The following is a 70,227-nucleotide window of genomic DNA, read 5'->3' on the forward strand; positions in this document are numbered from 1 at the left end:
CAGAAGGGAATTCTGGGAGAGAAACTGGAAAGGCAGGTACAGGGGTGAGTCCTGGGCTGCAGAAGATTCCTCTGTCAGCAGAATGAGGTGCGATTGCTCAGGGAGCCTCTGATAACTACAGGCCCTGGGGTGTAACCAGGCTCTGAGTCACAGGGGACTCCTCCCTCCTCTCTTCCAGAGTCCGCTTCCCTGCAATCTTTGAGAACAGGAGCCCATCTATGCGGGTTTCCAGCCCCATCTTTCTCTCCTACCTGGGATGCTAGATGTTCACTTGTGGCAAGCCCTTGTGAGATCTTGGTGTCCTGTCTACCTGCGAGTCCTAACCTTCCTACGGACCTTTTCCCTCTCTCCTCATTTGTCACCTGTGAAATGCTGAGAAGTGCTTTCAAATTTTTTTTAACCCTGATGAAGTAGGCATTTATCATTTCTCTTCTCTTTTTCTCTTTCATTCTCTCCCTCCCATTTAATGAATGGGGCAAATTGAGACCTGAGAAATAAAGAGAAACACACCACTGGAGACAGAGTCAAGATGCATAATCAGATGCATTTCCCTTTTCTGTGTCCCTCTCTTAGGATCTCTTCTCCCCAACCTTAGCTCTGAAGAGGTTCCCACCTATACTGTTCAGGTTATAAAAGTGCACAGGTGCAGAAAAAGAAACAGAAGGAAAAAGGCACCCATAACTATGTCCACAAACAGTTTGGTTCATGCTCTTTATTCTATGAATATTTCATTTCACATGGCGAGGATAACATACATATACATATACATTTGTATATTACTTTTTTCACTTAACAGATAGCATAAACATTTTTCCATGATACTAATAATTCTTTATAATAATTGTCTTGAGCAGTTCCATTAATATCCTTGTCACAAATCCACTTATGGTTTACACAAACAGTCCACTGGTTCAAACCTTGCTCCACGTTTTGGATTTATAAAGATTACTAGGTCTAAGGTCTTGAATAAGGGTCTTGATTCACCTTGCCTGTCTTCCAAAAATATAACACCTATTTATAGTTCCAGTGTGGTTCAGGCTGTTGGTCTCATTGCATCTTTACTGGCACTGAGATTTTTTATTTTTTGTTTATTTTGACTTTAGTTTTTATTTTGCTTAATTTCATTGGTTTACACACGTGATATTGTTGAGGTTTTAATATGACTTTGAGCAAAGGTAAAGTAAAATATAACTACAAGTCATCGATGTTCTTATTTCTGTAAATTTCCTGTTTGAGGCATAGCAATGGAGAGATGAGAGTTCAGAGAGGTTAGCGATGCCTTCTCATGGTTTGCTTTATCCAGTCCATGTACTTGCAGACTTGGGTATAAACACCTGGGTCATTGGGTTGGCCACAAGGGAAAGTTCCCCACGACACAAGTCCTTGCAGTGTGCCTTTGCATACCAGTGGTCCCCCTGAGTCACCCTGGAGGGGAGAGAGCAGATTAGTTTTGATTTCAAAGTAACCAGCACGGAGGTCTCCTATTCCCGGACTTTATCAAGCCTTAGTCTCATGAACACACAGCTTTCCCCCGGCCAATGGAAAGAAACTATTTTTTCTGTGCACCAATGGGAGAGCAAGAATTAATACCATCATTCCAAGACAATGCACGTTTTCTGAAGACATTGGCTTGGGCTCTGGTCAATCACAGGCAGGGGGTGGAGCTTTCAAGAAGTCAGAGCCCCACTTAATTTTCCATCAAAACGATTCTTTGCCAAGCCATGAAACAAAGGCACCTCAACTCCAGGGAATCCATACGTGCCCTTGCCCAGGGATGCTGTACAGCGTAGTCCTGGGAACTAGGGGCAGGACCAATGACCTAAGTCACAGGGTCAAGTGTAAAATGAAACTATGGACCACCTGGTGCAAATATATAAATTTCAAGACAGCAACGTGAGTGCATTAAACGTCGTGCGGGACTGTCCTGAGTGTGGGGATCTCTCCCTGCACAGCTTGCACGTTCATGAATCAGGTCCTCACTGGGAATAAGGGGGACCCCCCTATTCTTTTTTTTTTTACAGAGACAGAGAGAGTCAGAGAGAGGGATAGATAGGGACAGACAGACAGGAACAGAGAGAGATGAGAAGCATCAATCATTAGTATTTCGTTGCGACACCTTAGTTGTTCATTGATTGCTTTCTCATATGTGCCTTGACCATGGGTCTTCAACAGACTGAGTAACCCTTGCTCGAGCCAGCGACCTTGGTTCCAAGCTGGTGAGCTTTTGCTCAAACCAGATGAGCCCGCGATCAAGCTGGCGACGTCGGGGTCTCGAACCTGGGTCTTTCGCATCCCAGTCCGACACTCTATCCACTGCGCCACCGCCTGTTCAGGCGACCCTCCTATTCTTTAGGACACAGAGACCTCTCCCATCACCCCTTAACAAACACCATCCCCAAGCTGCTGAGAGCTGAGAGTTCAGATGTGAGCAAAGAGAAGTGGGGGTAAAAAGAGGCAAAGAATGGAAGAGAAAGAGTTAAAGAGAAGAAAGGGAAGAGGAGGGGAAAAGAGAAGCGAAAATATGGGACTGGAGAAAGAAGCAGAGATGGAGAAATAAAGAGGAAATAGAGAAGTAGAACAGAGAGAGAGAGAGAGAGAGAGAGAGAGAGAGAGAGAAAGAGAGAGAGAGAGAGAGAGAGAGAGATATCCTAGCACAGAACGGACACAGAGGAAAACAAGGAAATGAAATGAGGTGTAGAGAGAGGTGAGGGAAGATGATCCTCAGAGACAGAGCAGGGTAGGGGGTTACAGATGAGGACTCAGAGGGGTGGGGAGGAGGAGGGGCCCCTTCTTTTCTCAGAACCAGGACCCAGCTGAAGTGAATGAGCCATAAGCTACTGGCATGAAATGTCAGTGACTGCAATAAATAATATATTAATGCAATACCTTGAAGATCTAATTTAATATGAAAAAAAAATCCATGACCAAGAGGTTATCCCAATTTTAGATCAACCGGTTCAGTGCCATGCTGGGCTGAACCATAGGGGAACCCAAGGCAAATGGAAAACTCAGTAAAACTGGTTGTTTTTCATTGAAAATTCTGATATTTTGTTCATCAAGGACTTTTGCATGGGTTTTTAAAAAAAGATTGAATTAGAATTATCTTGGGTGTCCCCTTAAAGTTTGTGCTTGAAACCAGTGCCTCACTCTCTTTCTCTGCATTCTGGTCCCATTTTCTTACTACCAGGAACTCCCATTCAACATTGTGCCCACACTCAGGGTCATGCCAGCCCCCTGGGCTCCCACTCTGAGCTAGGCAGGGGGCTGACAGAGAGAGTCAGGAAAGCTGGACTGTCAGCACCAGGGTCAGGCATGCAAACTGTGGGGAGAGGGGAAGACAGGGCTCCGTGCTGGGAGGAAGTGTGTGGGGGGGGGACAGGGCCAGAGGAATGGGGTCTCACATTGCAGGCGTTGGTCTTCGAGTTGGGGATGCCGGCACACAGCATGGATTTTGCCAGCAGGTCCTTGTAAACTTGTTTGCAGTCATCGAAGGAGATGAGCTTGATATCCGTACACATGAGCTTGGATGGATAGGTCACTGTTGGGGAGGGGGTTGCAGGTCAGTTCAAAGCCTGGGCCGAAGACCCCCGAGTGCTGGTGGGGAGAAGATGTGGGCTGTGGACCTTGAGTTAAGAAGTGGCCGTGGGTTCAATCCTATGGCCATGAAAAGGGGCATGCTTCCGGGTCTCCTGAGTGTGAGGGAGGAGGGGACCAATGGTCAGGGCTCCTAGGTCACTGGGCAGCCTCACCATCAGGGCTGGTGATGGTGCCCCAGCCAGAAACGGTACATGAGGTGCCAGGCGGATCGCAGTGGGTGGGCAGGTTGATGGTGTTCACCGCAGATGACAACCTGGCAGGGTGGCCTAACTTCACCAGCATGATGTCGTTAACGTGGGTCTCTGTGGAGTAGCTGGGATGGACGAACGACTTTGTGGCCCTGATCCTCTGGGCTCTGCCAGTGCTCAGCTGGTCACTGCCCAAGTGCACATTGTACTCACTGGGAGAAAAGAGGCATTCAGAGAGAGATACTGTCACTGAGAGAGGGGAACAGGAATGCAGAGATAAGGGACAGGGACCCAGAGGGAGGGGGACAGAGCCCCAGAGGGAGAGCTGGAGCCCCTGAGGCTCTCCCGATGTGTACCTCATCTTGCAGTGGGCGGCAGTGAGCACCCACTGCTGGTTGATTAGCACGCCCCCACAGTGGAGCTGACTGCCTTTGAGTAGGGCCACCTGCCAAGGATGGGAGCCTCTTGGACATGGAACTCCATCAATAATTCTATTCTCAGTATCCGATCCTGAGTGGAGAAATGGAGAAAAACATGGGTGGCAAGCATCCAGGCAAAGCTGAGGAGTCAGTCAGCTGAGAAATTTGCAGAGGCAGACAGACAGGGAGGCACGGAGAAGGACAGAGGCAGAAACTGAGCCCAGCGCACAGAGAGCTGCAGACAGACGGAGAGAGATGGAGGGAGTCTGCCCAGAAGCCCAGGGGTAGTCTGGTCTGCAGGCAGCCCCAGCCAGATGCTGGTGGGAGAGACACTGAGGGCAGGGGGCAGCCTGGGGGACACACGGACCCCACGGGTCAGAAGGAAGCAGGAGGAAAGGGGACACAGCAGAAGAGTCTTGTCTCCAAGGGAGAAAGCTGCTGCAGGGGGAGGGTCCTGACTCAGGGACTCCTTGGAGCTCAGGGCCCTGGGAAGGGGAGGCGGGGACGCTGTGAGGCCCAGGGGCAAGGTCAGGCCCCCCATCTGGTCCTCACCTCCTTGTCTAGCAGATCCCAGAGCTAAGGAGAGCAGTACAACCAGCAGGGGTGAGAGACTGGGACCTGCCATGTGTCCGTCCTCTCTGATTGTCTGTTGTTCTGTCCCGTGGAGGAAGGGTCTTTTCTGCTGGGGCCAGAAAGACCAAGAGTTCAGGAAGCAGGAGTCCTGGTCCCTAGCCCACTGTCCTTCCTTAGACTCAGGAACCGTGCATGGTTTGCAGACAACTCTTTTCTCAAACCCAGAAGCCCTGTCCCTCAACCTCCTTCCTGCTTAGACCTAAAAACCTTGCTTCCCTGACATATGCTCCCTGCAGCTCAGGTTCTAGGCCCACAGACTCCCTCCGTCTCCGAGACACCCAAAATTCCACCTCCTGCTTCTCATCTCTCAGAACGAAGCCTCCAGCCCCCCCCCCATATTTATCCCCTCAGAAGGAGGCGCTAGCTGTCAGCTGTCCACTAGCTTTGCCTCCTGCCCCCCAAAGGCGCCTCTCACCTGCTGTGGATCTGAGCTGGGCTCCAGACCAGGTAGGGAGCCAAGCCTGCCTAGCCCTGTGCAGGGCGTCCCTCTTATAGCTCACCCGCCCCCGCTCCGGCGCCCGGTGTTTTAGGGTGCGGGCGGAGCCAGCTCTGGGACACCCCCTTCCTGAATTTGCGGTTGTCTGGAACCCCTGAGGCAGCTAAAGCAATAGGCCTGCATTCTGTCTCCGCCCTCACTCCCGATGCCGGGCGGGGGCGGTCGGTCCTCAGCCGGCTCGCCCCCGCACATTCTGGTCCTGGTGGCAGCTACCAAGGGAGGGACAGGTGCTGGCGCTGAGGGGCAGGACAGGAGTCAAGGACCCACACAGCTCAGGAATCGTCTGAGTTCTGTGTCGTCCACTGTGGCCAATTTCCTTGCCTTCAGCCCCTCTGGGGGTGGGGTGGGGTGTCGGGGACCCTACATCCTAACTCTGAGCACCCTGTAGGGACTTGTCCAGGCTGAATCTTAAATGTGCCATTGGACCTGAATCCAACCCCTAATCTAATATACAGGTACAAATAAGAAAGGGGACACTTTCCAAACTTCACCCACTAAATGCTTACTGTGACCACTTAGTCTGTCTCCTACATGTATTTCTATACAGACTATGTACTGTTTTTGTAACAAAAAATATCTGTAGGAAGTATTATCTAGTGTAAACTTTTATTCAGCCTATAAAATGTCTTGAACATTTTTTCCCCCTCTTAGTACATTTAGATGATTTCTCCCTTTTTACACTGTGGCATAATATTTCATACTCTAATATTATTCTGATCATGTGACCCATTTCACACTGAAGTACACCTGGAGGGCTTTTATCAGAGTAATGGTGAGAGGGATTTCTTTGTACAATCATCTTTGCTTACAGAGCTTTTTCGCTTTGCCAGAAACTGTTCTGGCCTTTGAGGACACAGCTTCGACAGAACAGCAAAAATTCTACATATGAGTGAAACCATCTGGGAATTGTCTTTCTCTGACTGGCTTCTTTCATTTAGCACAATGCTCTCCAGGTCCATTCATGCTGCTGCAAAGGGTAAGATTTCCTTCTTTTTATGGCTGTGTAATATTCCATTGTGTAAATGTACCACAGAGGGAAAGGGAATGGTTGAAGAAAAGAACATGAGGTAAACATTTCCTTCAGTAGCTATCCAGAAGAGGGGTTGATGGGTCATATAGTAATTGTATTCTTAATATTTTGAGGAATCTCTATACTGTTTTCCATAGTGACATTCCCACCAGCAGGAGTGAGGGATCCTTTTTCTCCACAACTTCTCCAACTCTTATTATTACCTGTCTTGATCAGTATCTACCTGGCACAGTAAAAAGGGAGGCAGGAAAGGAAGGTATGACCTAGAATGTTCTAGCAGGGAAGGCTTTTTTTTTTTTTTTGAGTAATTATTTTTATTATTTATCAATTACAATTTACATTATATACTATTTTGTATTAGTTTCAGGCATACAGCATAGTAATTAGAAAATCACACACTTTATAAAGTTTTTCCTCTGATATTTTCAGTCTGCACCTTGCACCATACATAGTTGTCAGGATATTCTTGATTACATTCTGTATGCTGTACTTTACATAACAGAAAAGACTTTTTTTTTTTTTTTTTTTTTTTTTTTAAGCTGGAAACAGGGAGAGACAGCCAGACAGACTCCCGCATGCGCCCGACCGGGATCCACCCGGCACGCCCACCAGGGGCAATGCTCTGCCCACCAGGGGGCGATGCTCTGCCCCTCTGGGGCGTCGCTCTTTTGCGACCAGAGCCACTCTAGCGCCTGGGGCAGAGGCCAAGGAGCCGTCCCCAGCGCCCGGGCCATCATCGCTCCAATGGAGTCTTGGCTGCAGGAGGGGAAGAGAGAGACAGAGAGGAAGGAGGGGGTGGGGGTGGAGAAGCAAATGGGTGCTTCTTTTGTGTGCCCTGGCCGGGAATCGAACCCGGGTCCCCCACATGCCAGGCCGACGCTCTACCGCTGAGCCAACCGGCCAGGGCCCAGAAAAGACTTTTTAACTTGAGGTAGGTGAGCTAAAGGGAGAAGGGCGGGCACTGGTGTCAGACACATCACAGGACTCATGTGGCACAGGGACTGAGGAGCAAGGTAGGACTTTGACTTTATTGTGAGCAGAAACCATTGCCTCATTATTTTAGATAGCACAATTCTACTAGTGGAATTGACCCCAACTTCTAAGTCAGAATAAGTGTGATTCATTCCTCAGCTCTGAGCCCAAATCTTTTCTTAATCCCGACCTCTAACCCAATTCTACCTCTGTCCCATAATTTGATGCATAATATACATTATTGTTGCCTATCCAAGCATTCACTCCTTCTAACATTCTGTCAGAACCTTGATTTGGTTGGATAACCTTGAATCCTCATGTGACTACAGCTAAGGTTTCCTGCATCAAGCATGCAACCATATTCTGCTGTGCAGGGATTGGTTTAGGAATGAACATGTGATGCAGTTCTGACCAATGAGGAATGAGGGGAAGATCACTGGGCTACTTTTTGAACCACTGTCTTCTTTCCAAAGTGAGACAAGAGAAGAGCTCTCCTTTACTCTGTCAAACGGTGTCCCTTCTGGATGTAAATTCTGGAAGCGAGGCAGCCTTCCTGGAGCCATGGAGGGGAGGGGCAAGTAGACAAAGCCATAGCAACACCGATGGCCACACAGAGAGGTGGATATAATGAGGGTCTTGCGAGGTCACTGAGCTGCAAGATTAATGCTCCATGGAACCCCCTCGTCTTATATCATCATCAGGTTCTTATCTTGGTTTCAAGGTTGTTTTTGGCTCCCACAGTTAAACTCGTCATTACTAATACCTCAGTGTTGAGTCCAAATCTTGTGTCGGATTCCAAATTCAATCTTAAACCATAACTGTAAATGTTATTCAAACTAGAGTAGAATCTTCATGTGGTATCCAAAGTCACCAGCAAACCCAACCTTATCAACTGTGGTAGCTCTTTCTCCAGGATATTTCCAACACCTACTCTCAGACCTAGTCCTTTACACACTATAAAATACGTACCGAGCACTAGCTGCACCAATGCTGAGGATACAGTGCAGCTCAAGCCTGGACATGCAGAGTCCCTTCCTTCAAGGAACTGACCGTCCACTGTTAAAGAGAAATTAATCAAGTCATTGATACACAAATGTAAAATTACACTTATAGTGAATGTGCAGAGGATTGTGAAAGCACTACCAGCGGGTTTTAACCCCAAAAGTAACAGCTGAGAGTGGAAAGAAAAGTAAGCATGAACTAGAAAACAAGGTAAGGGGCCTGGAGGGTATCATGCAGAGGAAACAGCGGGTGCAGAGGTCCTGAGATGGAAGGGGCGTACAGATAGAGCTCAGAGAACAGAGGTTGCCTGGAGTCAGATGAAAAACCTTGCAGGTCATGGTGATTTGAATTTTACCTTGTTGACAATGGTGAATCACTTGGATTTTATTCAGAGGACAGACATAAATCATTTGTATTTTCAAAATATCAATCTGGCTACTTTATGTAGGAGGAATTTAAAGGGGATGTAGAGACACTAGGAGGCTATTGCTGTTGTCCAAGAGAGAGATGCTGGTGACTTGGACAAGGCCATTTAGGAGGTGGAGCTGGTAACAGGGGTCACCTCCTCTGAATTCTATTACAAAGAGGAAAGGAGCCACACTTCTCTGAAGCCCTGCTATTTACTCACAAAGAAGCAGAACTTCTCTTCTGCTAAGTTTTGCCTATCTATCAGTGTTTCTAGTTATTTAATCCGATTTTGTTGCTAAACATTTGTCTTCACAAGCAGAGGGAATGTCTCTGATATTTGTTGGTGTTTTCTGTAACACTCAGCCCAAACCAGGGAATATAGGAGATACTTAAATAATGCTAGTTTGCAAACCACTAGCATCCGCAGTTCTGACAACTTTAGAGTCAGCCTTTTCTTGATCCCTCAGCTGCACAGCTGTGGGACGTGACAGAATTTGGTTCCCCAAGTCAGACCAGTCCAGGCTTGAATTTTAGATAACTTAATTTTTCTGAGCTTCACATTGTCTCCTGTTCTCTAAAGTGAGGGAGAGCAAATCTGCTTCTTGAGGCAAATGGGAAGATTAAATAAAATGGTGAAAGAAAAATGACTGGGCATTCACAAGCCCTGAATTAATATTACCTGCTTTATCACATCACCCAGGGAATACAGCAGCTTCAATTTCTTGTTGTACCTTCTGTGTGATGTGCCACATGTCAGATCTTGTCACTATTCCTCACATAATTTCAAGTGAGAATAGTCTTCTTCATTTATATAGATAAGAAAACAGAGGTTTTAAAGAGGTGAGGTCACTTCAGTAGCCATTCAGTTCACAAATTCTAAGGGGCTGAATTCGCATGCTGGAGACTGCTCACGGTCTGACCATTGCTCAAGCCCCCACTCGGAAAAGGACATTTCCTGGGGACACCATTATCTACTCTGAGTTTCATATGGCTGAAAAAAATATTCAGGACCCCCTCAGCCTATTAACGATGCCACCTTTCATGCTGACAAGAGTCCTAAATCCCAGCCCTGCCATGCCCTTGGGTTTAGTCCCAGACCAGTTTCTAAATCCCACCCACACACCCCAATGCACATCACCCTCGCCCTCTCACCTAGCTCCCGAAGCTGTGCCTGTTGACTCATCCTCTAGCTCACAATCACAGCTGAGAACTGGCATCTGCCCATCCTGCCAGCTGTGCCTTGCCCCGGGGGACCCTGGACACTGATCCTGGGACCTTCGGGTTTAGCTCCTTTGTCTTCTGAAGGCCAATTGTTTCTGATTTTCTGGATTTACTTCCCCCTTCTTCAAGAACATCACTTCTTGGAAAGGTGTCCTCTCATATACTTTTAGTAAAACTACCAATTATACTTCTTTTTCTAACCCCAACCCTAACATTTTGACCTTTATCCCACCCTTATTCTCATGTTCAATCCAATTACTACCTAAAAATCTTGCTCTTATTTTTGTCTCCAACTTTACTTTCCACCTTGTCATCAACTCTACATATTACTTTGACCCTTTGCCTAAGAAACCTCTAAAATAAAGTCTACCAGCTTCCAGTCAAGATGCAAAGTAGAGCCTGACCAGGTGGTGATGCAGTGGATAATGCATCGGAATGGAACGCAGTGGAGCCAGTTTTAAAACCCGAGGTTTTCAGCTTGAGCACGGGCTCATCCAGCTTGAGAGTGGGCTCACCAGCTTGAGCACAGGGTCACTGGCTTGAGCATAGAATCATAGACATGAACCCATGGTTGCTGTTTTGAGCCCAAAAGTTATTGGCTTGAAGCCCAAGGTCGCTGGCTTAAGCTCAAGGTTGCTGGCTTGAACAAGGGGTCACTTGCTCTGCTGTAGCCCCCCGGTCAAGGTACATATGAGAAAGCAATCAATGAACGACTAAGGAGCTGCAATGAAGAATTGATGCTTCTCCTCTCTCTCCCTTCCTGCTGGTCTGTCCCTATCTGTACTTCTCTCTTTCTCTCTCTCTCTCTCTCTCATACATACACACACAGAGATGGCAAAGTAGGTAACTTTGTGCTTGCCTCCTCTCACTATTATATTAAAATTATAACTAAATTATAGAATAACTATCATTGAGAAACACTTGAAAACTATCTGTACTGATTTTCTATTACTAAGGATATAGAGAAGAAGCCACATCAAGAATGGTAAAAAAGACAGAGAAGTAACAATGAGGAGGTCCCACAAGCATGTTGTTGTGATGAAGAATTGGGGGATATCTCCACTGCAGAGATCCTCCTTGAAGAATGAAGGGTCCCAGCCCATAAAGCTCTCCCTCGCCTAGGGCACTAGTGCTGGGGGAAGAGTCCCAATAATATGTAGTTGTGAAATCTATGGGGGATTTTATTCTAGAAACACACAGGGCTGCGAGAGACAGAAAAATGCTGCTCTTAAAGTGTATGCCACAAACTCCTACATTCACAAATTCAGTTGCTTGATGCTTCAGTGCAGGGGAAGCAGCTCAAAAACTACCACAGATACATAGGAAAGAACTAAATTGATTAATCAGGGTGTAGCCGAGGGGCTGCAGTAGAGGCAAAAGACAGGGAAGCACTTTCTAGAGCAAAAAGTACTTGCAAACACTGCTATTTATTTGTTGAACTCTCCTTCCAGTCAGCTACCTTGGTGCAGGCATGCATCAAATCTGACTTTGGCCTTCACCAGAGACTCTTTCAAGAGGCTCAAGTCCCAATGTGCCTAGTGGCTGGTTTCAAACACCATCTGAGCACCACTCAGTGAGTTCCACAAATGATAATCCTGAAGGGTGGACTTGGCTGGCAGCAGAGCCTTGTCACAGTTACTTCTGCTCCATGGGATCAGCTTCATGTACTATAGTCATGGCCAACCCTTACATCCAGCCAACCTGAAGGTCAAACTTACCAACTGATATTCCAGCAGCAATAGAGTCCCAACTACCACTGGAGGACACACACAACCCATGGGGGCACTGCTGGAGCACTCAGCTAAAGTGACCAGAATATTGTGCCACTGGGCCCTCCTAGGACACTTTCTATATGAGTCTACTCTGTCAAGACTGGGAGACACAGCCTGACCAGGCAGTGGTGCAGTAGATAGAGTGTCAGACTGGGGCATGGAGGACCCAGGTTTGAAACCCTGGAATCACTGGCTTGAGCGTGGGCTCATCTGACTTGAGCAAAGCTCACCAGCTTGAGCACAAGTTAGGTGGATTGAGCAAAGGGTCACTCGGTCTGCTGTAGCCCCTGGTCAAGGCACGTATGAGAAAGCTATCAATGAACAACTAAGATGCCACAATGAAGAATTGATGCTTCTCATCTCTCTCCCTTACTGTCTGTCTGTCCCTGTCTGTACCTCTTTCTATCTTTTCCTGTCTGTCTCGCGCGCGCGCACACACACACACACACACACACACACAAACAAACCCCCACATAAAAACAAAGACTGTGAGACATAGAAGATTCATCTAATACTTGGAAGCAAACACCACAGGGGTGCAGCCAAAATGGGGAGACAGAGAAACATGTGCCAAATGAAGGAACTGGACAAAACTACAGAAAAAGAAGTAGATAAGATGGAGACATGCATTCTACCAGATACAGAATTAAAACACTGGTTATTAGGATGATCAGTGAACTTAGAGAAAAATATATGAACTCAATGAGAACTAAACAAAGAGAGAGAAAACATAAAATTGAGCCAGCCAGAAGTGAACAATACAATAACTGAAGCGAAGGATACACTAGAAGGAATTCATGGCAGATCAGATAAAGCAGGGGATGAAATCAGGAATCTGGAAATAAATGAACATAAAATACCTAATTAAAACAACAAAAAGGAAAAAATAATTTAAGAGAAATGAGTGTAGTTTAAGGAATCTCTGAGACAACATCAAGCAGACTTATATTCACATAATACAGGTACTAGAAAGAGAAGAGGAGAGAGAGAGTGAGAGATAGAGAGAGAGAGAAAGACAAAGGGATTGAAAACTTATTTTAAGAAATAATAACTGAAAACTTTCTTAATCTGTTGAAGAAAATAGACACACAAGTCCAGGAAATGCAGAGAATCTCAAACAAGATGAACTCAAAGAAGCCCACACCAAGACACATCACAATTAAATTGCTAAACGTTAAAGATAAAAAGAGAGTACTAGGCCCTGGCCAGTTGGCTCAGCGGTAGAGCGTCAGCCTGGCATGCGGGGGACCCGGGATCGATTCCCGGCCAGGGCACATAGGAGAGGTGCCTATTTGCTTCTCCACCCCCCCCCCTTTCTCTCTGTCTCGTCCCCTCCTGCAGCCAAGGCTCCATTGGAGCAAAGATGGCCCGGGCGCTGGGGATGGCTCCTTGGCCTCTGCCCCAGGCACTAGAGTGGCTCTGGTTGTGGCAGAGTGACGCCCCGGAGGGGCAGAGCATCGCCCCCTGGTGGGAAGAGTTTCGCCCCTGGTGGGCGTGCCGGGTGGATCCCGGTCGGGCGCATGCGGGAGTCTGTCTGAGTGTCTCTCCCCGTTTCCAGCTTCAGGAAAAAAAAAATACAAAAAAAAAAAAAAAAAAAAAAAAGAGAGAGTACTAAGTGTAGCAAGAAAAAGCTCTGGCTGGATAGCTTGGTTGGTTAGAGTGTCAACCCAATAGTCAAAGGTTGCAGGTTCGATCCTAGGTCAGGGCACATACAGGAACAGATAGATGTTTCTGTCTGTCTGTTTCTCTCCCCCTTCTCTCTGTAATCAATAAATAAAAAGTTAAAAGTAGCAAGAGAATAACAGGTATGTACAGGGAGCTTTTATAATAATGTTAGCTGATTTATCAACAGAAACTTTGCAGGTCAGAAAGAAATGGTATGAAATATTCAAGGAAATGAAGGGCAAAGAACCACAAGCAAGAATATTCTGCCCAGAAAAGCTATCATTTAGAATCAAAGGGGACACTGGCTGGCTGGCTCAATGGTAGAGCATCGATCTGGCATGTGGATGTCCCCAGGTTTAATTCCTGATCAAGGATCACAGAAAAAGCACCCACCTGCTTCTCCACCCCTCTCCCCCTCACTTCTCTTTCTTTCTCTCTCTCTTTTTCTCTCTTTCTTCCACTCCTGAGCCATGACTCAATTGGAGCGAGGTGGCCCTGGTTTCTGAGGATGGCTCCATGACTTCTATCTCAGGTGCTAAGAAAAGGTCAGTTGCTGAGCAATGGATCAACACCTCAGATGGACAGAACATCGCCCCCTAGTGGGGATGCCCAGTGGATCCCAGTAGGGGCTCATGTGGGAGTCTCTCTGCCTCCCTTCCTCTTACTGAAAGAAAAAAAATAAGCAAAGGGGAGATAAAGAAGTTCTCACACAAGAAAAAGATAAAAACATTCAGTACCACTAAACCATTATTACAAAAAAGTTATAGAGATTTTAGGTAGAAAAGAAAAGAAAAGAAAAGAAAAGATCAAAACTCTGAATAAGAATATACAGGAAAAAAATGCTCGTTGTCAAAGGCAAACACTTAATAAAAGCAGTGGATCAACCAACTATAAAGTAAGTAGAAAGGTTAAAAGACAAAAAGGAAGATCATATGTAATTATAACAATAAATTAAAGAATACACACAGAAGAAGTAAAAATAATTTAAAATCATAAACCTGCATGGGGTGAGTGATAATTGTAGTAATCTTAGAATGTATTTGAACTTAAGCAGCCATCATCCTAAAATAGACTTCTATAAACACAACTTGGTATATATGAAGCACAAGGTAACCCCAAATAAAAAATCTATGAGATTTATAAAAAAAATAAAGAGAATGCAAACCAAACATAAAATACAGAAAGCCATCAACACATAAGAGAAGAGAGCAAGAGACTAATACAGTAACAGGAAGAACTATAAAGACGATCAGAAAACAGTTAATAAAATGGCAATAACTACATACCTATCAATAATTACTTTAAATTTAAATAGGCTAAATGCTCTAATCAAAATACACAGGGTGGCTGAATGGAAATAAACCAAACACCCATACATATGCTGCCTACAACAGACCCACTTAAGCTGGAAAGACACACACACAGACCAAAAATAAAGGGATAGAAAAGGTATTTCATATAAATGGAAACAGAAAAACAAAACAAAAAATTGGGATAGCAATACAGTACATATCAGTCAAAATACCCTTTAAAAGAAAAGCTGTAACAAGACACAAAGAAGAGTGCCTGACCAGGCAGTGGTGCAGTGGATGGAGCATTGTACTGGGACCCAGAGGACCTAGGTTTGAAACCCCAAGGTCCAACCCAAGGGTTGCTGGCTTGAGTGTGGGATCATAGACATAACCCCATGGTTGCTGGTTAAGCCCAAAGGTAGCTGGCTTGAAGCCCAAGGTCACTGGCTTGAACAAGGGGTCACTTGCTCTGCTGTAGCCCCCCATTCAAGACACATATGAGCAAGCAATCAATGAACAACTAGATGCTTCTCACTTATTTCCCTTCTTGTCTGTCTGTTCGTTTCTCTTTCTGTCTCTGTCACACACACACACAAAAAGACACACAGGAAGGCATTTGATAATGATAAAGGGATCAATCCAATAAGAGGATAAAACTTTGTAAACATCTGTGAACCTAATCTACGAGCACCCCAATATATAAAGCAAGTATTGGCAGATATAAAGGGAGAGATTGGCATTAATATGATAATAGTAGAGGACTTTAACACCCCATCGAGATCAATAGATAGGTCCTCCAGACAGAAAATGGACAAGGAAACAGTGGCTTTAAGGACACATTAGACCAGATGGAATTAATCGATATTTTTTAGAATATTTCACCTAAAAGCAGATACACATTTTTTTAAGTGCTTATGAAATATTTTATAAGATAGACAACATGTTAGGCCACAAAACAATTCTCAATAAATTTATGAGATTTTATGTCATAAATGAGAAATTATGTCAAGCATCTCCAACCACAATGATATAAAACTAGATATCAATTATAAGAAGAAAACTAAAAAAATCACACAAGCCACTGGAGCTTAAATAACAGTGCTACTAAATAATGAATGAGTTAACAATGAAATTAAGGAAGAAATCAAAAGACACCTTGAGACAAATGAAAATGGAAATGCAATAACCCCAAATCTATGGGACACAGTGAAAACAGTTCCAGGAGGAAAATTCATAGCAATACAAGCCTATCTCAAGAAACAAGAAGAGTTCAAATAAACACTATAACCTTACACCTAAAGGTACTAGAAAAATAAGAATAAACAAAATCTTAAGTGAGTAGAAGAAAAGAAATAATAATGATCAGAGTGGAAAAAAAATGAAATAGAGTCTAAAAAATGGGAAAGATAAATAAAACCAAGAGCTGCTTTGTTTTGAAAAGGTAAAGAACATTGATAAACCTTTAGTCAAATTCATAAAAAAGGGTTAAAATTCAAATTTTTGAATAAAATCAAAAGTCAAAGCAAAGTGACAGCCAATGCTACAGAAATAAAAGGACTATAATAAAGCAGTTAAGTTTTTAATTTTTTGAGGAACTCTTATTATTATTTTTTTTTTTCCAGAGATAGTCAGAGAGAGGGACAGATAGACAGGAAGGGAGAGCGATGAGAAGCATCGATTCTTAGTTGCGGCACCTCAGCGTTTCAAACCTGGGTCCTCTATGTCCCAGCCTGATGCTCTATCCACTGCGCCACCGCCTGGTCAGGCTTTTGAGAAACTCTTTATATGGTTTTCTATAGTGGCTGCACCAATCTGCATTCCCAGCAACAGTACAGGAGAGTTTCCATTACTTGCAATCACCAAGATATGGAAGCAACTTATGTGCCCATCAGTACACGTGCAGATAAAAAAGCCGTAGTACATATATACAAGGCAGTACTACTCGACCATGGAGAAAGAATAAAATCTTACCTGTTGCAAAGGCTTGGATGGACATAGAGGGTATTATGCTCAGTGAAATAAGTCAGTCAGCTAAAGACAAAGGCCATATGATTTCACTTAATTGTGAAATCTAAAGAACAAGATAAATGAAAAAAATGAAATTGAAACACTCTCACAGACAAAGAGAGTGGGCTCATGGTTGAAAGAGGGGAGTGGTTCTGGGGAACTAGATGAAAAAGGTAAAGGCATTAGGAAGTATTAATTGATAGTCACAAAGTAGTCATGGGGATGTGAAGTACAGCACAGGGAATATGATCGATAATATTGAGCTAACTATGGGTGATGCCAGCTGGGTACTGGAGATACTGGGGAGAACACTTGAAACCAACACAAGATAATATTGAAAGTAAACTGTAATTAAAAATAAACATAAGAAGATCAGGCCTGACCAGGTGGTGGCATGGTGGATAGAGCATTAGACTGGGAGGTGGAGGACCCAGGTTCGAAACCCTGAGGTTGCTGGCTTGAGTGCAGGCTCATCCGGCTTGAGCACAGACTCACCAGCTTGAGCACGGGGTCGTTGGCTTGAATCCAAGGTCACTGGCTTGAGCAAAGGGTCACTGGCTCAGCTGTGACCTCCAGATCAAGGCATATTTGAGAAAGCAATCAATGAACAACTAAGGTGCCGCAACAAAGAATTGATGCTTCTCATCTCTCTCCATGTCTGTCTGTCCCTCTCTCTGACTTTTCTCTCTTTCTGTCAAAAAAAAAAAAAAAAAAAATCAAGAAGACAAGAATGTCTACTTCCACAAGTTTTATTCATTATAGTATCGGAATTCCTAGCCACAGCATTGGAAAGGAAAAAGTTAAACTATAATTATTTTAAAATGACATGATATGCTATATAGAGAACTGCCGCGGACCAGCGCGGCTCCAAATAACGTGCGGAATTGAGGAAACACACTTGTCAAAACAAAACCAATGGGACCGGGAGGACTCTTCAAACTGCCTGGCAGTATCTGAGTGCCTCACAGCCCCAGTTCGCTTTATTATATAGACCTATGCAAATCAAGGACCCTGATACAAAGTTGCACATAAAAGGCTAAGACAGGAACTCTCCCAAGGCAAAAACAGGATACATTAGTGAAATTTACAAACATCTGAAACAAACAAAGAGTCAGAGGAAGGGCATGTTTATTGCTTCCTGCAACCCAAGGAAGGAAGTGGAGTGGGTGCAAACACTCAGCATCAAAGCCAAATATGGAGATGGAGGGGGTAGAACTTAGCCCCCTGCCAAGCCTCGAATCTATAATGGCTTTTTGCCATTAATGGTCCACAACAGAGAACCCTAATGATTCCACCAAAAATCCCCAAAACAAAACAACCCATCAGAACTAATAAATGAATTCAGTAAAATACAAAATTAATATTCATAAATTAGTTGTATTGTTTGAGTCTCAAGTTTATTCTTTTTCTCACTATAGCTCCATGGGATGTTCCTATCATAAAACTATTCCTCACTGAGGGGGCTATTGTGGGAGTTACGTCCTGTGTCCTAAATGATAGGTAAACCTTCACCTTGAGCAGGCCCTGCCCACTTTTTTTTGTGCAACCGGTGTAATAACATGCTTCATATGTCAGAATGAATTCTTTTTTCAGATCTCCAGGGATAAACAGAAGCAGATAACCCCAACATTCCTCATGCTTACTTTTTACCCGCACACCTTGGTAAACGTTTCGTGTGAGATGTTAACCGTCCTGCATCCCCCTGTAAAGGAAACCTGTGTCTCCGTGTTACTTGGTATCCAGACCTAGAAGTGTCACCACTGTACCTTTCAAAAATCCAGCAAGAGCTCTGTATCAAGTCACTGCAAATAAATCCGCCTCCAGACTCGTACAATGGAGCAGAGGCGTGACAGGGCCAGGCGCCTCCGGCCTGACTTGGTGCCACGGCCATGTTTTGTTACTTGTTAAAACTGTGGGTAATATATTGATTTAGCAGAGCATGCTGGAGAGAGAGGCTGATGGAGCTTCATGATGGTGGGTGCCCCCAAGTCTAAGACATTCCTTCAACGTGTCACTTACCCAGAGGCAGGATGAGGCTGGAGATCTGTACTCCTGTGTGTGAGGAATGAGGGGGCTGGTGGCTTGAACTCTGAACTCTGAGTCAGAAGGAATCTGGGGCCCCCAAATCTTGAGTTTCAGTGAAGAAAGGGCTGCAGGCCTTAACTCCTGGCTCCGAGGGAATAGATGGTTAGGAGTCCAGGTTGAGCGGATTGAGGGAGGAGTGTCTTAGGATCTAGACTGATGGGTCTTAGATGTGAAGGGGTTGAGGGCTTCAACTACTGGATCTAAGAAAGAAGGGGCTTGGGGGCCTGGAATTCTAGCTCTGAAAGAGGAGGTGATGGGCAGGTAGACCCCTGGGTCAGAGGTAAGAGTATCTGGGGGCACAGACTCTTAAAACAGAGGGAGGAGGTGCTGGCGGCTAGACTCCAGTATTTTGAGGGGTCCTGTTTTCCTGAGCAGGGTTTTGGTGGTTGTAGAATTTCTGCAATATGGGAAAAAGTGGGGAGTGAAGTCCAAAAGAGACACAATAGGAGGGTGAAATGAGGAGAGGAAGGATCTGGGAAATGTTGGGGGAAAGGGAATTCTGGAGGAAAAACTGGAAACAGAGTTGGAAGGAGTGAGTCTTAGGCTGGAGAGGTTTCCGGAGTCAGCAGAGTCTGCGGTGTGATTGCCCAGGGAGCCCAGGAACCAGGAGTGTGGGGACCTTGCCGGGTTCTGAGTCACAGGGGAGCCCTCCCTCTTCCCTCTTTCCTTTCACAGTCCCCTTTCCCAAATTCTTGGAGAACAGGAGCCCACCTACCCACGTTTCCACCCCATCTTTCTCTTTTATTCTAGACTCCGGGTGCTCAGTTGTGTCAGGCCTTCCGTGAATCCCAGTGTCCTAAGTGCCAACACTATTTTTCTTGAAAATCACTTTCCTTTCTCCAAGTTTGTCACTGTGAAATGCTCAAAAACAGCTTTCAAATACATTACTACCATAATGAAGTTGGCATGCCTCTTCTCCCTCTCTTCCTCCTTCCCTTCCCTCCCCTTCTTTCCGCTTCCCTCCTCTCCCCTCCACCCCCCGTTGGGCTAGAGGCAGAGTAAAGGCTCCGAATCAGAAACATTTTCCTTTCCTGTGCGCCTCCGTTAAGATCTCCTCCCCTCCACAATCTTAGCTCTTCAGAGGTCCTACCTCTATGTTTCAGGCTATAAAAGTGCACAGGTCGCTCTGCCAGAAAACTGTTGGTTAAAGCATTGTCCGGAAGTGCAGAGGTTGGCAGTTTGATCCCTGGTCAGGGCATATACAGGAACAGATCGATATTCCTGTCTTTCTCTCCCATTCTCTGTCTCTAAAATCAATAAAGTGAACACTAAAGCAAAGTGCACAGACACATAAAGGAAACAGAAGGAAGGAGACACCCCATGACTACGTCCACATGCCGTTTGGTATGCACTATTTCAGATTTTTATTCCATGGATATTTCATTTTATACGGTGAGGATCTCATGCATATACATTTTTGTGTCTTCCTTTTTTTCATTTAACATTATATGACATAAACATTCTTTCATCATTTCACACAATGACTCTGCATAATTATTATCCTGAACAGCCTCATTAATATCCTTGCCTTAAATAGATTCATTGTTTATACAAATAATCCACTAATTGGTATATGTTCAGTGTTTTCATTTGTTGGGCAAATAAGTTTGTAAAATTTGAGTTATTTGATTTTGCTCACTTTTATTGTTAAAAATGGCCGCTGCTCACGCTGCTCATGCTGCCATGTGATATGGCTAATTACCTTTCTGCTTGGGAGAGGGCTTGGTTATGCTAATGTTTGGTAGAGGAGGGGTTGTTGCACTGAGAAGTTTTAAGAGAAGGAGGCCATTTTTGAAAAGAGGCCACGTTTTTGCAAGGAAGAGGCAGCCAAGATGGCGGGTGCTGAAGGAGAAGCCAATTTGTGCAGAGAGAAGGAGATGAGAACCAGAGGTGACTGAGCTGGTGGGGCCTTTGATTCTAGGAAAACTGGGAGAAAGTCAGTGGCTTTCGGAGCCCTGAATGAAAAGGGATGTGTTTTCACGCTGTGTGTATTTACTCCCCAGCTGGTTGCAAGGCCAGAATAAAGGTAATGGCCCACCATTTCTTGGTTCCGTTGTATCTCTATCATCTATCCTAATCAAATGCAAACCTGCACCTGCCTGGCGGCTGCGACAACCATGACTACTGGCTATACACCACTGCTTTGTTATGACAGATAACATGATGAATTCAAACCTTGCCCACATCTTGTGTTTCACTTTATTTTATTTTCTGAAATTAGAAGTGGGGACACAGACAGACTCCCTCATGCGCCTGACCAGGATCTACCCGGCATGCCCACTAGGGGGCAATGCTCTGTCCATCTGGGGCGTTGCTCTGGTGTGGCCAGAGCCATTCTAGAGCCTGAGGTTGAGGCCATGGGACCATCCTCAGTGCCTGGGCCAACTTTGCTCCAATGGAGCCTTGGCTGGGGGAGAGAGGTAGAAAGAAAGGAGAGGGGGAAGGGTGGAGAAGCAGAGGGGCACTTCTCCTGTGTGCCTTGACTGGGATTCAAACTTGGGACTTCCACACTCCAGGCCAACGCTCTACCACTGAGCCATCTGACCAGGACCAAACCTTGCCCACATTTTGGATTTGCTAGAATTACTGGATCAAAGTGCTTAATAAGGCTCTCGATTCATCTTGCTCAACCACCTGCCATTAAATGTACTCCAATTTTTCAGTTCCAGTGGTGGAAGCTGAAGGTCTCACTGCGTGTTTACCAGTTTTTGTGTTTTTTGCTAATTTTATTTTATTTCTTTGGAATTTTATTGAGGTTTTAATATGACTTTTTAAAATAGTAATGCCAAATACGGCTAGAGGTCATGGGTACCTTTATTTCTGTGAATTTCCTGTTCAGGGCATAAGGATGGAGAGATGAGAGAATGGAGAGATTAGGAATTGTTTTTCATAATCTCATTTATCCATTGATAGTACTTGCATACACGGGTGTAAACAATTGGGTTGAAAGGTAAATATCCCCTGGACACCAGCCCTTGCAGGGAGCCTTCGCACATCAGCGGTCCCCCTGAGTCACCCTGCAGGGGAGAGAGCAGATTAGCTTTGGCTTCAGAACAACCAGCACTGAGGTCTTACAGTCTCCACAGTTACCAAGTCTTTGTCCAGCCAGACAATAGCCTGCCACCCTGACCAATAGGAAGAGACATATTGTCTCTGTAGACCAATGGGAGAGCAGTTATTAATGTTATCATGCAGAGGGCAAGCCAGGTTTTCTGAAGGCATTGGCTTGCTCTCCAGTCAATGAGACTAATCACATGGAAGGTACAGAGAGGGTTTCCAGAAAGTCAGCGCCTCATTTATGTTTCATTGTGAACCACTCTTTGCCAAGCAACTGGGAAAGGGAGCGTTATCTCCTGAAAATCGATACATTCCCTTACCCAGGGATGGAGGACAGGGTAGTCTTGGAAATGAGGCAGGACCAGTGACCTAATTCACAAGGTACAGTGCAAAGTGAAAATGTAACCCACCAGGTTCAAATATATAAATTTCAAGACCGCAGCAGAGGTGAGTTAACCGAGCATGGGACTGTTCCGAGTGTGGGGTTCTGTGTCCCTGCACAGCCTTGCACTTTAATGAATTATTCCTCAGTGTGCGACAGAGGGGGACCTCCCATTCTTTAGGACACACAGCCCTGTCCCATCACCCCCTCTCTATTTGCTCTTTGTGCACTCTGAAAACTGAGAGTGCAGAAAGAGCAAATAGAGTGAGGGTACAAAGAAGCAAGCAGACAGAGAGAGAGAGAAATCCTAACACAGAGCGACACAGAGGAAAACAGGAAAATGAAGTGAGGTGTAGAGAGGGGTGAGGGAAGATGATTCTCAGAGGCAGAGCGGGGTGTGGGGGGGTTACAGATGAGGAAGGGGGACAAAATGGAGGGGCCCCTCCTTTTTCCAGAACCAGGTACAAAGCTATATAAGGAGGGTATTAGCCCCAAGCACTTTTCAGTGACTGCAATGAGTATTTTAATGCAATACAGTAAAACTTAAATTTAATATAAAAAATTTCACCACAAACCTAGAATCCCAATTTTAGATAAACACAGGGTCAGTAGAGTGCTGTGCTGAACCACATAAGAGCCCAAGGCAAATAGAATGAGCAGTTAATACTTGCTCTTTGTTGAAAGCTCTGATATTTTGTTCACATGGATTTTTTTGCATGTATTATTATTATTATTTTAGTGAGAGAGAGAGACAGAGAGAGGGACAGCCAGGGACAGACAGACAGAAAGGGATAGAGATGAGAAGCATCTATTCTTCATTGTGACAGCTTAGTTGTTCATTGATTGCTTTCTCATATGTGCCTTGATGGGGGGGGGGGGTTACAGCAGAGCAAGTGACCCCTTACTTAAGCCAGCGACCTTGGGCTTCAAGACAGTAACCTTTGGGCTCAAGCCAGCAACCATGGGTTCATGTCTATGATCCCATGCTCAAGGCAGTGATCCTGTCCTCAAGCCGGTGATTTTGGGGTTTCAAACCTGGATCCTCAGTGTCCCAGGCCAATGCTTTATCTACTGTGCCACCACCTGCTCAGGCGGCATAGATTATTTTTAAAATAATTCATTGGGATGTGATTTATCGTGGTCACTGACCTTTTGGTGCCCCCTTAGTGTTTGTGCCGGTAGCCAGTGCCTCACTCTCCTTCTCATGGTCCCAGCCCCATTTTCCCACCTCTAGTTTCTGTTCTTGAACTTTGTGCCCACCCCCGAGGCCACACTAGCTGCCCTTGGCTCCCATTCTGAGCTAGGCAGAGGACTGAGCAGAGAGCCAGGAAAGGGAACTGGGAAGGTGGGGGTGGGGCTCAGCACCGGGATCAGGCGTGCAGACTGTGGGGGAGGGGAAGACAAGGCTCCGTGCCAGGAGGCAGCGGGGCCCAGGGCCTGGCTGGAGAGAAGGGGACTCACTTTGGAGGCATAAGAGAGTCTGTCGGGGGGAGCAGCACAGATGATGTATTCTTTCAATAGGATTTTGTGAAACTTCCTGCAGTCCTTGTAGGATACGAAGGAAACATTCGAGCACATGAGCTCTGGCGGATTGGTCACTGTTGGAGAGGTTAGGGGTCAGCCAGAGTCTTGGGGCCGGTGGACCCCCGAGGGTTGAGGTAAAAGAATGGGGCCTGGATATTGAAGCAGGAGGGGCGGGGTGACTCAATACTGCGGTTATGAGAAGGAGCTAATCTGGGACTCCTGGGTTTGAGTGAGAGAAGATCTTGTTCTGAACTCCTGGCACTGAGGGATGAAGGTTCTGAGGTCCAGATTCTCGGGTCAGAGGGTGAAAGGTGAAGGGACCAAGGCTCCTCCTATCTGTGGAAGGAGGGAGTTAGGGGTTTCAACACTTGGGTCTGTAGGAAAAGTTCCTGGGGGCAAGTACTCTTGTGTCTAAGGGTTGGGTCCTGGATGCCTAGGTCTCTGGAAATGCATCTGGGGGACAGGAACTCTTAGTCTGAGTGAGGAGCAGGCGGGGGTTCTGGACTTCTGGGCCCAAAGAATGCAGGCCTTAGATTTAAGGGTTATGGATCTTGGGATGGAGGATCTAAAGGCTAGGAGTTCTGGATCGAGGGTGGAGAACCCGGGGGCTGGGACTCCCAGGTCTGGAAAAGGATAGTTTTGAGGATCTGGGCTACCAGGTTACAGTTGTAGCCTCACCTACATTGATGGTGATGCTGCCCCAGCCAGAAATGGTACACCTGGCCCCAGTGGGTTTGCAGTGGGAGGGCAGGTTGACCTTCCTCACAGTCGATGACAGATTGGCTGGGCTGCTAAGCTTCACCAGCATGATATCATGAATTTGTTTTAGCATCCTGAACGCAGGGTAGGGGAATGACTCTGTAGCTCTGATTCTCTGGGTTTTCCCACCAACCAGAAGGTCACTGCCCATCTGCACGGTGTACTCACTGGAAAAAATAAAAGGCAACGTTTGGAGAGAGACACTGTGATTGAGAGAGGGGGATAGAAGGGGACAAATCTCCTGAGATAAAGGGACAAAGATCCAGAGAGAGATCGACAGAGACCCAGAGTGTGGAAGAGAGAGAGACACAGAGAGAGACAGAGCCCCCGGAGAGTGACACGGAGGCAGAGAGTGGCAGGGACAGAGACCCAGAAGGAAAGCGAACCGCTGTGGCTCCCTGCACCTACTGTCGATAGCAGTGGGCCACGGTGAGCACCCACTGCTCGTGGATCAGCATGCCGGCACACTCGAACTCACTGCCCTGAAACAGGGCCACCTGCCAGGGTTGGGAGCCTCTTGGACATGGAACTCCATTAACAATCCTTTCCCCTGTATCCTGGGCTGCATGGAGACACGGAGAAAACATGGGTGGCAGGCAGGCGTCAGGGGAAGTCTGAGGTCGCGGCGGATGGATTTCCGGAGACAGTGATGGAGAGAGAGGCAGACAGACAGGGAGGCACGGAGAAGGGCAGAGGCAGAAACTGAGCCCAGCGCACAGAGAACTTCAGACAGAGACAGAGAGAGAGAGGGAGGGAGCCTGCCCAGAACCCAGGGGAGCGTCTGGTCTGCAGGCAGCCCCGGCTGGACACTGGTGGGAGACACACTGAGGGCAGGGAGCATCCTGGAGGGCACCCGGACCTCAGGGGTCATAAGGAAGCAGGAGGAAAGGGGACATAGCAGAAGAGTCTTGTCTCCAAGGGAGAAAGCTGCTGCAGGGGGAGGGGTCCTGACTGAGGGACTCCTTGGAGCTTGGGGCCCTGGGGAGGGGAGGCGGGGACGCTGTGAGGCCCAGGGACAAGGTCAGGCCCCCTGTCTGGTCCTCACCTCCTTGTCCAGCAGTTCCCAGGGCCAAGGGCAGCAGTACAACCAGCAGGGGTGAGAGACTGGGACCTGCCATGTGTCCTCTCTGAGCCTCTGTGACTGTCACGTGGAGGAAAGGCGTGTTCTGCAGAGGGCCGGAAAGACCAAAAGTTCCAAAAGCAAGAGTCTCGTTCCCTAGCTTGTTCTTTCTCATACCCAAGCTCTCAGTTCCCTAACCCCCTCCTTCCTCAGACTCAGAAGTCCATACCTGAGACACCCTTCTACTCAAGACCGCAGAATCTAGCTTTCCATATCTACCCATTTATAATTTCATATCCCAAGCTCTCTTTTTGGTAAAAGAAAAACACCCCAAACTCATACCTCTAGGCCTTTCTCAGACCAGAGTGCAGGACTCTTCCTGTTTCCTCTTCAAGCAAGAGTCAAGAGATCCATTCAGACTCCCCACCTCAGCCCAGTGAGACTGTGGCTGCTCGCAGCGGGTCTGATCTGGGCTCAGACGAGAGTAAAAGTCAACTGTGGAGAGCCCTGTGCAGAGTGTCCCTCTTATAGCTCACCCACCCCACTCCAGCCCACACCCAGAGTCCTGAGCTCAGGAGAAGTTGGCTCTGGGTGCCCCTACCTGTATCTGTTCTTATCTGAAACCCTTGAGGCAGCTAAAGCCACAGGCCCGCATTCTCCCTCCACTTTCAATCCCTAGGCGATGTGGGTGGTACCCAGCCGACTAGGCCCCAGCCAGTGGTGTAAGGCAGTGGTCCCCAACCCCCGGGCCGCAGACCGGTCCCGGTCCGTGGGCCATTTGGTACTGGTCCTCAGAGAAAGGATAAATAACTTACATTATTTCTGTTTTATTTATATTTAAGTCTGAACGATGTTTTATTTTTTAAAAATGACCAGATTCCCTCTGTTACATCCATCTAAGTCTCACTCTTGACGCTTGTCTCGGTCATTGATACATTTATCCGTCCCATCCTAAAGGCTGGTCCGTGAAAATATTTTCTGACATTAAACCGGTCCGTGGCCCAAAAAAGGTTGGGGACCATTGGTGTAGGGAACATAACTGGCGTCCGGGGCACAACACTTTATTGGCACCCCCTCCCCCCTAACTATGCTTCTACTTTGCTTTTCTTCTTTGTCTTGGAGACATCTGGTGCCCCTCTGTGAGTGGTGCCCAGGGCATGAGAGACCCCCTTACCCTCCTCTCTACGCCACTGGCCCAGCACAGTCTAGCTCCACCATGTCTGGTGACAGCTGCCAATGGAGAGACTCGATGCTGGAGCTGAGGGGCAGCAGTAGGTTCCTGTTGGGCAAATAAGTTCTAAAATCTGTGTTATTTGGTTTTGCTCACTTTGATTGTTAAAAATGGGCACTGCTCACATGATGATGCTCTCACATGATACAATTAATTACCTTCTTGCTTGGGAAGGGGCTTGGTTATACTAATGTATGCTGGGGGAGGGCTTTCACGCCAAAAGGTTTTAAAAAGAGGAGCTAGGAAGACATTTTGGGGCAGAGAGAGAGAGAGAGAGAGAGAGAGACCATGTTGTTGTACAGAGGAGGAGACCATGTTGTTTCAGGGGAGAGAGGCCACATGGTTGGAGGAGAGGAGGCAGTCAAGATGGCCGGGTGCTGAAGGAGAAGCAGTTTGTGCAGAGAGGAGAAAGGAGATGGGGAACCAGAGGGGATAAGACTGGTTTGGGCCTTTGATTCTAGGAAAACTCAGATGTGTCAGTAGCTTTGTGAGTGCTGAATGAGTGGGTTTTGGAGCCCAGTGTGTTTGTGTTTGCTCATTTGCCGAGTGTGAGCTAGGAATAAAGGTAATGGCCCACCAGTTCTTGGCTCCACAGTTTCGTTACTGTCTGCCCGAATTAAATGCAAACCTGCAAAGGCCAGTGGCTGTTCCATTGACCTGTCCGGCTCAGGAATGGTCTGTGTCCTGGGTTGTCCTCTGTGGCCATTTTTTGTCTTGCCCTCACCCCCTCTCAGGGGTGGCCTAGATCCTACACGTCAACTCTGATAAGCCCGTGGGAACTTTTCCAGGCTGAATCACAGATGTATCTTTGAATCTGAGTGCAATGTCCACCCTAATATAAAGTTATGAATGAATAAGAGAAGGCCTTTCTAAGTCCATCCACTAAATGTTTACTGTTATCACTTAGCCCATGTCTCATATTATACCTAGATTCCCTTTTTGTTTCTTTTTTTCTTTATTATTATTATTATTAAACTTTTTTTTATGTTCAGTGAGAGGAGAGGAGGCAGAGACAGACTCTCGCGTGCACCCTGAGTGGGATCCACCCAGCAAGCCCACCAGAGGGCGATGCTCTGCCCATCTGGGACATTGCTCCATTGCTCAGCAACTGAGCCCTTCCTAGCACCGAAGGCGAAGGCCATGGAGCCATCCTCAGTGCCTGAGGCCAACTCCCTCTAATCAAGCCATGGCTTCAGGAGGGGAACAGAGAGAGAGAAAGAGAGAGAAGCAAGAAGAGGGGTGGAGAAACAGATGGGCGCTTCTGTGTGCCCTGACCAACGATCAAACCTGGGAAATCCACATGCTGGACCTATGCTCTACCTCTAAGACAATCGGCCAGGGCCTTATACCTAGATTTCTAGACATACTATGTATTTATAACAAAAATATCTGTATTAAACATTACCTAATGTAACTCTTTATTTTCTCTGTGAAATACCTGGAACATTTTTTTTTTCTTGGTACATTTAGGTCATTTCTTCATCTTTAATACTGTTGTATAGTATTCCTAAGTATATGTTTATTGTTATCAATGCGAGAGATAAAGATGGTAATAAATGGATGGAGTCAAGACACTTTTAGGAGAGAAAATCAACATACCACAGAGATGCGTTGAATGGAACTTGTGGTGAGGGAGATGGAGTTGTTAGGGCTGCAAGTTCTCTGGTTTGATGAACAGTGGTATCATTCAATGGTATCAGATTTGATCGAGAGCTTATAAGAGGATGAGAAAGACCTAAGTTAAATTTCAAGCATAATTCTAACTTTATCCTTTACTTTGAAAGAACTCTCAACTCCAATGGTTACAGGCTTGAGTTTTAACCTGCAACCTAATTCTTATTTAATCCTCATCCTCAGTAGTGCTTTATCCTTGACGAAGTTCAATTGATACCTCAGTGTGGTACCTACTTCCTGACCAAGCTCCTGAATCCAAATATCACCTCAAGCTACATCTCAAACCTCAACTCACCTCACCCTTGACTCTTGATTTGAACCCTGAAACCCTAACCATAAGCCAAACCTTACCTTGTCCCAAACACTAGATGTCACCATAGTCTCAATTCCAACCATGATCTCAGGTGTAACTCAAGACTTTAGTCTGCATCCCTGTCATTCTCCAGGAAGTCCACATTGACGTCTTCCCCATGAAATCATCTCTAATCCACATCTGACCCTGGTCATAACTCTCTGACCCAAATCCCAGCCCTGGTCTTATTTCAAAATCAATTTCTACCTGAAATCCCAACCTCACGCCCATACTCAACTGTTTCCCCCACCCTTTCCTCAAATCTACACACCATCTCGTCTCCTCCTTTCACAAAAACATTAGTAAGTCTACCAAGTAAAAACATTCTAATGTTGATTTCATAATGACTAAATATAACCAAGCTGTTTGCAAACCTACATTTAAGGCCTATGGGAGGACTAATTAAAACAATGGAAGAGAAATGGATGTGTATGTAGCAGGCACTGAACTGATATTAGCTGCCTTTCCACATCACCCAGAGAAAAAACAGCTTTGATTTCTTGTTGTATGTTCTATGTGATGTGTCAGGAATGTGTTGGACCTTGTCACTATTCCTCTCATAAGTCTGAGCGATGATTGACTTCCTTTGTTTTTATAGGTGAGCAATAAAGGTTTATTTATTTTTACTGTACTTGTGATTTTTATTGGCCAGTAAAGTAGTACATGTGATGAAGCAATATTGTATTTATGTAGAATATTTCAAATTTTCATTTTATCTTTATCATACTCCTAACTCTACAGATTCAGATACAATATGCCACAATCATCAATAAATAAAGTAATAGGTTCTGGCCAGTTTTCTCAGCTGTAGAGCGTCCACCTGGTGTGTGGATTTCCTAGGTTCAATTCCCAGTCAGGGAACAAAGAAGAAGCAACCATTTGCTTCTCCACCTGTCTCCTCCCCCCTCCTCTCTCTCTCTTCCTCCCTTTCTAAAATCAATCAATCAAAAAATAAATAAATAAGTTAAACAATAAAATAAACAGCATGGAAATAAATTAAAAATAAAACAGGCCCTGGCCGGTTGGCTCAGCGGTAGAGCGTCGGCCTGGCGTGCGGGGGACCTGGGTTCGATTCCCGGCCAGGGCACGTAGGAGAGGCGCCCATTTGCTTCTCCACCCCCCATCCCCTCTTCCTCTCTGTCTCTCTCTTCCCCTCCCGCAGCCAAGGCTCCATTGGAGCAAAGGTGGCCCGGGCGCTAGGGATGGCTCCTTGGCCTCTGCCCCAGGTGCTGGAGTGGCTCTGGTGGTGGCAGAGCGACGCCCCGGAGGGGCAGAGCATCGCCCCCTGGTGGGCAGAGCATCGCCCCTGGTGGGCGTGCCCGGTGGATCCCGGTAGGGCGCATGCGGGAGTCTGTCTGACTGTCTCTCCCCATTTCCAGCTTCAGAAAACTACAAAAAAATAAAAATAAAAATAAAACAAAACTTTATCCAGTTAAGTTACTATTTGGATGTGTTGGCAGTGAGAATGCCACCAGATGTCAGACTGGTGGAGTCAGACTGGGCCTTGGTTCAGCAACCTTGGTACTTGAGATCTGGCTAAGAAAGAATTTAGAGGCAAGATTCAAACTATAAGCAGAGTTATTTGTTTTTAGAAAGTCACAGAGGTAGAAGAGGTAAGCTGTAGAAGAAATGGGCTTAGGAACCAAGTTACAGAAGCAAAAGAGGGGCCCTTGGAACTTAGGGAAGAGAGAGAGAGGCAAGGAAAATGGCGCCTGGGTGAAGGGGGTGGGGAAAGGCATGGGCCTGCTTCATAGAGAGAGCTGCCCTGGGTCCTTGTTCTCAGGGTATTTATTTGGAGGTCTCAGGAGGATCCCAGTAGAATATTCATCAGCTTTCCAGGTGTGTTCTTTAGGGCCGTGGTCTCTACTGATTGGTGGGCACCTGGGCAGGAGGTGTCGAGTAAAGTAAGATTTAAAAGACATAAGGTCATGTGAGCAACGTCATTCAGCTCAGGAGTCAGAAGAGGAAGAATTTGGAAATTCTGAGAACTGCTCCTGGTCTCACCAGGAGATTTCCTGATGACACTGTCACATACTCTGAGTCTCATTTGACTGAAAACAAATTCAAGACCCCATGAGCCTGTTAGTGATGCCACCCCATACATGGCGAAGACTTCCAAATCTCAGCCCTGCTGTGTCCTTCAGTTCAGGCTGAAAACTATTCAAAATCTCACCCAGGCACCCAGACTCATTCCACCCTTGCCATCTGACCTATCCTGAACCTTTGCCTGTTAGCTCATCCCCAAGCTCATGATCACACCTGAGAACTGTCACCTGCCCTTCCTGCCAGCTGTGCCTTACCCTGGGGGACCCTGGACACTGATCCTGGAGCCTTCTGATTTCACACATTGGGATCTGAACGCTTATTTTTTTTTTACTTCCTGGATTCACTTCCCCTTTCTTCAAGAACATCTCCTCCCTTCTTAAAAACTGCTCCCTTAGTATTTTTGGTGAAACTGCCAATTTTTTTTGGTACTTCTACAAGACCTCCCACCCATTGAGCTAGATGCACGACCCAGGTTAAGTTAACAGAGTACTGTATCTATTATAGAAATAATGATTGGTCCATGGGAAAGGGCTCTGTTCAAGCTAGACCAGTCAGAGTTCCTTGATATTAAAATCAAGTTGCCAGGAGAAAGGAAGAGGTGGTTTTTTATTTCTCTTTTTTTTTCTGGGTTTTCTTAACTGGGTCTGTCTGTAGCTGCTCTATATCCTCCAGGTCTACAGGGGCTAGAATGATAAACACAAAAGAACAGAAACAAGCAGAGATGAGAAACAGTTAAAAAGAACATGGGAGAGAGAAACAGAGGCAGAGAGGAGGCAGAATGAGAGATTAGGAAATTGTCCCAGACAAACAGAAGAGAACTGATTGGCTTTAGTCATCATTTCAAGAACTTGAGAATGTGGTACCTGTGTAACTTCCTCAACATCATAAGCTATGCCTGCAGACTTCTTAGCTACCTAAGTGAGCCAATCCCCTCTTTTGCATAAGCCAGTTTGAACTAGGGCTCTGACACTTGTATCCAAATGTGCTCTAAGGCAGAATTGAGCTTTCTGTTTATGTGGGTCCTTCCACCTTTTGTCCTCTCTTAGTTGCTCTGTTCCTCTGCCAGACCCCATAGTCCACTCTATTCCTGAATTTCTGGTTCACATTGGACAATCACTTCCGTTTTATGACATCAGGCACTCAACTTCTTTTTCTCCTCCTCTTCTCCCCCCTCCTCCTCTTCCTCCTCCTCCTCCTTCTCTTCTTCTTCTTCTTGAGAGGAGGAGAGATAGTGAGACAAACTCCCGCATGCACCCCACCAGGATCCATCTGGCAACGCGGTCTGGGGCTGATACTGAAATCAACGTAGCTATCCTCAATGCCTCGGCTGACGCTGGTCATGGGGACGGGAAGAGAGAGAGAAGGGGGAGGTGGAGGGGAAGAGAAGCAGATGGTTGCTTCTCATGTGTGCCTTGATCGGGATCTAACCCAGGATGTCTGCATGCCAGGTTGACAGTCTATTCAGTGAGCAACTGGCCAGGGCCAGTTTTTGTGTTCTGATTGTTGGTTTCTGCCTATTGGTTGTTTTACACACCTGGTATATTGTAATGTTTAATGGGACTTTGAAATATGCTCAAGCCAAATATGATTTTAGATTATTGATGTTTTATTTCTTTGAATTTCCGGTTCAGGGCATAGTAATGAAGAGATGGGAGTACGGAGAAATTAAGAGTTTTCTCTCATGGTATCATATATCCATTTGCGGTATTTGCATATTTGGGTGAAGACAACTGGGTTCAGGCGTCGGAATAAAGACAAAGGTTTCCGGGACACCAGGCCTCGCAGGGAGCCACTGCACATCAGTGGTCCCCCTGAGTCACCCTGGAAGGGAGAGAGCAGATTAGTTTTGGCTTCAAACCAACCAGCACGGTGAAGTCCTATACACCCCCACAGGTTATCAAGTCTTTGTCCTGCCAGACCACAGTCTTCTACCCTGGCCAATGGGAGGGATTCATTGTCTCTCTGGACCAATAGCAGAGCAGAAATTAATGCTATCATGGAGAGGACAACCAGGTCTTTTCTGAAGACATTGGTTTGAACCCTAGCCAATGAGACCAATCACAGGGAGAGGGCGGGGTTTCCCGGAGGTTAGAGCTCCATTTATTTCCCATGGTGAAGGACTCTTTGCCAAACCAATGAGAGAAGAGAAATTACCTCTAGTGAACCCATACATCCCTTACCCGGGGATGGGAGACAGGGTAAGTCTCAGAAACCAGGGGCAGGACCAAAATCTAAGTCACGGGGTTCAGTGCACAATAAAAATGCTGACCCTCATATTCAAATACATGAATTTCAAGACAGCAATCGGAGTGCGTGAAACCAAATGTGGGACTGTCCCGAGTGTGGGGCTCTGTGTCCCTGCGCAGCATGCACGTTCATTTATAAATCAGCTCTCAAGGTGGGACAAGGGGAAATGCCCCATTAGGACACTCAGCCTTGTCCCATCGTCCCTCTCCCTAATGCACACCATCCCGCTGTTCCTGAAAGCTAAGAGTGCAGACATGAGCAACGAGATTGGGGTTACCAAAAAAAATCAAATCAAATGGAAACAGAGAGAGGCAGAGATGAGCATGAAGGGAATAAAGGGAAGGAAGGAAGGTACAGAGAAGCAGAAATATTGGATGGAAGAAACAAGAGTGACAGAATGAGAGAGAGAGAGAGAGAGAGAGAGAGGAGATCCCAGCACAGTGATCACAGAGGAAAATAAGGAAATGAAATGATGTTTAAAGAAAGATGAAGGAAGATGATTCTCGGAGGCAGAGCAAGGGTTACAGATGGGGAAAGGGGAACAAAGAGGAGGGACTCCCTCTCTCCTTAGGACTAGGACCAGTGCAAAGATATATAAGCAAGACATTATCTTGGGGGACCACTCAATGTTTGCCATGAGTATTTTAATGCAATCCCTTAAAAATTAAAATCTATGACAAACAGGTTATCCCAGTTTTGGATAAACGCAGGTTCAGTTCCAAGCTTTTCTGAACCATATTAGAGCCCAAGGCAATAGAAAATCCAGTCAAAATGGATGGCGTTTTGTTGAAAATTCTAATATTTTATCACAGATTTTTAAAAAAAAATTGCTTTAGAAACCCTGGCCTGTTGGCCCAGCAGTAGAGCATTATTAGACTGGTGTGTGGAAGCCCCGGGTTTGATTCCCAGCCAGGGCACACAGGAGAAGCATCCATCTGCTTCTCCACCCCTCCCCCTCTCCTTCCTCTCTGTCTCTCTCTTCCCCTCCTGCAGTCAAGGCTCCACTGCAGCAAAGTTGGCACGGGCAGGCGCTGAGGATGGCTCTGTGGCCTCCACTTCAGGCGCTAGAATGTCTCCAGTTGCAACAGGGCAACGCTCCAGAGGGGCAGAGCATCGCCCCTGGTGGGCATGCTGGGTGGATCCTTGTTGGGCACATGCGGGAGTCTGTCTTTCTGCTTCCCCTTCTCATTTCAGAATAAATTAATTAATTAATTAAAATCTGTGACAAACAGGTTATCCCAATTTTGGATAAGCACAGGATCAGTTCCGAGCTTTTTTGAACCATATTAGAGCCCAAGGCAATAGAAAATCCAGTCAAAATGGATTAATTTTTGTTAAATATTCTGATAGTATTTTTTAAAATCATAGATTAAAAAAATTGCATTAGAATATAATTTATGTTTGGTGTCCCCTTAAAGTTTGAGCTTATAGCCAGTGCTCACTGCCTTTCCCCGTATCCCAGACCCTCGTTTTTCTACTCCAGTCCCTCCACTTCAACTTTGTGCTCCCCCTCGCCCCACCACTATGGGCTCACACTCTGACCTGGCAGAGGACTGAGCAGAGAGCCAGGAGAGCACGACTGGGAAGATGCGGGGAAAAGCTCAGAAGCAGCGTCAGGCTTCCAGCCTGCGGTTGGGATGAGGGGACGATGGAGAGCTGGGTTGAGAGGAAGCAGGATCCAGGGGAGGCGAGGGAGTGGCTCTCACCTGATTGGCATTGGAGGTGCTGTCCTGGGTGCCGCCACAGACCATGCGATATTTCTCCACGTGCACGAAATACTTCTGACATTCCTCAATGGAAATGGTGGTGACATTAGTGCACATAAGCTGGGATGGATACGTCTCTGGTGGGAAAGGCAGGGGCCAGTCAGAGGCCTGGGTCTGCAAACCCATGTATGTTAATGGGGGGGGGGCTGAACTTGAAAGAGGGAGATCTGGTTGAATCAATACTATGGTCATTGAAAAGATCTAGCTCTTCGACCCTGAGTCTGAGATCGGAAGGGGCTTGCATCTGAACTCCTGCATCTGAAGAAGAAGAGGGCTTGGGGTCCACTGTCCTGGGTCTGAAGGACGAGGGTGTTGGGTGTCAGGGTCTTTGGTCTGAGGAACGAAGGTGGCTGGTGACCTGGGCACTTAGGTGGCTGAAGGGCTGGATATTTGGGTCTACAGGACGAAAACCTGGGGCCAGAATTCCCCTGTCTGACCCTGGACACCCCAGTCTCTGAAGCTGCATCTCAGGACAGAAACCTTTGACTGGAGTGAGGAGGTTGCTAAAGTTCTGGTCTCCTGGGCCTATGGGATGGAATCCTGGGGGATATGGTTTCTGGGCCTAGGAGAGGAGACTCCAGAAGAAAGGGTGGAGGGAGCTAGGGCTCTGGGCTCTGGGTTTGTGGAGAAATTGCAAGAGGCCTGGACTCCTGGGTCCTGATGGAGGAAGGAACTGGGCCCAGGGCTGCTGGGTAACAAAGGCAGCCTCACCTTCAGGGCTGGTGACGGTGCCCCAGCCGGAAACAGTACACATGGTCCCCGGGCGTACGCACTGAGAGGGAATGTTGACTTTCCTTACAGATGATGACAGCTTGGCCGGGCGGCTTAGCTTCACAAGCATGATATCGTTAGACTGGAACTCCCAGGAGAAAGAAGGGTACACGAATGACTCTGTAGCCCTGATCTTCTGGGCATTAGGACCATTCAGCAGATCACTGCCCATGTGCACAGTGTACTCACTACAAGAGGAAAGCAACATTAGAGAGAAACACTGTGACACATAAAGGGTGACAGAGAGGGAGAAGGTGATAGGAAGACAGAGACACAGAGAGAACTAGAGAGGGACCTAAAGAGAACGAGAGAGAGACAGGAGCTCAGAAAGAGGCGGAGACACAGATGAAGAGAGAAGCCTGCACAGAGGCACAGAATGAGAAGTGGAATCGCTGTGGTCCCCCTGCACCTACGGTCTGTGGCAGTGGGCGACAGTGAGCACCCACTGCTGGTGGATCAACACGCCTGAACAGTCCATCTCGTTGCCATTGAACAGGGCCACCTGCCAGGGATTGGAGCCTCTTGGACATGGAACTCCATTAACAATCCTTTCCCCTGTGTCCTGGGCTGCATGGAGACATGGAGAAAACATGGGTGACAGATAGGCGTCAGGGAAAGACTGAGGTCCCCGCGGATGGATTTCCGGAGACAGTGTTGGAGAGAGAGGCAGACAGACAGGGAGGCACGGAGAAGGGCAGAGGCAGAAACTGAGCCCAGCGCACAGAGAGCTGCAGACAGAGACGGAGAGAGACGGAGGGAGCCTGCCCAGAAGCCCAGGGGAGCGTCTGGTCTGCAGGCAGCCCCAGCCGGACGCTGGTGGGAGACACAGAGAGGGCAGGGGGCAGCCTGGGGGGCACCCGGACTCCACGGGTCAGAAGGAAGCAGGAGGAAAGGGGACACAGCAGAAGAGTCTTGTCTCCAAGGGAGAAAGCTGCTGCAGGGGGAGGGTCCTGACTGAGGGATTCCTTTGAGCGCGGGGCCCTGGGGAGGGGAGGCGGGGACGCTGTGAGGCCCAGGGGCAAGGTCAGGCCCCCCAGTCTGGCCCTCACCTCCTTGTCCAGCAGATCCCAGGGCTGGGGACAGCAGTAGGATTGGCAGGGACAGGAGAAGTGGACCTGCCATGTGGCCTGCTGGAGCCTCTTTGGGCTGCCACGTGGAGGAAGAGACGCTTCTGTGGGGTCTGGAAAGGCAAAGAGTTCAGGAAGCAAAGTCCTTGTCCTTAAATCTCTTTCTCCTTAGTCTCGGGATTTCTAGTCTGTACCCACCATCTCCCTCAGACCAGGACCCCAGTGCCAAAGCTAATCTTTGGGCCCCAGACATCTTTCATTTGGAATCTAGGAATCAGGCTTTTGATCCTTCCACATCAATGAGATTCAGTATCTCAAATTATTTTTAGGCAAAAGATAAAAAACTGCAGACCTGTAGCCCCTCATCTGTCAAAAACAGAATTTTGGGACCCCCCTCCCCGCAGGAGCCACAGTCAGCTTCCCATCTGGACTCACCTGCTTCACTCCAAATGTGCCCCCTTCTCACCTGCAGTAAGTCTGATCTGATCTGGGCCCCAGTCTACTCTGGGGGTTAGCCGTGCCCAGCTCTGTGCAGAGTGCCGTCTTATAGCTCACCTGCCCTGTCCAAACTTGCAGGGTCCTGGAGTGCAGATGCAATCACCTCTAGGACGTTCCTACCTGCATGTTCTTATCTAGCACCCCCTCAGGCAGCTAAAATAAGGGGCCCGCATGCTACCCTCACCCTCACTACTCAGGATGGTTAAAGACAGGTCTAGAATTGGCCCCAGCACATTCCAGATCGACCATTGCTGGTGGCAGCTAGTAAGGGAGTGACCAGGTGCTGGCGCTGAGGGGCAAAGACCCGAAGAGTTGAGAAATGGAATGTGCCCTGGGGCCTCCCCTGTGGTCGACTTTCTTGCTTTCACCATCTCTCAGGGGTGGCCTAACCTTACACCCTATCCCTGAGCAGCATGTGGCAAACTTTCCAGCCTGAATCCAGACATGTCTTTGAGCTGGAACCAAAAACCCAACCTTAACATAGTGGTATGGATAAAAACTAGAAAACTTTCAGCCTTGGCTGGATAGCTTGGTTGGTTAGAGAATTGTCCTGAAGTGCAGAAGTTGCCGGTTTGATCCACGGTCAGGGCACATACAGGAACAGATTGATGTTGCTGTCTCTCTCTCTCTCTCTCTCTCTCTCTCTCCCCCTCTCTCCCTTCTTCTGTCTCTAAATGAATAAAATAAACATTGTTAAAAAGGAAAAGAAAGCTTTCCTAACTTTATGCACTAAATGTTTACTGATATCTATTAGTCTATGTCTCATACTACACATAGATTTCTATACACTCTATGCATGTGTAACAAAAATGTGTGTGGTGATTACTATCTAATGCAAAATTTTATTTACTCAGTAAAATATCCTGAACATTTGTTTCCCTTGCTACATTTGTATTATTTCTCTTTTATTTATATTATTGCATAATATTTCACACTACAGTATTATTCTCATTTATATGATCTTTTTCACATTTGTAATGCATTTGAATAGTTTTTATTATAATAAAAACTTCTTTGTATGATCACTTTTTCTCATTGTATTAATTCAAGAAGTATCCACTGAGCTTTTACTCTGTGCCAGAAGCTATGCTGGCTTCTGAGGACACAGCATCAACAAAAGAACAAATTCTTTCAAAGAAGCTCTTGTTCCAGTGGGTGGAGACCTCGAGTAGAAAAATAAAAACTTAAATAGTTTTTTAGGTGGCAGTACGTGCTGTGGAGAAAAATTAGATGAGAAGAAAGGATAGGGAATTACCGCTCTCTTCTCCCTCTCTGGAACTGCTGGAGTTACCATGTTAGATAAGACCACGAGAAAGGCTCTGTGTATAGAGAGGACATTTGAATACAACCTGGTAGGATGTGGTAGATGGATTCATGTAGCTACATGTGAGCTATGAGTCCTAGGCAGAGAAAATACTCAGCTGAGAAGGCAAGAGGAGACCTTGTTTTAGCAGGGAAGGTTTTTTTGACTGGAGTTGAATGAACCAAAGGGAGAAAAGTGGGCAAGGGGTCAGAGGCATCGCAGGACTCAGTTGACACCAGGACTGAGGACCAATGTAGGACTCTGGCTTTACTTTGCACAAGAGGGAAACCATTGTCAGACTATTACTAGACTGTATTTTTTTTTATAATTTTTTTTAAATGGGAGAGACAGAGACAGAGGGACATAGAGAGGAACAGATAGGAAGAGACAGGAAGAGAGAGAGAGAGATGGTAAGTATCAATTCTTTGTTGTGGCACCTCAGTTGTTCATTGATTGCTTTCTTATATGTGCCTTGACTGGGGTGGGGTAGGGCTACAGTCGATCCAGTGACCTCTTGCTCAAGCCAGTGACCTTTGGACTCAAGCCAGTGACCATGGAGTCATATCTAGATCCCATGTTCATGCCGGCAACCCCATGCTCAAGCTGGTGAGCCCATGCTCAAGCTGGCGACCTTGAGGTTTCAAACGTGGGTCCTTTGCATCCCAGACTAATGCTCTATCCACTGTGTCACTGCCTGGTCAGGCAACAGCATATTTCTAACAGTGGAACTGACCCTTACTTCTAACCCAGTCCCCAAAATATGATTTATTCTTCATCTGAATGCAAATCTTTTTTTTTAATGCAAATCTTATCTCAGTCCTGAACCCTAACCCAATCCTACGTCTGCCCCAATTTGACCCAAAATAGACATTACTGTTGCCTTCCCAAGCAGTAACTCTTTCTGACGTTGTCAAAACCATGATTTGGTTGAATAACCTTGAATCCTCATGTGATACAGCTAAGCTTTCCTGCACCAAGCATAGAGCCATATTGTGCTGTTTAGGAATTGGTTTAAGAATGAACATGTGATGCAGTTCTGACCAATGAGGAATGAGGGGAAGAACACTGGACCACTTCTGGGAACTGCTTTCTGCTTTCCAAAGCAAGACACAAGAGCTTTTCCTTACTCTGTTAAATGGTGTCCCTTCTGGATATAAATTCTGAAAGCAGGGCAGCCCTCCTGGAGCCATGGAGGGGAATGACCAGTAGACCAAGCCATAGCAACACCAATGACCACATAAGAAAGGTAGAGATAGTGAGGGTCTTTGATGAGGCCACTGAGCTGGTGAATCAATGCTCCATAGAGCCTATTCTTCTCATGTCATCTTCAGGTTCCTGTCCTGGTTTGGAGGGTTTTTTAATGTTTGCGTTTTTGGTTCCTATAGCCAAACTCTTCCTTATTAAGACCTACATGTTGAGTCAAAATCTCATGTAAGATTCCAAATCCAATCCAAAACCATGAACCTAAATCTAATTCTAACTAGAATCTCCATGTGGAATCAAAATTAACCAACAAAACCCAACCCTACCTCCAGTGGTAGCTCATTCTCCAGACCTCCTCCCACATTCTCTCTCAGGTCCAATCCTTCAAACATTTGCAAGACACGTATTGAGCATGAGCTATATACCAGGCTGGGCTGGGTGCTGAGGTTACAGTGGTGTTCAAACCTGGACACACAGAGCCCCTTCCTTCAAAATGCTGACAGCCAAGTGTAAAAAGAAAAATAATCAAATCATTGCACCTTTTGCAACTTTAACGCATGCTCTGAAGCAAAGGTGCAGAGGATTTTGGAAATACTTTCAGGGTGTTTTGAACCAGGAAGTAATGAAGATCTGAGAATGGGAAGAATGGTAAGCATAAACTAGAAAAAAAAGTGTAAGGGACCTGCAAGGTATCATGTGGAGGAAACAGCAGGTGCTGTGATTACACAGAGAGAGAGAGAGAGAGAGCTACCAAGGATCTCTATCACATGCAGTTTAATATGCTTTTATGTAACTGATTTCCTCTCATATCACTCTGGGCTGCTCTGCCTGTGGGGCCTCTTGGATCCTCTCTACTTATGCGGGGCCCACCTGCTGGTCCTGCTCTGGTCTCTCTCATGACGAAGACATCCAAACAAATGACATTCTTTTGTGTTTTCATACAGATCAATTGACTCTCTCAAGTCAACACCCTAATCTGAACATTTATATTTGTTGTGACTTAGAGAGTAAAAACCAAATTGAGTTTAAACCAAATTTTAAGAGCATATTTAGAGTTCTCACTATCTTTTTCTCTCTCTATATATATATCATTTGTCTCTTTTCAAAACTTTGTTTACATTTATTTATTTTTTATTATTATTATTGTTATTATTATTTTTTTTATTTTTCCAAAGTTAGAAGCATAGAGGCAGACAGACTCCCACATGCGCCCGACAGGGATCCACCGCCTGCCCACCAGGGTGCAATGCTCTGCCCATATGGGGCATTGCTCTGCTGCAACCCGAGCCATTCTAGCACCTGAGGTGGAGGCCATGGAGCCATCCTCAGTGCCCGGGCCAACTTTGCTCCAATAGAACCTTGGCTGCGGGAGGGGAAGAGAGAGACAGAGAGAAAGGGGTGAGGGAAGGGTGGAGAAACAGATGAATGCTTCTCCTGTGTGACCTGGCCGGGAATCAAACCAGCGACTTCCACACGCTGGGCGATACTCTACTGCTGAGGCAACCGACCAGGGCCTTTATTTACATTTTAAAAATTAAAGTTTACATGAAATATTATTTGGTATTAGTTATAGGTGTCTTTTTGTTTTGAATCACAACCATGGTTATTTCAGGAATGAGAATGGCTGAGTTGAGTGTCAACTCTTACAGGTGGTGGAAGAAGTCATGATATTTCTAAATTAAAAACAAAAGAGTTTATCACTCACGGCACAGCAGGCAGCATAAATATCCTAATTGTAAATTTTTCTTGCAACCCCCGTCCCCAGTTTCAGTCAGAATGGTGCAGAAAGGGCCAGGTGAATGTTAACATGCAGTGAGTTTGCAGCACATGTGAGAAAGTCTGAATGTTGGGGACCAAAAAGCAAACAGAGTTTTTGCAGTTTAGATTTTTGGGAGGACAGAGGTGTGGGGAACTGGCTGTAAACTGACAGTCTGCCCAACCCCTCATCTCACTTGCCTGATTAAGTTGCAAAAGGCTAAGCCCTTCCCCACACCTCCATGTTAGTTGATACTCATCCTACCCCCCATGTCTCCCAGAAAGACTGGAGGCAAGTTTCTTCTATCCTGTTTTGTGTGAACTTAAGATGTTATGTATGATGGGGGTTTTCTGCACTTGGTAAAAATTCTTGGGTTGCCTTGGAAACATGATCAGAAATCTCATTGATTTGCTAATGGCCCACTTTGTCCTACAAATAAAGCAAGATGTGGTTTTTGGTGCACCATGTTTCTGCTGCCAGCTTTGCAGAGCCCTCCTGAACCCATTCTTTAGTTCTTTAAGCGTATTTTCTTAATTCCAAGCCGTTCCCACTCAGGACCTGGAATTACTAGCTGCGTTCGTTCGCAGCACCTGAATATAGAAACACTCAGTTTATAAAGGAGACTGATAGCAAACTGCTTTACTCTTTAAAGACATCATCTTTATTTCCCTGTACAGCAAATAAGCCTGTCTCCTGTTCTAGAGGGTAATACTGGCATTTTCTTCCAATGTACTTTAGAAACACATATACGTCAATAAACACAGTCTTGAACAAAAGCTCTACATACCTCTGTCCATAAGGCATGCACACACATGAGGAACCCATAGAGAGTTGTCTTCTAATTATATCCAACACCCATTTCTTTTGTGTGTGTGTATGTATGACAGAGACAGAGAGAGAGAGAGAGACAGACAGACAGACAGATAGGGACAGACAGACAGGAAGGGAGAGAGATGAGAAATATCAGTTCTTCATTGTGGCACTTTAGTTGTTCATTGATTGTTTTCTTATATGTGCCTTGACTGGGGGGCTACAGCAGACTGAGTGACCCCTTGCTCAAGCCAGTGACCTTTGGTTCAAGCTAGTGAGCTTTGCTCAAACCAGATGAGCCTGTGCTCAGGCTAGTGACCTAGGGGTTTTGAACCAGGGCCCTCTGTGTCCCAGTCTGATGCTCTATCCACTGCACCACCACCTGATCAGGCCCAACACCCATTTCTAGAGTGTATTATTAGCTCCTTGCACAATTTCCCCATGACTACATCACTTATTCAAACACTGATTAATCTGACAAAGGGTTGGAAATAAATTCACTTAATTTACTTTAAGCAACATTAGATTAAGAATACTGTTATTGACAAGATACCATATATCAGGACAGGCTAAACTGCTTTACTCACCACCTTTATGCCCATGTGGTTCCTTCATTCAGCCATTAAAGAAATTTTAGTACCCATTAAGGTCTACCTTAGGAACACACGTGGCTTCTCCTTGTGTTGACTTTCTGAGGGGGATGGGTGAATAAACAACTGAACGTTGTGAAAGAACACATAATACACATATTTCTGATAAGATAAGGCAATGTCGTATTCTTTATCCACACAAAGCAGAGCCTGGAGACACTGGAATCTCTGCTCATGAGAAGAAAGAGGCTGACAGTTGAAAAACACACAGAATTTAGGACAGCAGTGTTCACCAACCACCCAGAGAAATTATAAAAAAGAGCAGTACAGATGTTAAAGGTGGAAGAGAGGGTATAAAAAGACACAGGTACTCACCAGGACAAGGATACTCCAGGCAGCTCTGGACTCAGCAGAGGGTCTGGGGGAGACATTATTCCTGTGAATGTGTTGGACCCTCTGCTTGTGTCTGTACAGGATGTGAACAATGGAGTCGTTGGCACAGACTGTGAGTAGAGGCGGATTTAACAGTGGGAACATGGTGGGCGCAACCCCAACTTTACACTTTTTTCTAATGACATCACGTTCGGCTTCATATGTGCAATTTTAACATTAACAGTACATAATATATTTTATTTATTTAAAAATATGGTTAAGCCTGACCAGGCAGTGGCGCAGTGGATAGAGCGTCGGACTGGGATGCGGAGGACCCAGGTTCGAGACCCCGAGGTCGCCAACTTGAGCGCAGGCTCATCTGGTTTGAGCAAAGCTCACCAGCTTGGACCCAAGGTCGCTGGCCTGAGCAAAGGGTTACTCGGTCTGCTGAAGGCCCACAGTCAAGGCACATATGAGAAAGCAATCAATGAACAACTAAGATGTTGCAACGAAAAACTGATGATTGATGCTTCTCATCTCTCTCTGTCTGTCCCTATCTATCCCTCTCTCTGACTCTCTCTCTCTGTAAAAAATATATATATATATACATATATATATATACACATATATATACATATATATATACATATATATATATACGGTTAATATGTATTTTTATTCCCCCCCCCTCTCTTTTTTAAGAGGCCCAATATTTTCTTCTGCACCCGAGGCCTCAACCGACCTTAATCCGCCTCTGACTGTGAGCACAGAAAATGAAACTTCAGCGAATATTAACAATGCTGCATACAGTGAACCTGTGATTGTCTCATGACCAGAAGCAGAACAGTATCCAAAATCCCATTTTTTTGTGTTGTTTTCGCTACTCTATTTTCCAGAAACATACAACACATATATAAGAAAAATAAAACTCACTATCGCATCCGTGATTTGGCAGAAGGAAATGGAAAAGCCGGTGTACTTCGGAGGTTTTACCTTAAGATCCTGCCAACAGGAGAACATGGGTCTGATCATGATGGTCTGGGAGAGTTCTTTGTGCTGGAAACAATTTGTGTGTGTGCGCATGTGTGTGTGCCTGGGGGGGGGGGGGGAGCACAGGAGATGAAGGTGGGTTTCTTTAATGAGAACTAGGTCATAAATTTAATCTGTCATTTCATTTATATGGTTAATGCCTTTTGTGTTGATCATGAAATATTTTGTTAATCTAACACCACATAATTATATTTGATTTTCAAATACTTTATAATTTATTTTTAAGATTTAAATCAGTAACCCATTCAGAATTGACTTATTCTATGGTGTAGGTAGTGACTGAGGTTGTGACCTTTTCCAAATGTGAGCAACAAATTTCAGTTTTCTGAAAATGTATTAAGCACTGTTTCCATTTGCTGTCACTGTGACTGGCTCCTCCAGATTAGTGCTGACTTTTCCGTGAAATACACCGGTAATTTTCTGCATCTCATCCTGCATCTGAAGGTCTGTGGCCATCATACGAGAACACGCAGCCACAATTACTCTTGATGTCCTCACGCCACAAAGGAGACTCAGCGACTTGAGTCCCGGTCCCATTTACAGATGGGAAGAGGGCGGCGCTGTGTTCTCGGAGCTGGCACGAGTGCGGCCCTATGGCTGCACCTGGGGGGGTCGGGGCTCTCCGAGCTGAGACGTCCAGAGGGAGAGGCGGTTTTCTCTGCCCCGCACCTTTGAAACTGTCTGTCTTCACATTCTTCCCCGCCCCAAAGGCCCAAATGCTCAGAAGCCGTGTCCTCGCCTGACCCGCAGCTATTATTCGCTCAGAGCTGCTACTGAGTCTGCGCAGTGGAGGGGGGGGCTGAGCGGTTGCTAGGCGACCGCTTGGGAACCGAGCGGGTGGAAACCTGTGCGGGTTGGAGCGAGGTCGTGAGGACACTCGGTTAAGAGGGGAGACTTGCGAGGGGCTCAGTGTGGAGTGTCAGTGATCAGAGTCTGCGGGTGTCAGTGACGCGGGTCTTGGGGTCAGGGAAGGGGTTCAAGCAGTGGCCTGGGTCGTCGGGCGGTTTGCGTATCGCAAGCCGGGAGTCTGCTGGGATCTGTTATCGTGAATCTGTGACGCTGTTAATCGGTGAGTCTCTTGGTCAGCGATGGAGGGAGGGTGGGGTCAGCCTGGCGTGGTGAGTCTGCGGACTCAAAATCAGAGGCCTGGGCGGGGGTGGGGTGGGGTGTCAGTGCTGAGGGCTTGTGAGGTCACTGACGGGCGGTCCGTGTGGTCATGGATAGGACTGTGGGGATAGTAACGGGGAGCCTCGTGGTCAGTGACGGGCGAGTCCGTGGGGTGTGCATAGTGTGGAGGTTGTGGGGATCAAGGATGGGGCATTTGGGGTGAGGGATTGAGTCGTTGTGGGGAGTCTAGGAGCTTGGAGAGGTCACTGATGGCTGTGGGGGTCGATATTTAATATGACTTGTTATTGGGGCAGGTCATTGAGTGAAGTTCATCAGCTGCCGAGTTGGCCGGTAGGATGTGGTCGTGACTGGGAGGCCTAAGTGTGTCTGACTGGTGAGCGGGTGGGACTTGCTGCTTTGGGAGGCCTGCAATAGTGATGGGGAAGATTCCTTGGGGTCCTTGATTTGCGTCTCCAGCCTGTATGACAGGCAGGGACTTCATACTGCATCGCTTCTCCCCCACCCCCAACACCTTACCAGCTGTTCCCATGAAGTCACTCCTCAAACCTATTTCTCTGTTCAAGTCGTCCCTTCCCTTGACTGTTGCTACAAATATGAACTGTTTTTATTTTTAACTATTTTCATTTAAAAAAATTAAATTTATTGGGTGACACTGGTTACCAAAATTATACAGGCTTCCGGTGCCCAATTCTACAACATATCATCAGTACACTGTATTGTGTGTTCACCCCCAACTTCAAGTGAGATCCACCATCGACCATGCCCCCCCAGCTGTCCCCACACTGTTGTCAGTGTCTGAGCTTTCCCCCTTTTTGTTTGTTTTTGCTCAGTCCCTCCACCCCCTCACCCACAGCTGTCAGCCTGCCTTCTATGAGTCTGTCTCTATTTTGCTTGTTAGTTCATTTTGTTCATTAGATCCCACATATGAGTGAAATCACATGGTACTTGTCTTTCTTGGGCTTATTTAACTTAGCATGGATGGATGTGGAGAGCATCATGCTAATAATTAAGTGCTTGTAAACGATCAGAGACTAAGGAAATCCAAACTGATTGTGCAGTTATATTTGCTTGTTTGTGCATAGACTGTCATCGGAAGGAGTCACAAAATTCTAGGAAAATTACTTCCTGGGAGAGAACCTGGTTGGCTCAAGGATGATAGGTGAAGATTGAGATCTTCCCATGCCCTTTGTACCTTGTGAATGTTGAACTGTGTGAACTGTTACTTGTTTTAACATTTCTAGTTGGTATGCTCATTAGAGATTTTGTTATTGCATTAAAAATGTAAATTACTTTGGGAAGATAAAACAGATATAAGATGTTTAATTATCCTTTTGCATTACTTGTTTTTATTTTTTATGCAGGCAGATGATAACTTTGGTAGCATCCTAATCTTGTTATCACCCTGTAATCACAGAAATAATCAGAATTATTTTGATTGTGTTCATCCTTCACCATCAAAACTTTTCATATTTAAATATTGTACAATGCAATAATTGCCTATTTTTACTTCACATAAGAGGCATTTAGGATAAATTTTTTATTTTAATTTTCTGATTCATTTGGAATTTTTGTTGCTATGCTTGTTGTTATTTTCTAATTCTATTTAGAGGAATTTATTGACCTTTCTATTTCATTTAATATGTGGTATTTTTAAAAAGGTACATATTGCCTTGGCCGGATAGCTTGGTTCATTGGAGCGTTGTCCCAAAGCACAGAGGTTGCCAGTTCGATCCCTGGTCAGGGCACATATAGGAACAGATCTATGTTTCTGTCTTTCTCTCTCTATCTCTCCTTCTCTCTCCAAAATCTATCAATAAAAAAGGTACATGTGAATATTTGAAAGAATGTATGTTTTCATGATGTATTGCTAAAGTCAATATTCTAAGTTTAATATTAAAGCCATATTAAAAATACTATTTTGTCCATTCTTTTATCCTATTTTGAACTTCAATAATGCTTTGAATTCTTTCCAATATCACTGAGCATATTTAATGTTGTGTTACTACATACAAAGGAGGGGCAGTACATCGTATTAAATCAGTGTTGAAATTAAATGATGTGGTTTGAATAAAAAATATATACTATTTGCCTATTTTATCTGTCACAAATTTACAGTGATATATTAATATCTTCTATTTCAGTGGTGTTTGTGTCAAATGTCCTCTTTCTGAAAAAGACTTTATTTATTGATTTTACAGCGATAGGAGAGAGAGGCAGGGAGAGAGAAGCATTGTCGCTTCACTTTAGTTGTTCATTGCTTGCTTGTTGCTTGTCATACGTGCCTTGACCCAGAAAGTGCAGTAGTTTGATCCAGTAATCTCTGTGTTCCAGATCATTGCTTTATCCACTGTGCCACCAAAGGTCAGACAACAAATGTCCTTGTTTTTGTAAGAGCATTTGTTTGATGTGACTTTGTCCCTGCTATTTGCTCCCCAGAGTAGTCACAGGGTAATTCTGACTCGTGTTCTTCTGTAAATCCCTACTTTATACCACTTAGCACATCTCACCTTCACTTTGCTTACATGCTGCTGTGGCTTTTGATTTTCCTGATTCATTTTTCTACATTGGCCTGATCCTGATAGATTTTGCCTCTGTTTCTTATCGTTATCTTCTCTGGGTTGTTTTGAAGGATGCAGGGGTCTCTGAAAACCAGCCAGTGACACCCAGAGCCAGGACCACCTCGTCTATACCTGTGAGGAGAGCAAGGTCCACGTGGAGACGTGCTGGCACCACCCTGTCTGGGAGGCTGAAGATTTGTGCATCTCCTGCTATAACAGGAAAAACCGTGAGCACAGAATGGAGAAAAAAATTCCCGGCTTAGATAAAGAGAGCAGCAACCCGCAGGCTGCAGCTACCCAGAACCCGGGAGATACCCGCAACATGAGCTTCCAGCGCTGTATCCAGGCTCTGGTCCATGCCTGCCGGTGCGAAGATGTCAGTTGCTCCCTGGCACCCTGTCAGAAGATGAAACGGGTTGTGCGGCATACCAAGGGTTGCAAATGGAGAACCAATGGAAGCTGCCTCATCTGCAAGCAGCTCATCTCTCTCTGTTGCTACCACGCCAAGCACTGCCAAGAAAACAGGTGCACTGTGCCGTTCTGCCTGAACATCAAGCAAAGGATCCGGCGGCAGCAGCTGCAGTACCGGCTACAGCAGGCCCAGATCCTCCGCAGGAGGATGGCCAGCATGCTGCAGGCTGGTATGTTGGGGCAGCAACAGGGCCTGCTCTTCCCAGCTCCCGCCACTCTAACCCCCCCACCGACACCCAACCCAAACAGCATACCGACTCAAGCTGAGGGCTCTGAGTCCCAGGGTAAAGAACCTGGCCAGGTGACCCCTCTAACTTCCCCTCATGCTGCTCAGCCCACCTGTCCAGGGCCCCAGACGGCAGCAGAGGAAATGGAAATGGATATTGGGAACGCAGCTGAGACACCTCAGAAGACCCCAACAACTCCCATGGGTTTGAACCCAGGTCCCAGTGAGCATTTGGAGCCAGGGAAGGGGCCCACAGGGATGCAGCAACAGCCACCAGGGGCCCAAGGAGGAATGCCTCAGCCCCAACAGCCACAGTTCGGGATGCCAAGGCCAGCCATGGTACCAGTGGCCCAGCATGGTCAACCCTTGAACATGGCTCCCCAACCAAGAAGGGGCCAGGTTCGCTTGAGCCCTTTCAAGCCAGGCTCTGCATCTCATGAAGCCTTAAAAAGGCTTCTGCAGGTTCTCAGGTCTCCCAGCTCTCCCCTCCAGCATCAGCAGGTGCTTAGTATCTTGCACACCAACCCCGAGCTGTTGCTTGCCTTCTTTGATCAGCGGGCTATTAGGAACGCCATCATCAATCCACAGTCCCTCCTTGGGCAGCCTGGCACACAGCCCCCGGCCATGCAGAGCGTGAATCCTACTCAGGCTGGTGTCCAGAAGGGCGGCCTGCCCCAGCAGCAACCCGAGCAGCAGCTCCAGCAACCTATGAGCCCCCAGGATCAGCAGATGAACACTGATCACGACACCTTGAGACAAGAGCAGATGACGCAGCAACAAGGAGCAGATGACGCAGCAAACATCGACCCTGGGATGGCCAACCACAACCAGTTCCAGGAACCCCAAGGGGTTGACCAACCCCCACAGCAGCAGCAGCAGCAGCCACAGCAGCAAGAGATGCAGGATGAAATGCAAGAGGTGCAAGAAGGGAGCGTGGGTCAGATGGACCAGCTCCCCCAGGTCTTGGAAGCAGAAGCAGGAGCAAGTCAACAGGCCCAGCCGGAGTGACTCCTTTACCAGCAGATGGGGCCCCTTGCTCAGCCACACCCCATGAGCCCTCAACAGTACATGCCCCTAAATCAGGCTCAGTCCCCCAACCTACAAGGCCAACAGATCCCTCCTCCTCTCTCTAGTCAAGGTGCGTTCTCCACAGCCTGTCCCTTGAACATGGCTGCAGTCTCAGCACCTCCCCATTCCAGCCTTTCCCCAAGGATGCAGCCTCAGCCTTCTCCGCACCGCGTTTCCCCACAGACCAGTTCCTCACATCCAGGACTGGTTGTTGCCCAGGCCAACCCCATGGCACGAGGGCATTTTGCCAGTGTGGACAAGAAGGCTCTGCTCTCTCAGCTCCCCAGCAATCTGGGTATGGCACCCTCCACGGTGCAAGCACCATTGGCCTGGGACTCAGCCCCCACACCTCAGACGTGAGTTCAAACCTATCACAGAGTACAGTAGACATGTATTCGCGACCCCTAGTAGTATTTTGGGAGCAAAAGAATTATTTTCTCTTTTTGTTCGTACTAAAAATAGTATGTTTGATTTTTTCTTTTTTGAACCTAAAAGACAATTTTTTTTTGGAGTATGTAAGAACTGTGCAGTCACCTTTGGTGATTTAGAGCAAACAGGTGGGATGAACCTGAGGAATGATAGACTACAAAGAATGTTTCTTTGCTATGGCTGGTTACCACCAGCCTTTCCCCTGCTGTGTGTGGTTCAATGTGCACTGGCAGGGGCTGAGGTCTCTGAAGCCACCCACATGCTCCTTCCTGCTTTGCACCTCCAATAGGTTTTATTATTTTTTTTGTACTATTTTTTTTAAATAATTTTATTCATTCTAGTCAGTTTTGTCTTTTAATGTGCCTGTTACATTGTTACGTTTTACTGTGCCATTAGTTTCTCCGTTCTGTTTTACTTTTAATTGTTTCCTTGTAGTTTAGTTTTCATTGTAATTTGTTGCAGAGATTATACCTTTCTAGCTTCTATTTTATGCAGTGTTTTAGAAGATACACCTTGTTTCTACGTCTACTGGAAGTTCCCTTTTAAGTTTTTCAGAAATATTCTTGAATTTCTGTTATTCTAACTTTCAAGATGGCTAACAAAAAACTGTAAGTATCTTGGTTTATTAATGTGGTTCTTTGGACTTTATATTCTAGCTTCTTTAGCATGAAAATAAAGAGTTAAGGATGATGAAATAAAATGATGTATATTGTTTGTATAGCTTATTAACTTATACAACATTAGCTTCCAGTATTACCACAGTTGTTATTACTGTAGTGCACTGTGATAGGGATGTATTTCATACCTTTGTGTTCTGTGTGTCTCTCCCTCTATTAACTATAATACAACAATGAGGTGTCAGAGAAGTAAGGATTCCTTTTTTTAGAATACATTTTCTCTTATTAGTATTACCTCATTACATTATTTTAAATTAAATTTGTGGGTGATATTGGTTAATAAAGTTATACAGGTAGATTCCCAGTGTGTGATTCTGTGATACATCATTGTATGTCGCATTGGGTGTTTACAACCACAGTCGAATCTTTTTTTGTCACCATATGTTTGACCCCTTTTACCTTCTACTGTCCCACCCACTCTCCTTCCCTATGGTAACCACCATACTGTTGTCTGTGTCTATGAGTGTTTTTTGTTTGTTTTATTTGTAGCTTGCAGTTTTATATATATATATATAATTAATCAATTATTTTTTTTAGGTGAGAGGAGGGGAGATAGTGAGGCAGACTCCCGCATGTGCCCCAACTGGGATCCATTGGGAAACCCCATCAGGGGATGATGATCAGCACTGAGCTACTTTTAGCCTGAGGCTAATGCACTTCAAAGGAGCTATTCTAGAACTTGGGGCCATGCCTGGACTATTTGAGCTACTGGTCGTGGGAGGGAAAGAAGGAGAAAAGGGTGAGAGGGAGCAGAGAGAAGCAAATGGTTTCTTCTCCTGTGTGCCCTGACCAGGATTGAAACTGGGATGTCCATACACCAGACATTGCTGTATCCACTGAGCCACTGGCCGGTGCAATTTTATGTCCCATATATGAGTGAAAGCATATGGTTCTTGTCTTTTTCCATCTGATTAACTTCACTTAGTGTGACAGCCTCAAGATCCACCTATGTTGTTGTCACAAATGGTAGTATTTCATCTCTATTTATGGTTGAGTAGTATTCTATTGTATGTATGTATATATATATACACCATATCTTCTTTATCTAATCATTCATTGAAGAACACCTTATTTGTTTCCATGTCTTGGCCACTGTAAATAATGCTGCAGTGAACATAGGGGTGCATTTATTTTTGCAAATAAATGTTGCCAGATTTTTTTAGTAGATACCCAGGAGAGGGGTTGATGGGTCATATGGTAGCTCTATTCTTAATTTTTTGAGGAATCTTCATTCTGTTTTTCATAGTGGCATTCCACCGGCGGTAAATGAGGGTTCTTTTTTCTCCCCAACATCTCCAATCTTCTTATTACTTGCCTTGTTGATAACAGCCATTCTAACAGGTGTGAGGTGATATAGCTCATTGTAGTTTTGACCTGCATTTCCCTAATAGGTAGTGAAGTTGAGCATCTTTTCATATATCTCTTGACCATTTGTATGTCTTCTCGGGTATTCTGCCCATTTTGTAATTAGATTGTTTGTTTGGTGTTGAGTTGTATGAGTTTTTAAATACATTTTGGATATTAACCCTCTGTCAGAGCTGTTCTTTGCAAATATTTTCTTCCATTAGGCTGGTTTTGTTGGTAGTTTCTTTTACTGTACAGAAGCTTTGTAGTTTGATATAGTCCCATTCATTTATTTTTGCCTCTACTTACTTTGTGAAATTCATAAAGTTCTCTGTAAGACCAAGATTCATAAAATAAAAAAAGTCATAAGAATCAAAGATAGATATTTTATAATGATAGAAGGAATACTACATCAAGAACACAGCACTTCTCAATACACATGCAGCCAGTCAGGGAGTGCAGAATTATATAAAGCAACTACTAACAGAACTAAACTGACAAAACACAATCATAGTAGAGGACTTATATACCTCATTGACATCTATAGATAGATCATCCAAACAAAAAATAAATAAAGAAATATCAGTCTTAAATGATACATTAGGCCAAATGAACACAATTGACATTTACAGAGCTTTTTTTTTTTTTTGTATTTTTCTGAAGTTGGAAATGGGGAGGCAGTCAGACAGACTCCTGCATGCGCCCGACTGGGATCCACCTGGCATGCCCACCAGGGGGCGATGCTCTGCCCATCTGGGGTGTCACTTTGCTGCAACCAGAGCCATTCTAGCACCTGAGGCAGAGGCCACAGAGCCATCTTCAGCACCCGGGCCAACTTTGCTCCAATGGAGCCTTGGCTGCAGGAGGGGAAGAGAGAGACAGAGAGGAAGGAGAGGGGGAGGGGTGGAGAAGCAGATGGGCACTTCTCCTGTGTGCCCTGGCCGGGAATCGAACCCAGGACTTCTGCACACCAGGCCAACGCTCTACCACTGAGCCAACTGGCCAGGGCCTACAGAGCTTTTCAACTCAAAACACCAGTTATACATTCTTTGCTAGTGCTCATCAAACATTATCAAGGATATGCTAAATGTTGGGACACAAAACTAGCTTCAACAAATTTAAGAAGATCAAATTTATACCAAGCTATTCTCTAGCCATATGCTTTGAAACTAGAAATCAACTGAATAAAAAAAGCACCCCCCAAACAAATATGAGGAGATTAAACAACATCCTACTAAAAATGTCAAAATCCAAGGAGAAATAATATGCAAGATCAAAATATAGAAAGGCAAATGAGAATGACAATATGACATAGTGAAAGTTTTGGATTGCAACTAAAGCAGTAATAAGAGGGAAGTTCATATCATTGTGGGCTTATCTCAAGAAATAAGATAAACCTCAACTAAGAAAATAAAGAACAAAAGCAGCCTGGAGTCAGCAAAGAAAATAATAAAAATTAGAGCAGAATTAAATAGAGAACAAAGAGACTGTATCAAAAAACTAATGCAGCAAAAAGCTGGTTTTTTGAGGTTAATAAAAGTGACAAACCTCTGTCTAGACTAAAGAGGAAAGAGAAAAGAGTCCAATGAAGTCAGAAATGAAAGAGGAGACATTTCCACTGAATTTGTCTTTCTTATTAAGCTGTGACCCATAAACTTGAGGGAGGAAACATCTACTTGGCACCTCTTTGTGCCAGAAGCAATACTCTCACATCTTATTTAATCTTCACAACAGTTTTTTTTTAAAAAAGGAGCTGGGTACTGTGAACTTTATCAATAGTTTATGACAAAGAGGGCTCTCTAAGCTCCTTTGCTTCATGAAGGGGGTCTAGGATAAAAACTGTGGAGGTCAGGAGATACTGAGTTTTTTGAGGATCCTTTTGGGTTCCCAAGAACACCCCAGTAGCTGAGGGTCTTTTCTCCTCTCACTGGGGCTGGTGGTCCAGTGGGGTTCTTATTCCTTGGGGACCATGTGGGCCATAAAATAAATCAGATTGCTGTAGCCAAATATATTGGCAGAATCAGATTCATTTTCCTTTTCCGTCTCCCTTTCTTGAACCCTTTCCTCTCCCCAACTTCACTTCCTCAGAGGTTCCCACCTGTACTGTTCAGGTAATAAAAGTGCACAGGCACAGAGAGGGAAACAGAATAAAGGAGACACCCATGACTACGTCCACATGCCATTTGGTACATGCTCTCTCAGGTTTTATTTTATGACTATTTCATTTTACATCATGATGATCACATGCACTGACATTTTTGTGTCTTCCTTTTTTTAAATTAAACACCAGATGGCATAAACATTTTTTTGCATGACACTAACACTGTTTCATAATTATTCTCATGGACAGGTCACCATCCTTCTCCTCCCTCAGACTCAGGAGCCCAGTCCCCCAAAACCATCCTCCTTCAGACTAGGAATCCACACTACAGACATCCTAAAAATGGGGACCCAGAAACCTAGCTACTATTTATTTCTATAATTCTGTATTCAAATTCTTTTAGGTAAAAGACCCAAAACTCTACACCTCTGGCCCCTGTTCTCTCAGAAGTTGTTCAGCACCCTCTGCCCTCCTCCCCTTAGGAGCAAGAGTTGGCTTTCCATCAAACATACCTAACCCATCCCAAGTAAGGCTTCTTTTCAGCTTTGGTGGGACTGATCTGATCGGGGCTCAGACTTGTTTGGGAGTCCACCATGTCCAGCCTTGGTGCATGAGCAGGTGGGTTTCTGCAGCCTTCCCCGGCCTCCCTTAGGAGTGAGAGTCAATTTAGTAAGAACCTGAATCCAGGCTTTGTTGCTTTCTGGTGAATCAGATTACCTCTCTGAGCTGATCTCCAACTTCTCTGCAGTGAAGCAAGGTGAGGGCTACCTGAACTCCTGGGTCTCCAAAGGAGGGTGTCAGTGGATGTCTAGACTTTTGAGTTCAGAATGAGAAGAGAGCTGAGACCTTGACTGTGGGTCCTGGGCAGGAGCCAACTGGGCTCTTGGGTTGGAGGAAGGAGGGTCTGGAAGACTTGGCTTTTCTATCTATATTTTTTGAGAGGAGGCATCTTAACCTTCTTTGTGCAGGACATCCGTGGCTGCAGAGTTCTATAATATGGAGAAGAGTGGAATAGTGGGTGGACAAAAAGATTCTCAAGTGCAAGATAGATGAGAAGAAATATGAACCAGAATGGGACCACCTGGTAAATCTGACAAGCTTAGTAACTAAAAGTAGTTACATGGGATGTTCTGGTCATTAAAACATTCTTGTTTTAGTGGGTTAATGCAGAAAGTCACGTCCTAAGGCCTATATGATCAATTAACCTTTACCTTGAGCAAGCCCTGTCCATTGTTTTTGTGCATCTGAAATAATAACATACTTTAAATGTCAGCATAATCTCTTCTCCAGACCTGCAGAGATAGATATCCTGATACTGGGAAGAGATACCCTCAACATTCCTTGTGATTATCTTTTACCTGCATACCTGTAAACTATTCATGTGATCCACTGTCTTGCAACACTGTGTAAAAGAAACAGGAATCTCTCCATTTTACTTTCCATCCCACCCTAGAGATATCACCGGCTTTTCTTTTTAGAAATTCAACAAGAGGACTTTCCTAGGTCATTGCAAAGAATTTCACCTCCAGACTTGTATAAGGAAGCTGAGAGGTAGGGCCTGGTGTCTCCAGCCTGACTTCGTGCAACTGCCATGTTTTGTTGCTTTTTAAAATTTTAGATTGAATGTTGATTAGGAGCAGCATGTGGGAGAGAGGAGAAGTTAATGGAGCTTCATTAGGGTAGGTGAGCCTGAACCCCAAACATTCCTTCAACCTGTCACTGATCCAGAGGCAAAACAAGTGGATGGCACAGAACCCTGGGTCTGATGGAGGGGAGGGCTGGGAGGTTGCTGTCCTGGATCTGAGAGAGGGATGCCTTCATTTAATGTAGGGATGGAAGACTTACAAAAATGAGTGGGGGGCCCTGGCCGGTTGGCTCAGCGGTAGAGCGTCGGCCTAGTGTGCGGAGGACCCGGGTTCGATTCCCGGCCAGGGCACATAGGAGAAGCGCCCATTTGCTTCTCCACCCCTCCGCCGCGCTTTCCTCTCTGTCTCTCTCTTCCCCTCCCGCAGCCAAGGCTCCATTGGAGCAAAGATGGCCCGGGCGCTGGGGATGGCTCTGTGGCCTCTGCCTCAGGCGCTAGAGTGGCTCTGGTTGCAACATGGCGACGCCCAGGATGGGCAGAGCATCGCCCCATGGTGGGCGTGCCGGGTGGATCCCGGCCGGGCGCATGCGGGAGTCTGTCTGACTGTCTCTCCCTGTTTCCAGCTTCAGAAAAATGAAAAAAAAAAAAAATGAGTGGGGAAGGGTGTCTTTTTTTGTTGTTGTTTATATATTTCTGAAGTGAGAACCGGGGAGGCAGACAGACTCCCACCTGCGCCCGACCAGGATCCACCCAGCATGTCCACCAGGGGCCGATGCTCTGCCCAGCTGGGGTGTTGCTCCATTGCAATTGGAGCCATTCTAGTGCCTGAGGCAGAGCTCGTGGAGCCATCCTCAGCACCTGGGGCCAACTTTGTTCCAATGGAACCTTGGCTGCTGGAGGGGAAGAGAGAGAGATAGAGAGAAAGGAGAGGGGGAAGGGTGGAGAAGCAGAGGGGTGCTTCTCCTGTGTACCCTGTTCAGAAATTGAACCTGGGACTTCCACATGCCGGGCTGACACTCTACTGCTGAGCCAACTGGTCAGGGAAAGGAAGGGGTCTTAAGAACCACCCTTCTGGGGAGGTGTACCCGCCCAAGCCTACGCACTGCAGGGTGCTGGGGTGATGTCTTGCCCCAGACAGTGCTCTACACTCCTCTGGGTCCTGCTTCCCTCGAGCTGCTCCTCCTCCTCCCCCTGCTCCTCCTGGTGGTCTATCCAGGGTCTGGAGGCTCTCTGCCAGCTGATGGCACTCTCAAGGAGCAGAATCAAGATACTACCCTGAGGAGTATCTTCAAAAAAGATATATTAAAATTTTTCTATTGATGAGAGAGAGAGAGAGAGAGAGAGAGTGCCAGGGTGAGTCATAAATATCTTAAAGAAATCTCAGGCTGTTGCACTGGCCTGCAGAGACCCATCCCAAGTGGAACACCTGGCTTTCAGCCTGCAGTTAATATCAGAAAGCTTCCCGGGTTACCAAGATGCTTTGGTTTTGTGAACCAAACTCCCATCAGTAACTTGGATACAATAGGCCTTGCTGTTTATTTGATTCTTCTTTTTTTAGGGACTGCAAGTTAAATAGGAATCCTCACTGACAGTTTTTCTCTGTGGCCTAAAGTGTGTGCGTGTGTGTCTGTCTGTCTGTCTGTGATATGATCTGATTTACATTTTATTTACTATTGTTTTCAGGTGAACATTTCTATAGCATTTGAGCTGCTGATTGTATTGTGTGCCCATCACTCAAAGATCATTTTCCATCCCCATATAATTGTCCCTCTTCCCTTCCCTCTCCCTCCTCCTCCCCTTCCACAACCCTCACACCCTGGTAAGCACTTCACTTTTATCTCTTTTGTATTGAATTTATCAGGATGATGATGGCTAATAAAATGATATGTTTCAGGTGTACAATTCTCTAATACATCACTTGTGTTTTTTAAAATTTTTATTTAAAAATTACATTTGAAGGGGTGACATTGATCAATAAGATTACGTAGGTGTCGGGTAAACATTTCTATAGCATTTGAACTGTTGATTGTGTTGTGCGCCCATCACTTGTGTTTTGTATTGTGTGAAGTTTTTAGGTGACACTGCCTCACAAACTGAGGATCCCCAGGCTCTCATTTGGTTGCATGCTTTCCTGGAACTCTGTTTGTGTTGCCCAACTCATCCAGACCAAGAAAATATTGTTGCCTATGCTTCACTGATTTCTCAAAGAGAGAAAGAACTGGAAGACAACCTCAGTTTTGCAAGTGATGTCACAGAAGGTCGCCAAAGGCAGCCTGAGTCAGAATGGCCATTCTGGACTATGACTGACCATTTTCTGAAAAGCCTGGAACTGGAAAAACCACATTTGCCCAAATGAGCAGTCAAGAAACGGCTACGTTGTTAGGCCTTACAATGGCCAAAATGGTGGGGGATGGATGAGCCTCTGACCAAGGGTGGCGTCCCTGTGTTTTTGGGCTATGCTGAGTTGATTGCAAGCACCTGTGTAGATCAGTGCGAGATTGTGCTAAAACTGACCTCGGAGCGGCACACTGACCATGGGGAGGTACTGGCTACAAGTAGCCTTCCTGCTATCCTGTGACAAATGACTAATACTGACCTGCTCGGCTATCTACAGGTTTATCATGGCTTGCTGGAAAAAGTTTTAAATTTGTTATTTATTGATTTTTCTAGAGGGAGAAAGGAAGAGAGAGAGAAAGAGAGAGAGAGGATCATGGATGTTGTTCCACTTCTTTATGCATTCATTGGTTGATTCTTGTATGTGCCCTGCCCAAGGATTGAACCTGCAACCTTGGCATGTCAGGACAGTGGTCTAACCAACTGAGCTACCCTGCCAGGGCAAGACTGATTGATCTTTTATGACTGATTCACACCTTTATACCAGTGGTTGCATAAAAGTGGAAGGTGACATCTCAAATATCGCTGAGGGATTTGAGCCTTATCACATTTGTTTGATTGGAAATATGTGTTGTAAGAATAAAGCTAACTGCCCTGGCCAGTTAGCTTGAAGCTAAGAGTGTCCTCCCGAAAGGACAAAGTTGTGGGTTCAGTCCCTGGTCAGGGCACATACAAGGCAGCTTGACGTTCCTGTCTCTCTCTCCCTGACTCTCTCTATCTCTCAGAATTAATAAAGTAAGAAAGGAAGAAGGAAAGAAAGATAACTGAGACAAGGTCAGTGAGGTGGATGGCAGCCCCTTGATCTTGGATGAGGCATCCATATTTGTAAAACAGGGGTTCTGAAGTGGAGAAGAGGGGTGACAATCTGACTCTGAAATCTACCAATGACACCCCTCCATTGTGAGTGAACTCTCCATTTGAATATCTGACTGGAGTCTGTTCCATGGATTTTTCATCTTTGGCAGCATGTGAAATGGCAAGTGTTTGATGATTAAGTACAAATTTGGGAACTCTTGAGGCTTTTAGATAATAGAGTTAAATGTGTTTAAGCTTAAAAGTGAAAGTACATAAATATTCTGTGATTTAAAAAGCTATCTACTTAAAACACTGTATCTATCTGTCTGCTGTGCTTTGTCCCTGTGGATAACATGTGCATGAAGTCATAGATTGTACATACCGTGCCAGAAAATAATAAACACGTTGTGGAAGCCTGGTGGAATTGTGAGTGTTTGCAGCAGTTCCATTTGTCCTTTCGGGTGTTGAGTCAGCCGAGTTCCTCCTGATTTCCTCTTCTCATGGGCCTTCAAGAGCTCTGCGGGTACCTGGGCAGTTAGTTCTGTCTGTGATTAATTCCCTCCATCTGTTTTCATCCCTGTTGCCTTTCCAGAACATTGGCAAGACTCAGTTCCAGTTAATTAATTTGAGAGATGCAGAAGAATAAAGTGTTCTTCCCTCCTCATTTCAGGTCCTGGGCTGTGTCACTTAGCCTTGACCCTTTGGAGTTTTGCAGGGAATCCGAGAACACAGAGGTCATTCATTCTTCTCTTTGCAAATCATCCTAGAGTCAGACTTCTCAAAACCCATTATGTTTAAAAGCTGATGCCGGCCTCTTATCTGCCTTCATTCCCCCTCATAAGTGGAGAAGGGTTGCTTTGCGGTTTTCTCTGACTGTGGAGCCCCTGCATTAAAGGCACATCTAATTCTTCAGTTAAAAAGCATCTGCCTTGTAGAGGTCAGCAACCCGTGTTGTTCATTGGCTTCACTGGAATCTCAAAAGTAGCACTGGGGAGTGCAGTTAATTTGACCCAAATCTGTGTCTGTTTCTTTCTTTCTCTTTCAAGTTCTGGGTGCCCACAACCCTGGGTGCCCAGAACAGGGTACAGGACTGGACTCTGGGGTTTGATAAATGAGGGGTTTGGAGCCCAGAATCCGGGGTGTGAGGGAGGAGGGTCTTGGTATCCAGACTCCTGGATCTGAGGTTGAGAGGGCTGGTAATCCAGACTCCAGGGGTTAGGTGCCAAGACTCCTAGTTCTGAAGGAGGACATGATGGACAGGTAGACCCCAGGGTCTGAGATAAGATTGCCTTGGAGCACAGACTCTTGGGATGGAGAAAAGACTGGGGGCCTGGCCTTTGGGGTGTGAAGAGGAGGAGCCTTGGTTCCTGCACTTTTTTTGTTGTTGTTTCTATTTTTCCGAAGTGAGAAGTGAGGGGAGGCAGAGAGACAGACTCCCGCATGTGCCCAACTGAGATCCACCCGGCATGCCCACTACGGGGCAATGCTCTGCCCATCTGGGGCATTGCTCCATTGCAACCAGAGCCATTCTAATGCTTGAAGCAGAGGCCATAGAGCCATCCTCAGTGCCCGGGCCAACTTTACTCCAATGGAGCCTTGGCTGCAGGAGGGGAAGAGAGAGATAAAGAGAAAGGAGAGGGGGAAGGATGGAGAAGCAGATGGGCGGCGCTTCTGTGTGCCCTGGCCGGGAACTGAACCCACGACTTCCACATGCCTGGCCGACACTCTACCGCTGAGCCAACCGGCCAGGGCTGGTTCTACACTTTTTGGGAGGAGGGTTCATGGTTTCCTCTGTGGTGAATGTTGTGCACTGTAGAATTTCTGTAATGTGGGGAAGTGTGAAGAGTTGAGGGGGCAAGGGAGACTCAAGAGGGGATCAAATGAGGAGAAAAAGGAACTGTTGGCCAGAGGGAATTCTGGGAGAGATACTAGAAAGACAAGAAGGAGGTGTGGGTCTTGGGCTGGAGAAAAGCCCTGTGTCAGCAAGGTCTGAGGTGTGTTTGCCTGGGCATACCCAGGGTTCCGGGAGTCTGGGGACCTTGCATGGCTCTGAGTTACCGGGAACTCCTCCCTCCTCCCTCCTTCCTTCCAGTGGCCCCTCCCAAGGGGCTGAACTCACTTTCCTTTCCCACCGGGATGCTGAATACTCACTTGTAGCAGGCCCTTGTGGGATCTGGTGTTTGTCTATGTGCCAGCACTACACTTCCTGAAAATGCTTACCTGGCTTCTAGTTTGTCACCTGAGATACCCTCAGAACAACTTTTACTTCCTTTTTTTTTTGAAGTAGGTATTTCTCTCATCTTTTTTTCTCACTCTCCCTTCTCCCTCCTTCTTTCCCTTCTCTGTCCCTCCCTTTCTTCTTCCCTCCCTCTCTCTTTCCTTCCTTCCCTCCCTCTCTCTCTCCCTTTTTCCCTCCCTCCCTCCCTCCTATTAACAAATGGAGAAAACCCAGGCCTGGGGAATGTAGGGAAACAGGCACTGGATGGGTGTGGTACAAAGAGAGGGTGAGGGCTCAAAATCTGGTGCATTTTTCTGTCTTCTCTTTCTGTCTTAAGGTCTCCTCTCCCCAATCTTAGATTTTTCAGAAGTCCCCACCTCTATATTCCAGGTTATAAAATTGCACAGGCACTGAGAAAAATATAGAAAAAAGAGGACATTCATGACTACGTTCACACGCAGTTTGGTACATGCTCCTCTAGATTTTATTCTATGACTGTTTCATGTTATGTGGTGAGGATTACATGCATATTCACTTTTTAAAGTTTTTTTAAAATTTAATATCAGACAGCATAAACATTATTGCACGGCACTAACAATTCTGCATAATTATTTCCTGAACAGCTTCATCAGCATCTTCTCCTAAACTGGTTTATTATTTACCTAAACAATCTAATAATGTGGGACATGTTCAGTGTTTCCACTGTTTGCTATGACAATGTGTGACAAATTTAAACCTTGCTTACATTTGGATTTGTTAACATTACTAGGTCAAAAGTGATGAATAAGACTCTTGCTTTATCTTGCCCAAATGCCTTCCATAAAAATGGCAGAAATTTATAGTTCCTTTGGTGGGGGCTGTGGGCCTCACTGTATCTTTGCCAGCACTGAGGTTTTGTGTTTTGGTTGTAGGATTTTGCTAGTTTGATTGCTTTACACACATGCCATATTGTTGATGTTTAGTATGACTTTGAAAAATGGCAAAGTCAAATATAATTTTAGATCACAGGTGTCTTATTTCTATGATTTTCCTGTTCAGGGAGTAGTAATAGAGAAATGAGGGTATAAAAAGTTTAGGAATTTTCTTTTTCATAGTTTTATATACTCTATGAAGAAAACCATCAACATGATGATAAGACAACCTACTGATGGGAGAAGAGATTTGCTAATGAGACATTCAACAAAAGGTTAATATTCAAAATACATATGGAACTTATACAGCCTAACACCAAAAAACAAAAACTCCAATTAAAAAATGAGCAGAGGACCCTGGCCAGTTGGCTCAGTGTTAGAGCATCGGCCCAGTGTGTGGAAGTCCTGGGTTCAATTCCTGGTCAAGGCACACTGGAGAAACACCCATTTGCTTCTCTACCTTCCCCCCTCTCCTTCCTCTCTATGTCTCTCTTCCCCTCCCGCAGCCAAGGCTCCATTGGAGCAAAGTTGGCCCAGGCACTGAGGACAACTCCCTGGCCTTCACCTCAGGCACTAGAATGGCTCCATTTGCAATGGAGCAATGCCCCAGATGGGCAGAGCATCGTCCCCTGGCGGGCATGCTGGGTGGATCCCGGTTGGGCGCATGCGGGAGTCTGTCTGACTGCCTCCCTGCTTCTAACTTTGGGAAAAAAAGAAAAAGACAGAGGACCTGAGCAGACATTTCTCTAAGGAGGACATACAAAGGGCCAACAGATATATGAAAAGTTGCTCAACATCTGAAAATCCATTGTTTTTTACTTCCTGGATTCTCTATCCCATTTTTCCCCCTCAGGAACACTCCCCTCTACTTGTGGGAAGCTGTCCCCTCATATCGCTCTGCTGAAACTGTCAATCACAATTCTCCACCCCTCCCACCCTTTGCATGTCTGTAGTTGTTCTATTCCCATCACGTGAAGAAGTCTATCTACAGAGGCTCTAATGAGATCCAAATAAGAAGGAAAGGGATAAGCAGTGATGAGAAACAGTGGATACATGTGGGAGAGAGAAACAGAGACAAATAGAGGCAGACAGAGTGACCGACAGAGAACGTGTCCCAGGGAGACAGGAAGAGAACTGAATGGCTTAAGTCACCATTTCTAAAACTTGAGACACTAACATCATGAGTCGTGCCCACAGCCTCCTTAGCCACCTTACTGAAGCAGTCCCTTCTTATGCTTAAACCAAGGTACACCGTGTTTCTGACACTTGTGTCCATATGCTCCCAACGAAGCAGAAATAAGGTTCCTGTCTATGTGGGTCCTTCAACTCTTGCCCACGCCTGGAGCTCTGATCCTTGGCCAGACCCCACAGCCAAAAATTCTATTTCTGAATTTTTGGTTCACTGTGGACAAGTCCGTTCTGCTCCTTAACATCAGCCACCCATCTTCTTTACATCAGAAATCCGTTTCTACATGTTCAAGATGTCTAAGGGCGATGAGGAAAATCCTGACAAATGAGAGAGGAGGATGGTGACTTGAGGCTGCTATCCAGAGAGAAGACAGTGGGGACGAGCTAGTATATCTTCTTTCATGATTTCTGGTGAAGAGATCATTGAAACTAATTACCAAACATAGGAGAAGATTGGACTTCATGGCAGGAGTACAGAGGGAATGACTGTGTTCCTGGCCAATAGGGAGGAATGCACCAGAGTTGTCTTCAGGGTCCAATCATTGACAAAGGGGTGGGACTTCCAGGAAGGGGACAAGCCAGGTGAGCCCTGAGGATGACAGTTGCAGCCAATGGGAGAGTGTTATTTCTTTGGCAAAGCCCAACGTTTGTCATCTTGGGTATGGGACATTTTGAAGGAGCATGTCTGTGGCACCGTCCCTTAACCAATGGGAAGAAAGCATTGCTCCTGAACAACCAATCATAGGAGTACCAGCTGCGCTAGGGAACCCAGTCAGGTGCCAAAAAGCACTAGCTGACCAGCTGGTCCATGACAGTGAGAAAGGGAGCGGAAGATTGCGTGCCCTGTAGCCTCACACTCTTTTTCACGAACTTCTCCTCTCTTCCCCCATCCCTGAACCTCATCCTGCAGATGGGATTCTCAGGGAAAATGAAAGAAAACATTTAATATTCCTCATTCCTGTGCTGTGTGACCCACAGGGGAAGTGTGGCCTTCTCTGAATCTTCTTCCTCGTATATAGCAATTGGATGACCTTGGTGGGTGCAAACTCCTTGGAGACACCTGCTGCCACGCCTCCAGCCTCTCAGGGTATGAGAGATGAGGGAAGAAGAATTTCAGAAGTCACTTACCTGGCATGAGTCAGCCCTACTGTTGTCACCCACACAGACCATATACCCTTTGTGAGTTCCCCAGGGTACACTTCATCACACAGCTTTTGGGGAAAGGTTTCTACCTCTTCATAATTGAGGGCATCAGGAAAATTCCCTGAGGGGGGCAGGGTTTTTTAAGTTCCCAGAGAGAGCAAGTCTTTCCCTCTATCCCTGTCTGGATCTGACATTTCTCCTGTAAACCACAGCTGCCCAGGGGAGTTTCTGACCCATTTCACAGGGCTCACCACTTCTCACCACGTTAAACAAAGCCACGGCCCCTGCAGTTTTCTTTCCCCACCCAGAGTAGAATCACTGGACTCTACTTTTTATTTCTTGCCATGAGTCATTTTAAAATTAAGAATCAGGGGGTAAGAATCAAGAGGTGTTCCTTTTGTAACACTTCTGTCCCCTCTCTGTTCAACCTTCCTACACACAGAAACCACCAGGTTTCTTCTCAAAATCAGCTAAATCCTACTTTTTCTAAATGTCACCTCCTCTCAGAAGCTCTCTCTGACCATTTTAACTAAAAATGCAAACCCTACTTCACCATCTACAATATTTCATTATAGCACTTAACTCTACAGCATGTTTCATTTAAATGCATTTGTTCATTGTCTATTCCTCCACCTGGCCCGCAACTCCCTGAGGATCGGGACCCATGCAGCACAACACCTGGAGGATGCCAGACCCTCTCAAGTCTGTGCTGAATTAATGACTGGAAGTAGAATTTATTTTTCTTTTTGAAGATAATACATTTACATTTTTATTTTTCAATTACTGTTGCCATTCACTAATATAATTTGACATTAGTTTCAGGTATATTCCATATTGGTTAGATAATTACATATAGTACAATGTTCCTACCCACCAATAAGTCCAGTACCCACAGAATTCATCTTTCCGATTAGCCTTTGAGCAATAGACTTGCAGGAAAAAAATCATCAATCTGGTGCCTCAATATGCCAGGAGCTGTATTATATGTTCATATTTTATTTCAGCTTCACAGCAGTTTGGGAAGGAAGGTTGCATTCATTCATTTTATCATTCACTCATCTACAAATTCATTCAACAAATACTTATTTTGCACCAACATGAGCAATAGAAACACACAATAGAGAAAAGAGATATAACCTGAGCCCTTAAAGGTGCTTAAAAAGCTATTGCTTAGTTACTCCCATTTTGCAGATGAGGAAAGTGAGGCTGAGAGATGGGAAGGGCCTTGTTCAGAGACAAGGGGCAGGAGCATGGTTTGCATGGATCTGCCTGATGCACAAGCAGGTGGGTTTCCACAGCCTCCCACGGTGCCCTCAGAAATGAGAGTCAGACAGCAGGGATCTGACCCTGGCTTTGATTCCTGGTGAATCGCATTGCCTCTGTGAGATGAGCCCAAACTTCTTCACTCTGAAGTTGGGTGAGAAGTTACCTGGACTTCAGATTCCCAGAAGGAGGACTTCAAAGGATGTCAGACTTTTGAGTCCAGAATGAAGAGGGAGCTGGCACCTTGACTGTAGGGTCTGAGGGAGTCAGGTCTGGGCCACTTGGCTTCTATGTTTTGTGTGAGGAGGGGACTTAAACTCCTTTGTGCAGGGACTTAGTGGCTACAGAATTTCTAAAATATGAGAAGGGTGAGGAGGTGGGACTAGGAGAGGCTGGAGAAAGTGATGAGATAAAAAGAAATGTGAACAAGAACTGGACTGTTGAGTCTGGCAAGCTCAGTAACTGAAAGTACCAGTAATTTCAAAGGATGTTCTGATCATAAAAATTTTTCTAACTGAGTGGATTATTGCCTAAAGTCACATCCTAAGGCCTATATGATAATTTAGCTTTACCTTGAGCAAGCCCTGTTTATCATTTTTGTGCCTCTGGAATAATAACATACTTTAAATGTCAGCAGACCTCTTTCCAGATCTGCAGAGCTAGATACCCTGATGCTGGGAGGAGACGCCCTCAACATTCCTTGTGGTTCTCTTTTACCTGCATACCTGTAAACTGTTTATGTGAGATGTTAACTATCCTGCATCACCCTGTGCAAGAAAGATGTATCTCCCCATTTTACTTTCCATCCAATCCTAGAGATATCACTGCTTTACTTTTAAAAAATTCAACAAGACACTACTCCAAGTCATGGCAAAGAATTTCACCTCCAGACTTGTATAAAGAAGTTGAGAGGCAAAGCCCCAGCATCTCCAGTCTGACTTTGTGCAACCGCCATGTTTTGTTATTGGTTAAACTGTGATGTTGAATATTGATTTGGGGTGATGTGCGGGAGGGAGAAGTTGATGGGGCTGTGTGGGCGTCAATGGCTAAAACTCCCAGACATTTCCTTAGCTCAGTGGTTCTCAAACTTTTTGAAGTCACGGCACATTTAAAATCCTACAAATAATTGTAGGCGCACTATATACAAATTTCTGAAAAATATGTTATAATAACTAAATCAAATATTAAAGAAAAAAATATAAAGTCCAAGCGTGCTTTTCTGGTAATTAAATAAAATAAATAAGACAAAATTAAATTTATTCTGACATTAAAAAACATTTTTATGTTACATTTTTTGAGTTATCTTTTTAGAATTAGTAAAAAAAAGAGGTATTAAAAACTAAAAAAGCAACAAAAAAGTTATCTTTATATATATATAGATACATTCTTAGTAAGATTTAGTAAATTTGGCAGGTCCTGGCGCAAATGTATTAAGTTTTTTCATTCTTGTGTTTATGAGAAACATGAGCCTGATGTGTCCATTGATTTCTTCAATGTTTGGGCATATATTTGAAAGGGAAACTCTCATTTCCCTGTCAATACATTGAAGACTTCCTCTTTTTACTCTTAATTGTGTTGAGCGTAGAGAATCCTAACTCACATAAATAGTATGTTGAAAATTGTAGTAAAATGTTCAAAGCTTTTTAGATACTGCCACATATTCTTCTTTTATAGAAATCCAAAAGGTTTTAAGAGACAATTCCTTATGTTTTATCATTAATCCACGATCAATGGATATAGCTGCCAGTTCTTCTTCTTCTGTTAATGTTAAGCCAAGTCACTTGGCTTTCATGAATGGGTTTCTAATCCAATCGTATTGTTCAGTGTTAAGTGATGGAAAATGCTATAAATTAAATTCTGCCTGTCAGCCTTCAAGTCCTATTTTATTTACACTTAACTTTTGCTCACTTCCAGAATCAGACTCTTCAATATCACAATTCTTTTTGAGAAATCTATTTTATTTGGGTGTATTTATCTAAAAATAATATAATGATGTGTTAACAAAAAGAGCAGTATTTCTATGATGAAATGGTATAACAGAGTAACTATATTTTTATATCTGGGCATATGCCATGAACCAGCATAGCTAGTAATTCCAGGTCCCAAGTGGGAACGGTGCAGAATTAAGAAAATATGTGGAATTAAAAAAAATACGGATTTGGGAGGGCCCTGTAATTGCTGCTGGCAAGAACAAAGTGCACCCCAAAACCGCATCTTGCTTTATTTATAGGGCAAAGTGAGGCCATTAGCAAATCAATGGTCTCTGATCACATTTCCAAGGCACCCAAGAATTTTACCAAGTGCAGAAAACCCCCACCGTACATATCATCTTTACTTTACACCAAACAAAGGATAGAAGAAACTTGCCTCCAGTCTTTCTGGGGAACATGAGGGTAGTGTGAACAATCCAGCACCACAGTTTAATGGCCTTTTGCAACCTAATCAGGTAAGTGAGGTAGGGGTTGGGCAGATTGTCAGCTTACAGCCAATTCCTCACACCTCTGTCCCCTCCAAAATCTAAACTCCAAAAACCCTGTTGGTTTTTTGGTTCCCAACAGGGCACATATTTCTCTGGAATACCATAGGGCGCAACTGGAAATCTTCTAAGGCGCACCAGTGCACCCTGGCGCACACTGTGAGAACCACTGCCTTTGCTTGACACTTACCCAGGGACAGGATGAGGCTAAAGGCCTGGACTCGAGGTTCTGAGGGAGGAGGGTTTTAAGGTCAAGCCAAGGGTCTGAGTAATGAAGGGCTGGGTGCACAAACTCTTCTGTCTGAAGAAGAAAAGGATCAGGGGTTGTACCTCCGTGTCTGAGGTAGCAGAGGCTGGAGGCCTGTCATTGTGTGTCTCAGGGAGGAGGTGGCTGGGAACCTTGGCTCGTGTACTTTGTGAAAGGAGGTGTCTCAGTTTCCTCTGTGCAGAAATTTAGTGTCTTCAAAGTTTTTGCAATGTAAGAGTGTTTTGTGTGTGGTTAGAGAGACTCAAGAGGGGAATGAGATAAGAAGGATGTATCTGGAGGATATTGGCCAGAAGGGAATTCTGGGAGAGACTGGAGTCAGGTGAGAGGACTGGAGAAGAGCCCTGAGTCAGCAGGGACTGAGGTGTGATTGTCCGGGGAGAGCAGGGTGCTCAGGGAGTCTGGGGACCTTGCCAGGATTTAAACAGAGGGGACCCTCCCTTATTCCTCTTTCCTTTGGGAGTCTCCTTCCCCATGTTCCGTGAGAACAGGAACCCGCTGACCTGGGTTCCCACCCCATCTTCCTCTCCCACCGCAGATGCCGGGCGCTCACTTGTGCAGGGTCCTCATTGGATTCTGGTGTCCTGTCTACATGCCAGATGTGTCCTTCCTGGAAACCTCCTCTCTCTCTCTTGGTTTGTCACCTGTGACATGCTCAGAGCCTTTTCACATCCCATTTACTTTCGATGAAGTAGACATTTATTGCCTCTCTCTGTCTCTCTTTCTCTTCCCCATTTTACAGATGGGGAAACCGAGGCTGGGTGCATGTAGAAAAACACAGAACTGGACCAGTGGGTGCGGGAGGCAGGGTGACAGTTCAAAATTAGTTACATTTTTCTTTCCCATCGCTCTCTCTAAGGTCTCCTCTCCCCAACCTTGGCTTTTCAGAGGTTCTCACTTGTATTGTTCAGGTTATAAAAGTGCACAGAAAAAGAAATGGAAGGAAGGAGGCACCCATGACTCGTCCACATGAAGTTTGGTTCATGCTTTTTATTTTGTGACTATTTCATTTCACATGGTGGGAATTACATGTACATTTTTGTATGTTTCTTTTTTCATTTAACATCAGAGAGCATAAACATTATTGTGTGGCACTAATAATTCTACATAATTATTTTCCTGAATAGCTTTGTTAGTGTCTTAGTCCTATATCAGTTTATTTTTACATAAACAATCCACTAATTTAGAACATGTTTAGTGTTTTTACAATTTTGTTATCAGAAATAATGTGATGGGTTCAAATCTTGCTAATATTTCATATTTACTAGAATTACCAGTTCAAACTGATGAATAAGATTCTCAATTAACTTTGCTTAACTTTCTTTTTTTTTTTTTGTATTTTTCTGAAGCTGGAAACGGAGAGAGACAGCCAGACAGACTCCCGCATGCGCCCGACCGGGATCCACCCGGCACGCCCACCAGGGGCGACGCTCTGCCCACCAGGGGGCGATGCTCTGCCCCTCCGGGGCGTCGCTCTGCCGTGACCAGAGCCACTCTAGCGCCTGGGGCAGAGGCCAAGGAGCCATCCCCAGCGCCCAGGCCATCTTTTGCTCCAATGGAGCCTTGGCTGCGGGAGGGGAAGAGAGAGACAGAGAGGAAGGAGGGGGGGGGTTGGAGAAGCAAATGGGCGTCTCTCCTATGTGCCCTGGTCGGGAATCAAACCCGGGTCCCCCACACGCCAG

At 45.6% G+C, this 70,227-nt stretch overlaps 4 protein-coding genes and 1 pseudogene across 4 annotated transcripts; 2 read left to right on the forward strand and 3 right to left on the reverse strand.

The window, feature by feature from the left end:
* Positions 1-1,026: 1,026 nt before the first annotated feature.
* LOC136399188 (kallikrein-7-like) lies at positions 1,027-5,284 on the reverse strand. Its single transcript, XM_066374138.1, has 6 exons — positions 5,253-5,284; positions 4,757-4,883; positions 4,142-4,295; positions 3,750-3,997; positions 3,402-3,538; positions 1,027-1,425 (listed from the first exon to the last, which is right to left on the reverse strand). The coding sequence occupies exons 2-6, from the start codon at positions 4,827-4,829 to the stop codon at positions 1,270-1,272; spliced, it is 768 nt and encodes a 255-aa protein (XP_066230235.1). The 5' UTR covers positions 4,830-4,883; positions 5,253-5,284; the 3' UTR covers positions 1,027-1,269.
* A 13,837-nt stretch (positions 5,285-19,121) lies between these two features.
* LOC136398194 (kallikrein-7-like) lies at positions 19,122-25,627 on the reverse strand. Its single transcript, XM_066372569.1, has 5 exons — positions 25,555-25,627; positions 24,918-25,071; positions 24,447-24,676; positions 23,688-23,842; positions 19,122-19,184 (listed from the first exon to the last, which is right to left on the reverse strand). Exons 1-5 carry the CDS (start codon positions 25,625-25,627, stop codon positions 19,122-19,124), a joined length of 675 nt encoding a protein of 224 aa, XP_066228666.1.
* A 6,871-nt stretch (positions 25,628-32,498) lies between these two features.
* Positions 32,499-42,925, reverse strand: LOC136399176 (kallikrein-7-like). Its single transcript, XM_066374115.1, has 6 exons — positions 42,881-42,925; positions 36,706-36,836; positions 36,070-36,223; positions 35,597-35,844; positions 34,826-34,962; positions 32,499-32,693 (listed from the first exon to the last, which is right to left on the reverse strand). Exons 2-6 carry the CDS (start codon positions 36,776-36,778, stop codon positions 32,538-32,540), a joined length of 768 nt encoding a protein of 255 aa, XP_066230212.1. The 5' UTR covers positions 36,779-36,836; positions 42,881-42,925; the 3' UTR covers positions 32,499-32,537.
* Positions 42,926-45,029: 2,104 nt separating this feature from the next.
* On the forward strand, positions 45,030-56,030 carry LOC136399170 (histone acetyltransferase p300-like). Its single transcript, XM_066374106.1, has 2 exons — positions 45,030-45,374; positions 48,063-56,030. The coding sequence occupies exon 2, from the start codon at positions 48,230-48,232 to the stop codon at positions 49,694-49,696; it is 1,467 nt and encodes a 488-aa protein (XP_066230203.1). The 5' UTR covers positions 45,030-45,374; positions 48,063-48,229; the 3' UTR covers positions 49,697-56,030.
* Positions 56,031-57,924: 1,894 nt separating this feature from the next.
* On the forward strand, positions 57,925-59,500 carry LOC136398195 (ataxin-10 pseudogene; annotated as a pseudogene).
* The last annotated feature ends 10,727 nt before the right edge of the window (positions 59,501-70,227 follow it).

Source organism: Saccopteryx leptura, chromosome 3, assembly GCF_036850995.1.
Source record: "Saccopteryx leptura isolate mSacLep1 chromosome 3, mSacLep1_pri_phased_curated, whole genome shotgun sequence".
NCBI lineage: Eukaryota > Metazoa > Chordata > Mammalia > Chiroptera > Emballonuridae > Saccopteryx > Saccopteryx leptura.

What these genes read in the sequence shown, in the direction of transcription:
- LOC136399176 (XM_066374115.1), bottom strand. Translation starts at nt 36,778, where the DNA reads ATGGCAGGTCCACTTCTCCTGTCCCTGCCAATCCTACTGCTGTCCCCA. An exon ending in GGGATCTGCTGGACAAGGAG is followed by an intron (nt 36,224 to 36,705) that starts GTGAGGGCCAGA and finishes GTCTCCATGCAG; the next exon opens with CCCAGGACACAGGGGAAAGG. An exon ending in GTCGCCCACTGCCACAGACC is followed by an intron (nt 35,845 to 36,069) that starts GTAGGTGCAGGG and finishes TTCCTCTTGTAG; the next exon opens with TGAGTACACTGTGCACATGG.
- LOC136399188 (XM_066374138.1), bottom strand. Translation starts at nt 4,829, where the DNA reads ATGGCAGGTCCCAGTCTCTCACCCCTGCTGGTTGTACTGCTCTCCTTA. An exon ending in GCCGCCCACTGCAAGATGAG is followed by an intron (nt 3,998 to 4,141) that starts GTACACATCGGG and finishes CTTTTCTCCCAG; the next exon opens with TGAGTACAATGTGCACTTGG. An exon ending in CGAAGACCAACGCCTGCAAT is followed by an intron (nt 1,426 to 3,401) that starts GTGAGACCCCAT and finishes TCTCCCCTCCAG; the next exon opens with GGTGACTCAGGGGGACCACT.
- LOC136398194 (XM_066372569.1), bottom strand. Translation starts at nt 25,627, where the DNA reads ATGGCAGGTCCCAGTCTCTCACCCCTGCTGGTTGTACTGCTGCCCTTG. An exon ending in GTGGCCCACTGCTATCGACA is followed by an intron (nt 24,677 to 24,917) that starts GTAGGTGCAGGG and finishes TATTTTTTCCAG; the next exon opens with TGAGTACACCGTGCAGATGG. An exon ending in TACCATTTCTGGCTGGGGCA is followed by an intron (nt 23,843 to 24,446) that starts GCATCACCATCA and finishes ACTCTGGCTGAC; the next exon opens with CCCTAACCTCTCCAACAGTG.
- LOC136399170 (XM_066374106.1), top strand. Translation starts at nt 48,230, where the DNA reads ATGGAGAAAAAAATTCCCGGCTTAGATAAAGAGAGCAGCAACCCGCAG.